The sequence below is a fragment of the Nannobrachium achirus genome, assembly GCF_963921795.1.
Source record: "Nannobrachium achirus genome assembly, chromosome: 8".
Lineage (NCBI taxonomy): Eukaryota > Metazoa > Chordata > Actinopteri > Myctophiformes > Myctophidae > Nannobrachium > Nannobrachium achirus.
In genome coordinates this window covers 61,971,504-62,043,592 of record NC_137817.1, presented here as the reverse complement: position 1 = coordinate 62,043,592, position 72,089 = coordinate 61,971,504, and the positions used below count along the sequence as shown (strand labels likewise).

The 72,089-nt window shown below is 43.5% G+C and overlaps 1 protein-coding gene across 1 annotated transcript; it reads left to right on the top strand.

The window, feature by feature from the left end:
* Positions 1-41,612: 41,612 nt before the first annotated feature.
* hepacama (hepatic and glial cell adhesion molecule a) lies at positions 41,613-66,018 on the top strand (the record flags this gene model as incomplete). Its single annotated transcript, XM_080732051.1, is given in 14 exon segments — positions 41,613-41,715; positions 43,413-43,487; positions 43,583-43,828; positions 44,545-44,671; positions 47,380-47,526; positions 49,232-49,259; positions 52,423-52,585; positions 58,775-59,122; positions 60,466-60,743; positions 60,749-60,752; positions 61,314-61,404; positions 63,335-63,405; positions 64,742-64,812; positions 65,557-66,018. Coding segments are annotated over 14 exon segments (2,214 nt in total).
* Positions 66,019-72,089: the final 6,071 nt, after the last annotated feature.

Below are 72,089 nucleotides of genomic sequence, written 5' to 3'. Positions count from 1 at the left end.
GTAATGACGGCTCAAGTGGTTAAATATCTGAAAGCACAAATTGACATGAATCCAAAATACACTGATTGTGCTGTCAAACGGTTAAACTATATGGAATCTATAAGGTTGTGGGGTCCCTGCTTCATCTCTCTCTCAACTAAGGGGTCCTTGGCCTGAAAACGTTGAAGACCCCTGTGTTAAGAGTGTACAAATGGGTCCATTTACCAGTCCATTTGGCTCCACTTTGCTTTAAAATAAAATCAAACTTTTCCCCACTCATATTGAACAACTATATTTTATCTCATGCAACATTTCCAGAGAAATGTCATCTGCGTGTCAAACTGAAGACGATGTCTCGTTCCCCACCACGTCAAAACCCAGCGCCTCGGAACACGTCCAACGGAGTGGCGACAAAGAGGACGACGACATCACAGAGATGGAACGCTCACAGGTAGGGATGGGACGATAAGCGATGTTATCGTTTATCATTATATAAAAACACTCACGATAATCGTATCGTGGAGATTTAATTTATGGTGAAATCGTCCTCCGTCATGCACTGGGATCAATTCACCTTATATTTGCCGAGCTGCCTATCCGGTACCATTTAAACCCTCTATTGGTAAAACGTACTTATAATATACGTACTTGATACAGTAGTTTTTTTCACTCTCTACCAAATCTCTTTGCCAAAAAAAAAGCAGATCTGCAAGCTCACAACATGGCGCAACGCAATGCGTTGTGAGCTTGTAGATCAGCATTTTTTTGGGCAAATGTTTCGCCCCAGGATAACGGGGGATATTTTGATTACCGCGATAATATCGTAGATCGCGATTCCTTTGGTCACAATAATCATGATATGACATTTTCATATCGTCCCATCCCTACTCACAGGTGGAATCAGACAACAGGCTGACAGACACTGACGCAAGCGCAGACGAAACGAGCGGAGACAACGAGGCGCGCCACTCCAAATCAGAAGCCGCCGAATCGTCGTCGTTCAACGCAGACGAGGAGGAAGAGCCGGGGACGACAGATGACGAGCAAGGACAAAAGAAGGACATCTCTGCCGAAAGTGAGGAGACGGGAGACTCTGCGAAAGACACGCAAAGTCAGGAGCTGAGAAGCTCCATGGAGAAGAGTGCGGATGAGAGTGCAGACGAGGAGGTCCTCAGGCGCGCCCAGGAACTTCTCGGCAAGGCAGAAAAAGCACTGTCAGACAAGCCAACCGGTGAACTCGAGAGCACGGAGGAAGAGGCCTCGTATTCTGGGCTGGCGGATGTCGACGTGTGTGGCGCAGAGCTGGGAACGACAGAAGACGAAAGTGCAGAGATCTTTCAAAAGAAGGAAAGCCACGTTGAAAGTCAGAAGCTGAGAAGCTCCATGGAGATGGGTGCAGATGAGAGTGCAGACGAGGAGGTCCTCAGGCGCGCCCAGGAACTTCTCGGTAAGGCCGAAAAAACACTGTCAGACAAGCAAACCGGTGAACTCGAGAGCACGGAGGAAGAGGCCTCGCAAAAGAAGGAGACCCATGTTGAAAGTCAGGAGCTGCGAGCAGATGAGAGTGCAGACGAGGAGGTCCTCAGGCGCGCCCAGGAACTTCTCGGTAAAGCAGAAAAGACACTGTCAGACAAGCAAACTGGTAAACTCGAGAGCACGGAGGAAGAGGTCTCTGGGCTAGAGGATGTCGATGTGTGTGCCTCAGAGCTAGGAACGATGGAGAAGAGTGCAGATGAGATTGCAGACGAGGAGGTCCTCAGGCGCGCCCAGGAACTTCTCGGCAAGGCAGAAAAAACACTGTCAGACAAGCAAACCGGTGAACTCGAGACCACGGAGGAAGAGGTCTCGTATTCTGGGCTAGCGGATGAGGACGTGTGTGCCGCAGAGCTCAGGCGCGCCGAGGAACTTCTCGGTAAGGTGGAAAAAACACTGTCAGACGTTGTAGCTGTTGATGACCCCAGTAACGTGTACAGCAGTGAACAGGAAACTTCCACGGAAAAGATGGATAAAATTAGTGAACATTCATCACCACTGTCCCAAACTGAACCCCTGGAAACAAGTCTTCAAGAAATGGATGAAATGGCAGAGGAGAGCCTGGCGGAGGATGAAGACGCCAAGCCTGGTACTGAAGAAACACCAGAAGAAGTTTCACCCGTTGACGGTGACTCATTTGAAGGCGTTCCTGAAACCGACACTGAAGACGAACCAAAGGAGGAAGCCTTCGTCGAGATCAGCTTTGAGGATGTGCCTGAGATTCAGGAGAAACTGAGAGATGAGGAATGTGTATCTGAAGCGTCTCAGACTCAGCTTTTAGACGCGCTAACGCGAGAAACATCAGAGGAGCTCGCCGAGGAAGAGGCACAGGATACACAGGACCAGAAAGAAGCCATCACTGAAATGGACACGACGGAGAAGGAAGTTACAGCCGAAGCGGAGGAAACGACAGACCAGCAGGAGCGTGTGGATAGTCCATCTTCGGGGAAGATTGATCAAAGCGACTCTGACAGCGAGGAAGCAGACGAAATAAAAAAAGAACGTAATGAAAATAGAGATATAGAAATGGAGGAAACAAAGCGGGAGACTCAAACGAAAGACCCCAATGAGACAGACGCGGGAGAAGGAGACATACAGGACACCTCAGAGAGTACAGAACCGAATTCATCACAAACGGCCCGGTCAAATCTTCCCGGGCCAGAGGGAGAAGAAAAGGAGATAGAAACCGTAGAGGCCGACAACGCGGAAACTCCACCGGCAGATAGCGAAGCGAGGGAGACAATACCTGTGGAGCTACAGCCTCTGGACGGAGTGGAAGAGACAGATGAAAGAGCACATGATGAGCAACAGGTCTCAGAGGAACGGGAGAAGAAGGTGGCAGAAGGGGCTATCGATTCTGAGGGGCGAGGAAAGGATGAGAAGCAGGAGGGAGGTGGAATCCTCCCCGCTCAGACAGCAGAGGCAGCAGATGGTGACAGCCCAGACAACCACACCCAGCCAGCAGGGTCTGAGAAAGACACCGCAGACCCACAAGGCATCACTGATGACAAGGTAGGTGCTCAGTTTATTCTGTTCAGTGATGCCTGTGAATACTAAACACTGCATAATACTCTATCACAGGGTTCCCCAATAGGCGGCCCGCGTTGCCATTTGTGGGCCGTGGGGGGCTACTGTCTGGCCCCCCACCAACCCCAGTAATAATGGTGGTATAAGAGCAGCAACAACACTAGTATATCGTCGTTGTCGGGTGGAAACCTCGTATCTCCAAATTTGTATGTTCTTTCGCAAAGTAAAGCTCTGCTTCATCAAACAAGGCCGTCGCACAAAAGTAGTGAAAACAGCAGATCTACAAGCACACAACGGCCCGCAGTGCGAGGCATTGTGTGCTTGTAGATCGGCTGTTTTCACTAGTTTAAATCATTTTTAAAATGATAAATGCAAACGGTTTTGGACATACAAGATTTTCACCCGACAACGACGATATCTGAACTGTCACTGGAGTAGCGGAAACGCCACCGTCGCCCCCTGCAATGTTGTGGCCCTCGGCTTGGTACCCTAGGCATAATTTGGCCCTTGGGGAAAACTAATAGGCTATATGCATATACGCCATTTTGTTCTACTTCCGGGTGTCTTTCGACTTCCTTCACTGGTGTTACCAATGATACTAATGAAGGGTCTGTTCCATTCTGGTCAAACAGAGTCAGGGTGCTCATATTGTGCATGTTGGCTCACTATGGAAACACTCCAGTAGGTCTCAAAGTGTCATTGAGTGGGTTCCAAATGTCCCCATACAGGTGTGTAACTCTGACAGTACAAATGGAGGCAAATGGACCTGCAAGGGTTCATTTGATTCCATTTGTTGATTCCATTTGTACAGAGTTTATTATGGGGGTCCTTGAAATTAAAGAACCACTGTACAATAAATCAAACAGACCCTTCATTAGTATCATCAGTAACACCGAGTCCTGGAATATAAGTAATATAACAGCCCAAAATATCGATTAATGGTATAGCACATCCTAGCATACTTTGAAAACACACACATATACATCTCAAGAAGCAATTATGAACACCAACTCCCTGGCCGTAGCTTATCGCCCAGTGGTTCTCAACCTTTTCAGGCCGTGACTCCCCATAGTAATCATATTTGAACCAGCTAGACCCACCAAAATAATTATATTTGAACTGTGCATGCCTTACCCCATATTATCCCCAAAATTCTAGTGGTTTGGAACAGTGATTCTCAAAAATAACAGATCTACAAGCTCACTTCATGCCATGCTGCAAGCTTGAGCATCTGCTATTTCTTAAAATTTTTTGAAAAAAGTGTTCGACAATGTATTTATTTATTTATTTATTTATTATTAAACACAAATCTGCAGACTGGGGTTCCGCGGCCAAATACATACCAATTTTGGGGGTTCTCCTGAATTGTCACCAAAACGTGGCTTAATAAAGGTCTACCTTCAAATGGTAAATGGTGCATTTATATAGCGCTTTTATCCAAGGCGCTTTACATAGATTGTGCATTACATTCACCCATTCACACACACACACATTCATACACCGGTGGCGGAGGAAACCATGCAAGGCACCAACCTGCTCACCGGGAGCAACTAGGGGTTCAGAGTGTTGCTCAAGGACTCTTCGACATTAACTCAGGGGGAGCCCGGATTCGAACTGGGATCCCTTCGGGAACCCTTCGTGCTCTAATAATGGTTTCTCTACCCCTGAGCTATGCCGCCCCATTCATGTACGTAATGCCGCAACATTCATGTACATTCATGTACGTAATGCCGCAACATTCATGTACATTCATGTATTGTACGTAATGTACAACCACCAACAAACAGGCTTAGATGTTCCTATGCTGTTCCAGACAGCAGCCAGTGTCCTCTGCTAGACTGCAGCCTGTGTTCCTAGCTGCTCCCATTCTGGTCTCTACGCAGGCAGCCTATAAAAATATGATAAAAATACATCCTTTCAAGGACGATTATGATCAACAGCGCAGCACCTCTCCTTTTCTTCTCCCACACAGCTACAACCTCCGGAGACAAAATGATTGAGAAGTACCCCGAAATAGTCAGGCATCATCATCTAGATGAGTTGACCTGCTGTATACATGGCCTACTGTTATCTCTGAATGTCATGCACAGGAACTTACCAAAAATATATACAGGAGCAATTACGAGATGTTTAGAAGTTCAAAGTGATCTGTGTGTGTGTGTGTGTGTGTGTGTGTGTGTGTGTGTGTGTGTGTGTGTGTGTGTGTGTGTGTGTGTGTGTGTGTGTGTGTGTGTGTCAGTGTGTGTGTGTGTATGTGTGTGTGTGTGTGTGTGTGTGTGTGTGTGTGTGTGTGTGTGTGTGTGTGTGCGCGCGCGCGTGTGTGCATGCGCACGTCACACGTGTGTATGCGTGTGTGTGTGCACAGAGATGCCTTTTACACATAATATGCTAGTGGTGCACATTCACACAAACACTCACACAACAACATTGTGTTAGTGGACTGTGTGTGTCCGTGCAGGCAGCCAGACAGGCACGCCTATACTGTACATGTGTGTGTATGTGCATGCATGCACTCCCTCCCATTCGTCTATTTGAGCCACAGCTCCCAGCCCTTACAGGGGCGTCAATTGGGTACAGGGGCGTCAATTGGGTATGGCAGGGGTATGCAGCTGCCATACCCTGGGTCCAGGGGGGAAGATAAAAGTTAGTTCTAAATATGAATCCATGAACGTCTCTTTGTCTATCTGTGCTGGTTATTATGTTGGTAAATTACAGTAAAATAACTACCAATGCAAAATCTAACAAAATGGTCACTTTAAAAAGGTATTATAATTATATTTTAGGCATATGTAATTATTGCGACCGAAGGTCGCATTTACCCTGGAAAACCTTGTCGCTTGAGTGACCTTCTGTAATCTTTCCGTACAGGAAGTGATGTCAGTGTGATGTCAGCGAGTTGTGACATCACTTCCTGTACGGGGCGGCTACACAAGACTAAGAAAGACAAATAAAAAAGAGAAGGATACACAAGACTAAGAAAGACAAAAAACGAGAAGAATAAAAAAGAAAAAAAGGAGGAGGAGGATAAAGATACCAAAAGGAGAGAGAAGAAAGGGTGGATGAGGTACAATGTGCAGTCGGCAGTCTCAGAAAAGAAAATGTAACAAGGAGGTGGCAACGGGGCGGCCAGATAAAGTTATTAGGCCTGGATCCGACTTTAAGTCGACGCACAGGATTCCAGAAGTGTAGCGCTTATTCGCTCTTGTATCAAACCGGTACTCGAAACGTTCTTAGAATTTAACATATTTTCTAAAGTAAATATGGGGGCGGCTGTGTTTCGTTGTCAAGCTCAACGTTGGGCATTTGGACCTATACATGGAGAAATGGAGAAAACCTGTTTGGCCTAAACATGGAGATGTGGAGAACACTATATATGGAGATAGTCCAGTCCATCATGTCATATGGGACTACCGTCATAGACAGTAGCCATTGTTAGGCCGGAGTCAATGGCTGTCTGTCTGTCTGTCTGTCTGTCTGACTGTCTGTACAGGAAGTGATGTCACATGACATACTTTTTATGCCCATATATGAGTCATTCTGTACCACATCTCCATGTTTAGGCAAACTCCACACAGAAAGGCCCTATCGCCAACCCCAACTAGGGTGTGGGCGATAGGGCCTTTATGTGTGGAGTTTGCATGTTCTCCCCGTGTCTCCTAGGGTTGATACCCTCACAAAAACATGAACAAACTCCCCCCAGAATGACAACAACTAGAATCGTCAGAGAAACGCTGTGGTTGGCCAGATGGTCAAGAATTGGCGCGACCTCGCCCTTTGGGGCGAGGTTGCATGTCACCCTGAGGTCGCATGTCACCCTCAGTTGTCTTACTAGTATATTATATGTACTTCTTCTTAAAGTAAATATATCATGCCTGTTTCTAAGGTATGGCAACATGACTGGCGTCTTGCACGGACGCCTTCGCGCGCGTGCAAGACACCAGTCATGTTGCTATTGCTATACCGGTACCTTAGCTTTTTCTGAACTGACGCCACTGATTGGGTATGGCAGGGGTATGCAGCTACCCAGGGGGGAAAATAAAAGCTACTTTTAAATATAAATTATTATGTTATTATGTTGTCAAATTACAGTAAAATAACTACAAATGCAAAATTTTACATAATGGTCACTTTAACAAGGTATTATAATTATATTCTCCACACTTGTATTCTCCCCAGCTTGACAAAATGGTATATTACCAGGTTCCGCAGGTCAGCTGCACAGGTGCAATGCATTATTGTTAATTGTGGCACGTTTACATGTTAAGTTTAGCTGCACTTGAAAAAAACATTCCAGGCTGCCATATCCAGCCCAAGAAACCGTAGAAACCTCTTTTTGTTCAGACATTGTGAAAATAGCCGATCTACATGTAGATCTGCTATTTTCACAATAGAATCGTGTTATCCAAAATGTAATGCCTATTCCCATCTTTGCCATACCCTAGCTTTTGCTGAACTGACGCCACTGAGCCCTTATAAACTACATCCCCGTAACTCTGTTATTTTACTCCTCTCTTGAGATGCACCACAGATTGCAGCTCACTGTGGTTGGTTATCTGTCATCATAATGGGCCTGTTGAACCATTTGTCTTGTGAATTAGGCCTAGAAGATCAGCCCCCCCCCCAGCTGTGCATTTGTGTCATTGTATATCATCCTTGGGGACTACAGTGGTTAAAAAAAAAAAAGTACACCACTTCAACCATTACTTTATACGTTGGCTGTTCGTGCCGCGCTACGAGCTTGTAGATCCGCTATTTAAAAGAAATCGTGGACAATTTGTGCAAATCTTTGAATATATAATTATGTATATATATATTAAGTCCCTAGGAACAAAATATTTTTAGATCTGATTCGACGGCCAAATACAAATAAAAGATTTTGTTTGTTCCCCTATTGATTACTCACCCCATTGATACTTTAACACTAATAGTGCCTCTTAATCTGAAGGTTGCTTGGTGCCTCGGTGCCACGCCGTTTCCTCCATAGGCCGCCGCTATTATTTTGAAGGGCTGGAAGGGGGTTGTTTTAGTTTTTTTGGATTATCACTTGACGGCAACGATTACGTCATCTAGTCACATGACAGTGTGAGCCCAGAAGAGAACATGGCTGCGCCCAGCGTTTGTGTACAGTACTGGAGAGTGGAGACCATCCTTTGTATAAGAATGTCCCTTTTGGAGAAAATGAGGTCTCTTTATGGGCCTCTCAATGGATTTACTATGGAGGACGTTAACTTCGCGTGCACGCCCGACGTGCGTTGTAAACAAATCGCGGACATTACCGATGCGGGCGGGACCGGAGCGACGTACAGTAAGTAATAATATCTTTACTGTATATACAGTAAGATTGACAGTCCTCACCGTCAACGGCGCCATGGTATTAACCCTTTCAATGACGGTGAGCGCCGTCTACAGCAGCAGAACAGTTAATTCATGGTAATTTTTTTGCCTGCTTTTAGGGGTGTCGCACCAAATTCTGGGCCCTGGGTACAAGGATTCACTGCGGGCCCCCCATGAATGTTCTTCATAGGGGGAGGGGGTTTAGCCCATTTAGACTGGGAACACATTATATTACGCATTATTTTGTGCTTTAACTATTGAAAAATAGCAGATCTACAAGATCTATTTTCCAATAGCTAAAGTTAATAGATAAAATTATTAAGTCCCCTCCACCTTGGGCCCTAGTAACTCAGTCCCACTTTTCCTGCTTGCTTTGTTCCCTATGGAGACACAAAGATTCTCCTCAAATTATTGGCTTAGGAATGCCACAAAAATCTAACAAATATCCATGAATTCCAGTCTCCATGGGGTGAGTAATCGATAGGGGAAGAAAGTCATTTTATAGGTGAACTATCCCTTTAAGCCGGTTGGACTAACATGGCTCCCAAACGCAAAGGGGTATTAGAACGTTACCATGGCAACTCCACACCGTTCCTACTCTCTCCATGTCATCACAGAATTAACAGAGCTAATGCTGATGGTTGCTAGGCAGCGTCTGCCCCTGTGCTGTGTTTCACTGACCAACACATATACAACTGTACCTCCTGTGGTTTGCATACATTTCCATTGGTTGACTGATTGACTGAATACTTTATTAGACAGAGATTTAACCCTTAAGTTCTGTTCAGATTCACTACACCTTCGTTCTGTTCGGGTCATTTTGACCCGGGGGATATTTGGTTTAAAAAAAACAACACTAATATAAATTTTAACTTAACAAATCATCATGATACATTGACTTTGACTCAATACCAAACAATTCATATGATATATATGGTAAATGTTTGCATTTCTGCTTTGCTATATCACATTAAACACTGAAAGAGCTAGGCGTTTTTACTGATTTAGCTGAAATTCAGGTAAAAAAAACTACTTTATTTAATACTGGGCAATATTGCTCATGCTTATAGGAAAAAATGTAAATCAATGTTTTTATGAACTCCCCCCCCCCCATATGCCCATTAATTGAATACTTGTGGTCCAAGAACAGGACATCATTCTCACATAGAGCTGAACACACATGTGAACACACATGAACGTCAGATATGAATATACACTTGAACGTATACACTAGGACGGAGGTTTTCAAACACTTTGGTCTCAGGGCACCCCTGTAAACAACATTTTCATCCACAGCACCCCTGAATTACAGTGTTACTTTACAGAACCTTATGTTTATGTAAAATAATGTAAAATTTCCCCTAAGATACAGTACAGTCACAAGGAAAACTTCAGATAAGTGAGGGGTGAGGGTGAGGGTGAGGGGTGAGGGTGAGGGGTGAGGAGGGGAGGGGTGAGGGGGTGTAGGGTGTGTGTGTGTGAGGGGGGGGGGGGGGGGGGTGAGAGCGATAGGAGGGAGGGGGGGGAAGGAGGTGACTGTGTGTTTGTGTTAGTATACATGCTTTCTTTTATTTCTGTGCATCTGGGGTGGCGGGGGGGGGGGGTGGTGGGAGGAAGGTAGGGTTGGGTTGGGTTGGGGGGTTTAGAGGGGAGGGGGTAAGGGTGAGGTGAGGGGGGTTGGAGGGGGGAGGGGTGGAAGGGGTTAGGGGGTGATTGTGTATCTGTGTTTGTACATGATTCCTTGTATTTCTGTGCATCAGGGGAGGGGGGGTTAGTTGTGGGGAGGGGGGGGGGGGTGTGTGGGGGAGGGGGGGAGGGTTCGGAATGGGGCTTCGGAAGGGGGGTGTTAGAAGTGGGGGTGACTGTGTGTCTGTGTTTTGGCATAATACTGTGTATTTCTGTGTATCAGTGCTTCCGGGTCAAAATGACCCGAACAGCACTAAAGGTTCAACAAATATGAGGGGGGTGTAGCATGGGTGTAGTGCAAAAATATTTTTTTTACATGTTCATCTCAGAAGAATCTTTAAGGCCGGTGAGTTTCAGGTGGAAAACATTTAAACTTCTACCTTTTTTTTCCAAATGAAAATGTAAAACGGGTCAAAATGACCCGAACAGCACTTAAGGGTTAAACAGCATATACAGTCAGACATTGTAGCTAAAGGGATAACGCAAAAAAAGTCCTGCAGGACTTGTTTCCTTTGTGGTCCTATTCAATTCATTAATGTAAAAATGATTTAAACCAAAACACAATATCATGTCAACGACTAGCTCTGGTCCATCGCGTCACCTCCAGTGACGCTCTGACAGATCCGTCGGCAAATGAATAGACCGCGTTTTCTCAGCCCCTACGAGGGCTCAACTTCAGTCAAAATAAACAAAACTACTTCACTACTCACCAAACCAAAGGTAGTTTTGCATTATTGAAAGTCTATTCAGCACCCCACCCACTCTGCAAAATACACTATTTTTGGCATGAAATAAAGTGCATCCAACTCAACCGCCGCTTATTTCCGGATTGTGAACCATTGTATCTGCGGTGGCTCGAGGTGGGTGCGTTTTATTTCATGACAAATATTATGTATTTTACAGAGTAAGTGGGGTGATGAGGGGCTCACCACCACGGAGAATAGACTTTCAACAACGCAAAACGACCTTTGGTTTGGTGAGTAGTGAAGTAGTTTTGTTTATTTTGACTCAAGTTGAGCGCTGGTAGGGGCTGAGAAAACGCTGTATATTCATTTGCCGACGGGTCTGTCAGAGCGTCACTGGAGGTGACGCGATGGACCAGAGCTAGTCATTTGCTATTTACAATTTTGGCATGAACAGATTATGGCTATATTCTCTAATATCCTAAGTATAAACTATAGGGCTTAAGTGTTTCCTTGTTTTGCTGGGGACCCTCTCGAACAAAAATGGCTTACAACTCCCGTTCAGTAGCTCCAATATGTATTTGAGACGACCAGCAGCATACACATAAACCTTTCGACCGCACTTGGTCTTCTTCAGTATATCCGGAAACCGGAAACTGTGTCATTAAATACACATTTTGACCCTCTCGAACCCCCATCAAGGACCCCTGGGGGGTCCCCTGGACCTCACTTTGAGAACCACGGCCCTATACCCTACTTGATGTACTTTTCACCTGTAGTGTCAAATCCTTCATATTATGTTGCTGAGAGGCAGAATTAAACACGTTGCTAGATCTAAAGCTAGATCTTTTTCCAACCCTACTGTATTGTATATCATCTCTGTCAGGTGGAAACCTCATATTTCCAAAACTGTTACTTTACAGGATTCAAACCCAAAAATAGCAAAAGCAGCAGATTTACAAGCTATACTTACGATGCTTTCGTATGACACTGCAGTATGATCAAGTTGGGGATTCATTTATGAAAAACAAAACAGAAAAGAAAACACAAAAGTTAAAACGAGGCATCGTGTGCTTGTAGATCTGCTATTGTCACTGGCTCTCTGCGACAGTCTTGTACGGCGAAGCAGGGCTTTACTTGCCCGACAACGAGGATATTATGTAGGCCATGTGCTCTACCAGTGACCCAGCTGCAGATATCTTCTCCAGTCGGTTTCTCTGCTCCCGTACTGTATGCACGTGTTGTACCTTCAGAGTTCACCAGAGCCCTCAGCGTCCTGCTTTCTGTTGGCAGGTACAAATGGCGCGCGTCCTCCCGTATACTTCATCTTAGTACCGGAGTCCGACGAAGATGTTTGATAGCTTACTGTACACGCTAACGATCAGGCTTACAGGATAACTACAAAGTGACTGATCGTGTATGGCGTCGTGTACGGCAGCAATTAGTATGAAAGAAAGAAGGGCTTCGATTGATAACTGCAAGTCAACTTAGTGCAACCAGGCAGGACCCCAAGCCTTTTTAAGACGACAGCTAATATATCGTCACTGTCGGGCAGAAACCTCGTATTTCCAAGTTTCAAACGTGTATGTTTTTTCGCGAAGTAAAGCCCTGCTTCATCAGACAAGGCCGTCGCACAAAAGTAGTGAAAACAGCCGATCTGCAACAACAAGTAGGTCGGGAGTGGCTTATTGTCGGTATCAGCCGGTAACACACGGGAGTCTGTTCCCGTTACAATGCGCTAGACCCCTGGGAGATGGACTGCTGAGGTGGAGCGCCACACCTAGCATCAGCTCCCAGTACTTGCCGCACAACTTGCCAAGTCATGCTACTCATATGCTGAGTTGGCGGTGCCCGGAATCGAACCCATGACCTTGCGGTACAAAGGCGAGAGCTCTACCGACTGAGCTACCCGGGCACCTGCAAGCACACTTGTAGATCTGCTGTTTAAAATGATAATACAAAACGAACGGTCTTGGACATACAAGGTTTCCACCCGACACCGACGATATGGTTAGGGTAACGGGGGACGGGGGAGGTTTTAGTAACAGAGATGTAGTAATGCACAATTGGTGCTCTAAAAATAAGTGATCTTACAACCCTCACAGCGTGGCCGGCAAGGGATAGCGAGCTTGACTGACTGTCATAATGACAAAGTATAATTCACGGCAGGGGTCTTCAACAGAGGGTCCGGGACCCCTAGGGGGTCCTCAGAGTTACTACAGGAGGTCCTTCAAATCTTCCAATCCTTTTTATATTAATAACTTGAACTCTAGTGTCCATATTCTTTAGCCAAAAATAGCAGATCTGTGAGCTTGTAGATCGGTTATTTTCGCAAAGAGGTTTGGCTTAGAGGGGAAAAGAGCAGACTAACTACAGAGTGAAAGGTCATGTTTATTAAGTATTGACGGTTCAAGTGGTTAAATATCTGAATACACAAATCGACATGAATCCAAAAATACTCTGATGATTGTGCCGTCAAACATTGAAACTATATGGAATCTATTGGTTGTGGGGGTCCCTGCTTCATCTCTCTCTCTCGAAAAAGGGGGTCCTTGGCCTGAAAACGTTGAAGACCCCTGCTCTAAAAAATAAGCGATCATCACAGTGTGGCAAGGGATAGCGAGCTTGACCGACTGTCATATACGACAAAGTATAAATCACGGCTCAACTCGGAGACAAATGCATTAGTTTGTGGGTTCCTTCCTCTCCATCTTGTCTCCGAGGTGGGTAGAAGGAGTTGCGTGGGCGCTGCGTACCCAGCTGGGATCACACACAGAGAGGGCTGGAAGCACGCTCTCCCTCTAATCAATTTATCACACGTCCTCCTCGCGTAAGAAACACTCCAAAAGATGCTTGTGCACTGTTCTCTCTCTCTTACCAGTCCAGGACCAAGCAGGTTCTGAATGTAAAACATTGCCTGTTTGATCATCTGCCACGGAGAGAAAACACGCTCTAGTGTTGTTGGCCACTCAGGAGGAAGTGGCAGCCCTGTTCTGTTTTGGCAAACAACTGCAAATGATGAGTTACTTTATCCTGTGGCTTTTGGGCCGGGGAGTAGGCCGAGGCAGTGGCGTCAGTTCAGAAAAAGCTAAGGTATGGCAACATGACTGGTGTCTTGCACGCGCGCGAAGACACCAGTCATGTTGCCATACCTTAGCAACAGGCATGATACATTTAATTTTTTCCCACGTTTCTACGTTTTTTTGGGCTGGATAACGGTTGTTCAAAAGCAGCTAAACTTGGCATGCTAGTAAATGTGCCACAATTAACAATAACGCATTGCACCTGTGCAGCTGACCTGCGGAACCTGGGAATATACCATTCTGTCAAGATGGGGAGAATAAAAGTGCAGAGAATATAATTATAATACCTCGTTAAAGTGACCATTTTGTTACATTTTGCATTTGTAGTTATTTTACTGTAATTTAACAACATAATAACCAGCACAGATAGACAAAGAGACATTCATGGATTTACTGTATATTTAAAGAGGTGGTGCCATGATTCCCCCCCCCCCCCCCCCCCCCCCTCTAAAACATGATTATCAGGTATTATGATTATACTAGGAGGAAGATTTTTTCCAAAAAAGTATACAGAAAGAGTTAAAATTGGGTTTTTATGTGGCCACACCCCCAGTTCATTAAGTATATATATGAACTTTATTACAGGCTCAGGCCCACAGGGTAGAAAACAATACATTACATTACAAACATAATAAAAAATAAAACAGAAACAGAACATTTCCCTAGCCCCACCGGAGTCAAAAAAGGCACTCATGCCAGTGTCCTCTTATAGTAGACATGTACCGGACAGAGCTACGTCCAGGGTCTGACATCAGTCCAATTAATCCATTTAAGGAGCGATCCAGTCTGCACATGAACTTATAAGTAAGGTTCCTTAATAGAGCCATGAAGGTGGTGAGACCTAAAGAAACAAAGAGCTCACTGGCCCTTGTGCTCCCTGGGTTTCTTTAACAGGATTCGAAGGCAGTCATTGTAGGCTACTTGCAGCTTCCGTAAGCTCTCTTTCTTATACTTCACCCACAGAGGGGCAGTGTATAGAGGGGTGCAGTAAGCTCTAAACAGGTTAACCTTAACATCAGTAGTACAATGGTTGAAATTTACGAACCAACATATTTGCTTGTACAAGGATGCCTTCGTGGGTGGTGACCCAGCTGATATAGCCACACCCACAGTGTTGGGTGAATGGTAATTGGGGAGGAGTTGATACTGTGACATACTTAGTATCTGTGTTTTTTAACTGACACTTTTCACCACAAGGTGGCAGCCTCCAAGAGAAAACAAACAAATACTAAGAGAATACATAATTTCTAAAAAAAAAACACACACACCAGGAGGTCTAATGAAGTACTTTCAACCTCCTAGACACATGAAAAACAGAAAAAAGTACAAAACTATGGCACCACCTCTTTAAAAGTAACTTTTATCTTCCCCCCTGGACCCAGGGTATGGCAGCTGCATACCCCCTGCCATACCCAATTGACGCCCCTGGACAGAGGATATATTCGAACACAATTTGTTTTATAATCAGACTAAATCGATTAGTCTGATTAACCACTTAACTATGTATTATACTTTGTTGTATAATGGTCCAAATAGTGAAAATAGCAAATCTACACAACCTAACACGTTGATTTCACTTTGTTTTTTGGGGTTTTTTATGCCTTTATTGATAGGACAGTAGACTGACGAGGATTTGGAGGGAGAGATGGGGAGTGACACGCGGCAAAGGTCGTCCGGATCGGGAATCGAACCGGCGACACCGCCAGGCATCAATGCCTATGTGGCAATGCCTATGTACGCCCGAACCAGTAGGCCCGGCGGGCGCTCCTTCCCTTTTGATTTTAATAATCGTTCATTAATTGTAATAGAGGCAGTAATAGAGGCAGGAAATAATCGTGATATTGATTTTACTTTGGGTTGTGTATCTGTATGTCCCTATTCAAGGGAGCAAGCAAGGGGACACATAACAGATCTACAAGTTCACAACGCATCAGCAACGCAACGTGTTTTGAGCTTGTGGATCTGCTATTCCCGGTGTGTGTGTGGGGGGGGGCAAGTACAGACCCCTGAGGGACTCCAGTCAAAGTATATAGGATTAAGTGGTAAATGAGATTTAAAAAATAGAACATATGCTGTCACGGTTTGCAGGAGGTCTCACTCTCTCTCTCTCTTTCTCTCACTCTCCTCCCTCAGTCTCTCTCTTTCTGTCTGTTTCTCATCTCTCTCTCTCTCTCTCTCTCTCTCTCTCTCTCTCTCTCTCTCTCTCTCTCTCTCTCTCTCTCTCTCTCGCCCTCTCTCTCGCCCTCTCTCTCCCTCTCTACTCTGTGCGCGGGTGTTAGTGAGCGTACAGTGATTGTTAGTAGGAGCCAAAGCAGGCAAGCCAAGCCATCTATTATTGAACTTGAGACTTGTGTGTGAGAGAGATAGAAGAGCCTTTCTCGGGGCAAGTTAGAAAATCGAGGCACAAGGCATTTTTACCAGCTCCTCTGAAGACTGAAGCCATCTCTGATATAGTAAGCCATGGACTGTCACAATGTAAGTAGACGCTGCACATTCGCTCCACTGCTTATGTGGAATTATTGAAGTCATAAACTGTCGGTGGATTTGGGAGTCACTTTTTAAACAATAAGGGTCAGTTCTACTAATTGTACTGCATGTGTTACGATTATTGGTTGAATTCAAAATGCCACAGTGTTGCGTGTCTGGTGTTTAAACCAGGGCTCTTCAACGTTTTCAGGCCAAGGACCCTTAGCTGAGAGAGATGAAGCAGGGAACCCCCTCTACATATTGTGTAAATGTGTGATGGAGATTTTCATCGATTCTCATAGATTGATTCATAGACTTGTTTGACAGCACTGTCAACTGTTTATGTTGGATTTATTTTTATTTTTATCGACTTAAAACATCGATACTTAGTAAACCTGACCTTTCACTCTGTATGTCTGTTTCTGTTTCTTTTCCCCTCTACACCAAAGCTCTGCCGAAAATAGCAGATCTACAAGCTCACAACACCTCGCAGCGTGAGGCGTTGTGAGCTTTTAGATCTGCTATTTTTGGCTACAGCTCTCAGAATATGGACACTAGGGTTCAAGTTGTTAATATAAAAAGGATTGGAAGATTTGGAGGACCCCCTGTAGTAACTCTGAGGACCCCCTAGGGGTCCCGGACCCCCTGTTGAAGACCCCTGATTTAAACCTTATATATACCGTACTAATTTAACCAGGATGCCTCAGGGCTCTATACTAGGTCTGCTCCTTTTTCCCCTCCTCTACACCAAAACTCTTTGCCGAAAATATTTGGACCGACAAGCTCACAACCGCGGCTGTGAGCTTGTCGATCAGATATTTTCACCACCCCCGGAATAGACGCCGTGTCTTGTTGGTTAAAATATCCTGTGTGTAAACCATGTGGTTACATTGTATTCAATATTCATCGCTAAATCACTTTGGAATCTTAAACAAAAAAGGGAACCCAAAACGCTTCCGTCTAAAAGAGTATCTAGCGATGGCACTTTTGAAATGCCGAAAACAGTATTGCAGGCAAATGTCACTTGTCAACTTAACATTCAACTGTCCTGAATCCATAAACACAGTCCATCAGTGTTACTGTATAGCAGCCCAGGGACGTGCAGAGAATGTTTGAGAGGCAGGGGCTGACATTTCGAAAAGGGCCTTTTGGAGAAGTTAGTTAGTTAGTTAGTTAGTTAGTTAGTTAGTTAGTTAGTTATTGTCCACAGTGTGGACATTTGTCTTTTGTCTCATATACATTTAGACAACATTAAAATGACAGATAAACAGCAACAAACACTTACACACAAAACATCTTAAGGCAACAAGGACAACAGAAGGTGAAAAAACAGGTAGATCAACAAGACATGACATCGTTCAATGCCTTAATGGCATTTGGAATGAATGAATTTTTAAAAATATTACGGCTACGGTGTGCCCAAGCTGTTATAGCGTCTACCAGAGGGAAGTAAATCGAACTACCTATGGAGTGGGTGAGAGGGATCATTTATTATCTTGACAGCTTTTTTTCCTAAGCACTTCATTGTAGATACAACTTAATTGTTTTAGTTTTTTCCCTATGATTTTTGATGCCAGATTTACTATTCTCTGCAGCTTGCCGCTACATTGTACAGTATGTTAAGATTACCGTACCACATTGCCATGCTGAAGGTTAGGATTCCCTCTATGAGGTTCTTATAAACCGTTTCCATAATGTGCTTGCTCACCCTGAAGGAGTTGAGCTTGCGTAATAGGTGGAGAAAATATCGAATATAGCAGACCTCCAAGGTTGGAGGTCGGCTATTTTCGGTGCTTGATACCACACTGAACTAAGCAATTTCTTTCACCATAGTAAAACTGCATTCACGGTCTGGAGAGAGGGCACTTTTTACAGGCGTAAAGTAAAGGGGCAGGGGCTCAAGCTCCCTTCGACGTCTATGTGTGCGTGTACGTGCCTGTAGCAGCCTATAGTTTCTGGATTATAAGTGGATGATGGCGGTGATTGCATGGCAGGCAGGCAGCCGGTTGAGCAGTCAGACAGAGAGGCTAATGAATGCTGGCTGTACAGGTGGGTGGCCCAACTCCTACACTGACGGCTTTCACAGGAGACCGCGATGAGAGAGAGAGAGAGAGAGAGAGAGAGAGAGACAGAGAGAGAGAGAGAGAGAGAGAGAGAGAGAGAGAGAGAGAGGGAGGGAGAGAGAGAGAGAGAGAGGGAGAGGCAGTGTGGGATGACAGCGGAGAGGCTGGGATCTAGTGGGCTGTGCCTTTGTGCCGAGTGTCAGCTTGTTCCTATGAGCAACATATGGTGTGTGCGTGCGTGTGCGTGTGCGTGTGCGTGTGTGCATGTGTGGTGTGGCTGATGTTGCGTTCAGCGCCGGATTCCAATGGGCTGGTGTTTACATAATTTGTTGTTGACAGCCCCTGCCACTCATTATATGTTTAGCACATTGTGACGAGCTCCCAAAAAAAAAAATCGTGCTGAATTCATTTACATCTGGCTTCTTTGGGGGTGTTGGACGGACGGACGCACGCACACACGCCCTCCCCTCGCTCCCTTGAGCAAGTGGTTCTCAAACATGTTCATGTGTCAAAACAGCAGATCTACAATCACACAACGCCTCGCGGTGCGAGGCGTTGCGTGCTTGCAGATCGGCTGTTTTCACTAGTTTAAATCATTTTTAAAATGATAAATACAAAACAAATGGTTTTGGACATACAAGGTTTCCACCCGACAACGCCGAAATATAACTCATGTAATTGGCCCACTGGCTTGTCACTTTGTCAAAAATCTTTGAGTAGCAGCAGCAGCGCTATAGAGAGAGATCTCTCTCTATAGCGCGCAATGAGGGCCTCTCCAACTCTTTTTCCCGGCTGAATCAGGGGCCCAGCATGTCCCTGCTCCCTTGGGGAGGTTAGACAGACACTGTCCCCTCCCTCCCTTGGGGAGGTTAGACACTGTCCCCTCCCTCTCTTGGGGACAGTGGACACTGTCCCTCCTTGGGGACCACGGACACTTTCCCCTCACTCCCTTGGGGACAACGGACACTGTCCCTTCACAGTACGTGTCACACGTTGCAAGCTTGTAGATCGGCTATTTTCGGAGCACAACACCCACGCACAACCAAGCATAAAAATGACTTTGTCATAGTCTGGTCTCTTGTCCTCTAGTTTTTATTTGTTGACAAGATTGTCAATATATTCGTCATAGTTTTACTCTAGTAAAACTAGTTGTACTCTTGATAAAAGGTATTGTCGACAGGCATTTTTACACTGCAATGATAGCAGTGTAATGCACAGTTTATTTGTTTTTACCCATGCTTTGTTTTCCCTTGCCGACTGTACACAACAGTACTTTTTTGGACTCTTTACCTGTAAAGGCCCATTCCCACTGGGCCAGATAACAGATAAAAAAAAAATTCTCCAGATATTTTTCCATTCAAGTGGATGGTAGATACAGATAAAAAACATATCTATCACAGATAAAAAGAATATCTGTGATAGATATTTTAACTGCTGCGCCGCCTCCGGGCCACTGAATAAAGATATCTATCTATGGCGGTGTCACCCCCCCCCCCCCCCCCCCAACAGGAGGAGTGCAGCCGGCCCCAGGAGGAGGAGGACATCATGGACATCCCCCTGGACGACCCGGAGGCCAACAAGGCCGCCGCCAAGATCCAGGCGGGCTTCCGCGGTCACATGACCCGCAAGAAGATCAAGCCAGAGAACAAGGCGGAGGGGGAGGAGGTGAGCAGCACGGGGGAGGACGCAGGTCAGTGTGGGGGACCCGACCCGGCGAGGACAGTAGGACACGTAAATGCCATCAGAGAGCCACGTTTATGCTCCGTCGTGTGCGGCCGCGTCGCGGAGACGGAAATCGCACGATCCATAGGACAGTGTTTCTCAAACGTTCACATTTTAAGGTCTCAAATGGAAGTATGGAACATTCCGTTTGTACACTACAGATTTGTATGGGACAATTTAGGGGAGAGTGTTTTTTGCAGGTTTTTCAGTCCGAGTGTATCAAAAAGCAACTGGGTTAAGCACCGTTGGTCCGACCAGTTTAACATGCGTGATTCCTCAACCCACCAGGTTCTTGTAAAGGATCGTTTGTTTTCTGTGATGACGACGTAGGCGCGCCGTCTCAGGCGACCATGAGCCATCTGAGATACCACCGAGTGAGCGGTACCGAGTTATGTGCCGTTATGGACAGAATAGTAAATATTTTCCCGCCCGACTTTCGGCACCTCCGCGTGGTCCAAGTGGATACAATGGAGTGCTCCCTATCTCCGGTTCAGCCAATCAAAAGCTTCCGCGGGATGCCTCCCCCTGGCCAGCCGGGGCGCCTGATGGAGGGGAAAGGAACTGGTTGGAATAACGTGTTCCTTCCACACGCTACGTCCAAACTAGGGAAATCTCCACTGTCAGGTGAAAAGAAGCAACTTGGACTCCTCATGTGTATCTCCGTCCCCCAGACTTTCCGCGCAGCCAATTACAATGTTCCGCTGCCTTAACCCAGTTGCTTTTTTGATACACTTGGACTGAAAGACATGTAAAAAAGGGGGAAAAAAGTATTCCCCCCCCTAAAGGAACCCACAGTTCCTACAGAGTCCCTGGAATCCACTTTGAGAACCACCGCCACACAACACCGCTGTACGGCGGTGCATACAATTTAATTAGCCCTTCACTATGCCCCTCCCAATAAGCTTTTGTCCAATGCTAGCTTAGAATATGCCCCTCCCAAAAAGCTTTTGTCCAATGCTAGCTTAGAATAACTTCCTGCTTGCCAAGGCTGGGAGGGGCATAGTGAAGGGCTAATTGGGCATTATGGAGAGTCCGTGGACGTATAGAGTTTACAAGCAGGGCTTTATGGAGAGTCCATGGACGTAGAGTTTACAAGTCATACAGCCGGTAAGTAGTCTGGAGACCTCACTGCAGCAGGTGACAACAAGGTGCAGTATAGTGACACTCTGGTGACCTTAGCAAGATGGTCGTTGAGCGAGAAACACAGGTCAGCTCGTGTGACATAAATACGGTCATCTGTAAAATCATAGACTGTAAAAAATATGGACGGTGGGAACCCATTGGTTTCTATGCTGCGAAAATTACACTTTTTTTTCCCCTTGTATGGGTGTCGCCATCATTATTTTAATGGGTACCAAGGAATGCTATTGGCTGCCAATGGTTACGTGCAACCGCAGGGATACATGGGTAAGTGTGTTGAGCCTGCCGAAAATAAAGCACGCGAAGAAGAACCATCACAAGCCTATGATCATAAGCCCCTCCTACAGCATACCCTGCTATAACATCAAATATAACATGAATTGGACCATATTTTCACAAAACACATTTCATGATGATTGAAACAAGGCTTTAAACTAGCGACAAGTATTTGTGACAATGTTTATTAAGGTAAGAAAATCAAATGTAAAAGATCGGGGGAAATGAATGGAATCCTATGGAGCACATGTTGCTTCTGGTACCAGAACAGCGCAACTAGCGGCCAATCATAGGAACTTTTAGTTCCATGTTTGCTTCATTTTAAATCCGGACAACTGGAACCCTGTGTGAAATGTAGGTTTTTCAAAGTAAAAGGCCCAGGTATAGTTTTCAAAACAAAATCCTTGACATATTTTGTTCAACATAAAAAGGCCAGACACATTTTCGACCCAGCACTAAATATCTGATGGTCTGGCTGGTCTGTTGAGAAAGTGTGACATATTTATGAAGATGTAGCCTAATGTCCACAACCTTTACTGGTGCCCAATACTTTATTATAACACAGCAACGCTAGTAGGTTTTTCTTCTTAACACAGCGGGAAACCCATTTAACAGCCATACATTATTAAATACATCTATTAGAGCCCTCCCAGGGGTTATTTCACTGTGAGTAATGCATAGCCTACACACTGACTGATTCCTTTAATTACCCCAGCCATACGCTTTCATCACACTTAATTCCTCAACTAAGTGATTATAAATAAAGCTGTCTGTGCTTAAATGGATAGCAGGAAACAGATCAACATTTTTCAATGTCTGGCAAAGTCAATTAAGACACGCACTGTACACAAGATGTGGGATTGATGCTTATCAATGTGTTTTGAAAATGGATAGTACTGTATTTTCATGGTGATTAGATCTCTTGGAGTACGAGTCATAACAATATGTAAACTAAAAAACAAAATTTGAAACTCTTTGTTAAAAGAAAGTTATTTTGTAAATCATGGTAAAACCATTAATCACTTTCCCTTAACGAACCACAGTAATTTCAAAAGTAGTTCAAAAATAGACTATCTATAAGCCCACAACTCGTCCCCAATGCATTTTAAAACCAAACCACTTTAACACTTAGCAAGATAAGCACTTAACCACAAACCACAGTCTTTTTTTTAAAACCAGTAAGACTCCCTAATCGGGAGATAAGCGACCGTCAGGTCGCATACTCAAACTTTTGAAGGCAATGGTCAGGAGGAAATATGGGAAATGGGACAGATACATGTTGATGACGTGACTTTAGAGATACTGTGTACCGCTTTGCGTGATTTTAGGGCAAAATCTGTAGGAGCAATGTCCAAAAAATGTGTTTTGCAAGAATCGGCCTCATGGTGGTGCTAGAAGAGGGCCATGTGAGAAATGAGGGGTGGAGGTTGTGGTTTGGCAGCTGTTACGGCCCGGCCGCAACAAACAAAATGGACTCCCTCCTACCCAGTCCCAAAACAACAACATCAACACCAGTTTAAAAGTCCAAACTACAGTGGTTTATTCACAAAAGGTTAAAAACATGGATGAAATTACCTCAGGGTGGGCACTGTACAAAACTCAGTTAAAAACCCTATGCTAACCGCTATTATTCCAAACGTAGGAGACGGTGGATGAAGGAGCGCTTATTTTCCGTTCACGCGCGTCGGCTACTCGCCAGCGTCAGGGTTACTGAGGTTAGGGTTAGGTTTAGGTATAGTTTTACTGAGGTTAAGGTTAGGGTTAGAGTTAGGCATAGCTTTACTAAGGTTAGGGTTAGGGTTAGGTTTAGGCATAGAGGTTAACATTCACACCCGCGCGGTCCAAATGACCACAGCCGAGCGCTCCAGACCTCCGCTCCAGCCAATCACAAGCCGCACCTTCTAATTTATGTGACACTGTCTCCTACGGTAGGAATAATCGCATGCTATAACCTATGGCAAACAGAAAGACAGAGTTCCAAACCAAAAGAAAGGCCACCCACCCCTACCATACCAATTGGCTGTAAAAATAAAAAAGACATTTTTTGGATGTTAAAACCCATAACACTCTAAAACACTAACAAGCTAAAACCACTACAAACAGAACTGGTGTTGTTTTGAGGCTGGCTGGGAGGAAGACATCTGAGGGACTGGTGGCAGGCATCTTTATAGACACCAGCCTCGTCACATATGAGCCAATCACCAACAGTAGCTCCACCTGTTAATTAACAATCACACTCAGCCACCACTCACACCAGCTGGCAACCACTCACTCAATCAGCACCACTCACAGTGTCTCACACACACACACACACACACACACACACACACACTCTGAGGGGAAAAGATATACATAAGGCAACATACTGGACAAATACCTAATATGACCCTAAGGTCGTAACAGCAGCCAAGGAATGTGTGTGCAAAGTTTGGCATGGATAGGGGCAACGGTGGCGGAGGTATGAGTAGGGCAAAAGTGTGACGTGACGGACAGACAGACAGACAGACTGACTGACTGACTGACTGACTGACTGACTGACTGACTGACTGACAGCCAGTGGAGGTTTTGATAGTAACTGCGACCTGGCGGTCGCAATAAATTCCAACCCATTAAAACGGTTAGGTTCCGAACGGAACCCTTGTGTATTTAATACCGGAGAAAGCATCCCTGTCATTTTAGATTGTAGTGTTAGCCATTCAAAAATAAGCAGATGTACAAGCTCACGGCTGTGAGCTTGTAGGCTACATCTGCTATTTTTGAACATTTTTGAAAAATCTCGAAAGTGTTTGGAAAATGTTGAATCATTTTTAATGAAAAAAAAGTGTTGAGAACCACTGATTTAGAAGGCATTTGTCGAATCGCCCTCTTAAAAAGCCATTTAGGCCTAAACCCACTTTTAACCATTATTTTATGCTTTAACTATTAAAAAATATCAGATATACAAGCTCACAGCGCGGCACCGAGTGCCGCGCTGCGAGCTTGTAGATCTGATATTTTTGAATCGTGAACATTTGTGCAAGTCTTTGAATATTTTTGACTCGATTCTATAAATGTCTTCTAAATCCTTCTTCTAAATCAGTGGTTCTCAAACCTTTTCATGTCAAGGACCCCCAAAATTACATGTATTTGGCTGCGGACCCCCATCTCAAAATATGTTGTTCCAGGGACCCCCTAGAAGCAAATATCTGAGTAACAAATGTTCGCTTTTACAAAGATATATTCAAAATCACAATTTTTCAAAAATAGCAGATCTACAAGCTCGCAGCGCGGCACTCTGTGCCGTGCTGTGAACTTGTAGATCTGCTATTTTTCAATGGCATTAAATAATTGGAGGCCTAAATGGGTTGGGTTAAAAAGATTTTGGGATCTTTCTTTTCCGTGTTTAGCTGTGATCGAAGAAACGTTGGTGTTCTTTGCAGAACGAGGCCTCTTATGTGGCACCGCTGCTTTGCCCCTAACCTAGTTGCATGGCATCTTTATATAGAGGGTTTATTTATAACTGCAGGTGCGTTAGACTTGCCTCTCTGCAGACCAGCCAGAATTAATGGAGCTGTCGGAGCGGGACGGGGTACAGCCGAGGCCCCTCCCACCGGGGGAGACCCCCTTTTCACATCACACCTCCTTACAAGTGGGTTTATGAACTCATTATCCGTCATGTCGGACATCATCGCCAATCACCAGGAATCTAATGAAAGAAAGCTTGAGCAGTGCTCAACATCCTTTCTCGAGAAAACAGATTCTACTTCTGCAGCAGCCCGTAGTCGACGTAATGATATGCTGCTAACATGTTTAATTTCATTTCTTTTCACATTTTGGACACATTTCTGGAAACGTATGAGGATCGGTAACCGGTAGAGTCGCCCGGGAAGAAACTCGCAGAGATTTGTTTTACTGAGAAAAGTTAGAAATAACTTTAGGATTACGCATATCTTTCTGAGGTTAAGATTAGGAATAGGGTTAGGTTTTGCCACCGTTTTACTGAGGTTAAGGTTAGGAATAAGGTTAGGTTTAACCGTTTAGGCATAGTTTACAGAGTTATATAAGGATATTAAGGATCTCAATGGAAAATAACAAATAAGCCTTGCCTTACCCGAGTTTCCTTTTAGTTGACATTGTGTCAGTGAACTGTACTGTCATGAAACTGTACCTTTTTCTATTCAAAACCTCTAATAAATACCTCAATCAATCAATCAATCAAAAGGCATAAACCATCAGCCCGGGCGAGTTTCTTTCCGACGACTCTTCTGGTGTTCTGAGGATCTTCTTCAAACATTTTCTAAATATTTTACCAATAACGACATTCCCAAAAATGGAATGCCAGTGTTAATATTTGTAGACAGTGTTGCTGGTGTATTTCAGCCTTCAGGACAGGTAGTTGGTACATGGATGATTCTTGTTTTTTCTTCTCTGGATCTGCCGCGCTATAACGTCTCTATACTTCACACCCCCCCACCCCTCCTCGCTTCTGTTTTTAGAGACAGGAGGATCGAGGACAGTAGAGAGAGACGACACGTCGGTGCCAGAGCAGTGACAGTCCTGTCACCCTGCCCTGGGCCTGGATGGAGAGAGAGAGAAACCAACGGGAGGTCGATCGCTGGCTGGGCTGGATGTCAGTCAGGCAACAACACCTTTTTACCCTGCTCAGAGTTATAACTTTCTATGTCAGGGGTCTTCAACAGGGGGTCGTCCGGGACCCCTACCCTAGGGGGTCCTCAGAGTTACTACAGGGGGGCCGCCAATAATAATAAATAATACATTATTTTAAATGAACAAATTGAACCCTCCTATTCTGAGGAGAACTTTTAGACAAAATATGGCAGAACTACAAGCTCTCAACGCCTCGCGCTTGAGAGCTTGTAGATTAGCTATTTTTGGCAAAAAGGTTTGGTGTAGATGTTAAAAAAGAGCAGACCAAGTACAGAGCGAAATGTCAAATTTACTGAAGTATTGGCAATTTCAGTGGATAAATGTCTGAAAAAAAAAACACACACACATTTTAACACGAATACAACATAGACTGCAAGTCCAACAAGTCTACAAATCAATCTATGAAATCGATTAAAATCTGCAACCTGCTTTATCTCACTCTCAGCTAAGGGGTCCTTGGCCTGAAATCGTTGAAGACCCCTGTTTCTATGTAACAGATTAGCAGTAGACAACCAAACAAACAACCAACAGACATACATACAGACAGACAGACAGACAGACAGATTGGTAGTCAGGGGATATTAGTAAAACCTGGTAATAAATTCCTTACCAAACGATTTCTTCACCAATGTGTTCGTAAAGTTGTCTAGTAACATATCTAACAAAGATTGAAATTTAAAATCCCTAGGAGAATCTTTGACAGCTAGGGTAATTCTGGGTCTCATTCACTTACTATCACACTATACTATAAGGGGAAAAATTACTCCCAAAAAATATGCTTTAAGTAGTGTGTGAGGGGTCTAACTAGGTGTTTTTAATCATTCTGAATCCATTGCAAGCATTTGTTTTGCACTAAAAACATTAATTGGGCTAAAAACAGACCCAAAAAACGATGGTTTAGTGATGAGTCATCACTTGTATGGGGTCCATTTTTGGCCCAAGGAATGTTTTTTGTGCAAAACGAATGCTTGCAATGGATTCCGAATAATTAAAAAACACCTAGTTTAGTTTGACACCCTCACATCCCACTTAAAGTATATTTTTTGGAGTCATTTTTTTCCCTTATAGTATAATGTAATAGTAAGTGAATGAGACCCAGAACCCTAGCTGTCAAAGATTCTCCTAGGGATTTTGAATTTCAATCTTTGTTCGATATGTTACTAGACACCTTTACGAACACATTGGTGAAGAAAACGTTTGGTAAGGAATTGTTTACCAGCTTTGACAGGTATTCATGGGTTGCATTTGTAGTCCTAAACCGGCCATATTGAGGACCAACACAGGTGTTTTGATTAACGTAGAACATTGGTTCTATGCCAATCAGACAAATTGAACACCTGTGTTGGTCCTCAATATGTCCGGTTTAGGACTACAAATGCAACCCATGAATTCTGATAATATTCCCTGACTATGGAGGATGTGTTATGTGATCCTTTTCCTTTCGTTTTATTTTTCTTTTCCTTTTTTTATCGTTGTTGTTCCCAGCAGTCTCATCATCAGTATGGAAGTGTCTCTGACCCAGATTTTTGCACCTCACTGCATGTACTTGTGAAAAACTTCTGACTTCTGGCAGTGTGCTAGCTTCTTAGACGATGATCTGTGGAATGTGAAAATGACTTGCTGCCCTCCCGCGCAACGCTAAAACAGGGTTTATTTTTGGACGGGATAATACGGTTGATTCTGTTTGTTGCACATTTTCTTATGATAATGCATCTTTGATTAGTCTTTACTATTTTACTATCTGCTGGAATGTTTTTTGTTTTGTTATGTTTGAAGTGATTTTGTCTTGACCTTATTTGCTTGCACATACTGTAGGTAAAAGGGAGGTAGCTATATATAAAACTATATTTATCTTATCTTTTTTGTTCTAGGTTATTTGATTTAGGCCTGCGGTTTGCATTTATTACCTTCTTTTTCGATCACATTCTACAGCATTTTCTATAAATCTGCTCTTCCAGGACAAGCATGCAGTGATAACAGGTTTTATTTGAGTCTTATGTTGTTTTATTCTTCTGAGATGCTCTCGGCACATGAGTTTATAAATGCTCCTTTCTTTATGTTGACTGGTTTGACTGGTTTGCATTCATTTTAATATCAGGTGTATATGATGATATCTCATTGTCAGTCTGTAGATAAAGCACTGTAGCCTATTACTAAATGTGACAACGCTTGAAAACAACAGCATCATTCATGGCATTACTTAAATAAATCCATGGAAAACATACAGTAGTGTCTTTTTGAAACTGTGATATGAAACACTGATCTGCTTCTGTACTTGAGTAGTTCAGTATTTCTGAGATGCGTGTGCGCCTGTGTGTGTATACCTGTGTGTGTGTGTGTGTGTGTATGTGTGTGTGTGTGTGTGTGTGTGTGTGTGTGTGTGTGTGTGTGTGTGTGTGCGTGCGTGCGTGCGTGCGTGCGTGCGTGCGTGCGTGCGTGCGTGCGTGCGTGCGTGCGCGTGTGTCCGTGTGTGTGTGTCTTTCAACTTTATTGTCACATCCACAGGTTTCAAGGTGTAAATAAGGGCAATGAATTTAGTTTTTTGTGCAAACCGCCATTGTTTTTTAGTTGTTTTCAGGAGGAGAAAAAGAAAAGATGCAGGGGAGGGGCTAGAGGAAGGAGAAAACATTTTATCAAACAGTATAGAGAAACATTCCAAATAGTAAAAAAGTACCATCTTTGCCTTTGAGAAGTAGTGGAGTAGAAGTAAAAGCACTGAAAATTGGAAATACCCCAGTAAAGTAAAAGTACCTCATTGAACTATGTCATTAATATATCTTAAAGTTGTTCTGTGTTGCCTAGAACAGGAGGATTCATTGTGGGGTTTGGCTTGCAGCTTGCTTGGAGTACACATTCATGATGTCATCAATATGTAATATGCAGGCTCTCTGTTCTAGGCAACACAGAAGATTTTCAATGTTGAAACTAAGTGGTATTCCCCTATAAGTACAGTACTCGAGTAAATGTACATAGTTATCTTCCACCACTGGTGCTATAGGTATATGAGTGCTTCTGTTGAACCAGTCCAGCCCCATGTATGGTCATTAGTTCAGTGGTTATCACTCTTCACTGGATCAGTTGACAATCTCCAAGTGTTGTCATCTGACCACTTGATAAGTGATACAGTACAGTAGGGGTGGGCGATATGGAAAAAATCAAACCTCGGTTCGAAGTGAAGCGGTGAACTTTTATTCTATGTGTTCTAGAGTTATGAACTTAACCTGACTGCGCCAGATAGTTGCAGCAGTGCGTAACGCTCTGCCTTACATCTGGGCTCTCTCGGGCAGACTCGATGTAAGGGGCGGGCCATTTTTTGAATTTCTTTAGCAGGTGATCGGATGGGGCCGTCTCTCTATCACAGTCTGGGAGTGCCAACTCCAACCACTCATATTGGCCTATCTGCATCCACGTGGTCTGCAATCAGACTCTATTGGCTCAGAGCCGCTCAGAGCCCGCCCGTAGCTGCCGCTGATTGGTCCGGCCCGGGGCTTTACGAGCGTTATCAACTCCCACCGAGAGAGCTCAGATGGTAAAGTAGAGCGGTAGCCTACGCACTACTGCCACCATCTGACGAAAGTTAGGTTATTATGAACTCTGTGATCTATAAATTCTTTATATTCTGAATGAATGAATGATTTTATCTGGAGGGCCGAATTGTCATGTGAAGCTTGACCAATCCTCAAAGTGTCCAATCATCAGACCGGGACGGACACTACACACATACGTACGTACGTACGGACGTACGGACGTACGTACGGACGGACGGACGGACGGACGGACGGACGGGACAGGACAGATAAAACCTGTTAATTCTGGACTGATATGACCATAATATAGACATGGGACACACATTTTGTTTTTGAAAAACCCTATTCATTCTGGACTGATATTCTGGACGTACGGGACAGATAAAACCTGTTCATTCTGGACTGGAATGACCATATATGTATGAGGTGACAGACATTTTGTTTTTGATAAAACCTGTTCATTCTGGACTGGGATGACCATATATGGGCGTGGGACACACAAAGCCACTCATTGGAAGCGGCTTTCACCGCTTCAAAAATACATATCACAATATTTGTCAAAGCTGTATCACGATACACGATCTTATCAAGATTCTTTGTTGGTTTTTATAGTTAAATACAAGGTAACAAAAACTAAAATAAAAAGGAGTAACAACATTTAGACCAGTGGTCCTCAAAGTGGGGTCCAGGGACTCTCTGGGGTCCTTTTGGGAGGTCTAAATTGGCCCTTACTGATTTAGACCAAAATGCAGGTTCAAATGAATTATGTAATGAATCTCTGTATTAACAATTCAACAGGATTTTCATTGTATCACGATATATACTGTATGATATCTCTGAAAAGGTTTATCGTGGAGACATTGCATCGTCTCAAGTAACTTTGAGTTTTTGTCGCATTAAAACAATAATTTGATAACAATAAATGTACCCCCATTGATTCCCAAAATGCATTTGGGTCCCCATCTGGAATCAATGGGGGGGTAAATTTACTAAAATCTAATTTCTGGCTTAGCAATGTGACAAATACAAAAGAATATTATTGAACTCAAGTCTCCATGGCGAGAGTAATCAAAAGAAAAAAAGTCATTTTGGGGGTGAACTACTCCTTTAAAGGGGAAAGACCACCCATTTTCAATATTGAACTATGTCATTAATACACCTTAGAGCTTAGAGGAGAGTGGAAATAATAAAAAAAAGTTCCCCCCCTTCTGTGATGCCTAGAACTGGGAGATTGATTGTGGGGTTTGTATTGTAAATCACGCCGAGATTACATCACACCGGTGTGATTTACAATACAAACCTCAAAATCAATCCTCCAGTTCTAGGCAACACAAAAGGGGGGGAGGGGGGGTCTTTTTATTTATTTCAGTTCTAGGCAACACAAAAGGGAGGGGACTTTTATTTTATTTCCTCATAACTCCACTAAGGTATATTAATGACATAGTTCAATATTGAAAATGGGTGGTCTTCCCCTTTAAGTATACCTAACTACAAATCAGAGGCCCCCTAGTCCATCATTAATGAAAACCCTACAGCTCCATAGATCACCAAGCCAGCCAACCTAACATGCATCATCTCAGATTGATATGGTAGCTCCTCACAATGCAGGAACTTAATCGTGCAATCGATCAATGAAATTAGCCTTTTGCAAAGTTTAACGAACATGCTCGCAAACTCGGCTGTAGGACTGTCTACAGCAGGGGTTTTCAAAGTGGGTGACGGGGCACCCTGGGGTGCCGCGACGGCAGTCCAGGGGTGCCGCGAGATCATTTGATAATATTTGGAATTTATTTGGACACTTGAAGAAATATTTAGTATCATTTTAAACTTGAAGTACAAAGTTATTTTCAGTCAGTTCTAACCAAAATGGCTATTATCTCAACGTTTTCCTCGCAACATAATCACTAAAATATCGCCACTGTCAGGCAGAAACCTCTGTCGCACAAAACTACTCGGCTGTTTTCACTAGTTTAGTACATTTTATAGATGATTAATACAAAACGAACGGTTTTGGACATACAAGGTTTCCACCCGACAACGATGATATTCTATAAATTTAAGGTGCTGGGAGTGAAAATTATAATGTAGGGGTGCCTCGGATTAAAAAAAGTTTGGGGACCTACTTACTGCATGGGGCCGGTGGAGAGAGGGTTTCAGGGCGTCCCAAGCTAGGTTATAGCATCAAAATCTAACCCAAACATAGAGTTGTGAGCTTTGTATACAGTGTCTGCAAAAGTAGAACTGTAATCCTGGGCACTATATTCTCCCTCTGCAAACCTGGGGAAAGCCTCGAACTGAGCTCATGCTTCTTCCAATGCATGAGGAGTGAGCCTCCCGCTTCTTATCACCTGACAGGGGGGAGTTTCCCCGGTAGGACGTAGCGTGTGGAAGGAACACGTTATTCCAACCAGTTCCTTTCTTCTCCATCAGGCGCCCCGGCTGACCAAGGGGAGGCAGTATAGATCAGGATTACTGCATGTTTTTTTGTGAGGGTACCTACCTACCCTAGGGGACACGGGGAGAACATGCAAACTCTTTCGACAACCCCTATAGCAGGGTTCCCCAATAGGCGGCCCGCGGGCCATGTGCGGCCCACGGGGGCTACTGTCTGGCCCACACCAACCCCAGTAATAATGGTGGTATAAGAGCAGCAACAACACTAGTATATCGTCGTTGTCGGGTGGAAATCTCGTATCTTCAAATTTGTACGTTCTTTCGCAAATCATACAAGGCCGTCGCACAAAAGTAGTGAAAACAGCAGATCTACAAGCACACAACGCCTCGCGGTGCGAGGCGTTGTGTGCTTGTAGATCGGCTGTTTTCACTAGTTTAAATCATTTTTAATATGATAAATTCAAAACGAACAGTTTTGGACATAAATACGAAAACTGTCGCTGGAGTAGTGGGAACACCACCGTCGCCCCCTGCAATGTTGTGGCCCTCGGCTTGGTACCCTAGACATAATTCTGGCACTGATGCCGCGAAGGAGGGAACACGCCAACAGCGTCCTCGGCGGGAATCGAACCCAGGACCTTTTAACTGTGAGCAAAAAGTTTGAGAGGAACTGCTCTAGTGTACGTCGTGTTTGACAGGATGTGTTCCAATTGTGCAGGCGTGACAGATTCATGGCCGCTAGCCAGCGCAGATATCCATTCCTCTCTCTCGCTCTCTCTCAGTCGTCACACACAGCAGTATAGTATAACGTCGTTGTCGGGTGGAAACCTCGTATCTCCAAGTTTTAAATTTGTACGTTCTTTCGCAAAGTAAAGCCCTGCTTCGTCATACAAGGCCGTCACACAAAAACAGCAGATCTACAAGCACACAACGCCTCGCGGTGCGAGGCGTTGTGTGCTTGTAGATCGGCTGTTTTCACTAGTTTAAATCATTTTTAAAATGATAAATGAAAAACGAGCGGTTTTGGACATACAAGGTTTTCATCGGACAACGACGATAAGTACTTCTCTCTAATTAGACAGATAGAGCTTGATAGCGCCGTCTCCCATGAGGCCGGCCGACAACAAAAATGGAAAGCCAATAAATTACTCATACACACGCTCATAACTCGCAGCCCGTTACATTTTTTATGTCTGAAAACCACTTAGGCCCTGTCTTATACTTCGTCGTCGTGCAACGGCACGTGTAAATTGTCTTCTTTCTGAGTGCAGCGTGAATGAATACACAGAGTCTATGGGTCTCAGGCACAGTGGAGGCTTTGCTATGTTTTCTCTGTCGGGGTGGAAACCCCATTATGTCCAAAACCGTTACTTTTCATTATTCAAATTCAAAAGTAGCACATCTACACTAAGCTCAAAACGAGGTTTGAGCTTGTTGTGACCGTAGGTCGCAGATAGCTATGAATCCACGTATCTGCATATCTCTATAGGTTCCCCTGACACATCATTGTGACATCACAGGTCTATGGGTTTGCTGTGATGTCAGGGGAACCACTCTCAACAGAATGGGTTGCCGCTCTGACATCACGCTCTGGCTTCACTGTGATGTCACACTAACAGAATCCCTTATATGCCCATATATGGAGTTCCCTGCTGTCATCAATATTAAGCCCATATCTAACAGGGCTTCATATGGGAATGCATTTACAGTATGGAGGCCACCACATACCACACTAACAGAATCCATATACGGCCAAGACAGCCCATATCTGTGTGGCTGGTTCTACAGACAGGGATCTCCATGTATTAGTATAAAAGTGTATGATGTCAGATGTCATAGACATCATAGGACTCTCACATAACGATTAACTGAGTAAGCATGTTTGGGCTCTCACAGCATATCTCTATATACAGTACATGGATCTCTATATATGGGTACCAGGGGTCTCCATATGGGTAACTGGTCCGATATACATCACTGGCCAGATGGCAAAGTATTGGCGCGACCTCGCCTTAATGTCGCCCTGAGGCGTCTTACTAGTACATTAGGCCTATATCTGCTACTTTTGATGCTTTTGTACAGTATGAAGCAGTAGTATGATCAAGTAGGGCTTTAATTTACAAAAGACAACACACAAAATGTTCAAAAAAAGTTAAAATATGGAGGAGATAAAAGGTTTCTGCCCTACAGCAACGACACGATTTCCAAAAGGGGGGCTTTGTTTTCTGACTTCCAAAGCTATGAACAGGTCTATTATACAGAATAAGTGATTGTGTTTTGATTCCCATTAGGCTACAGCTATGGGTGGGTGAAGCTCGGATGCGGAGGCAACATCGTAGTTTTCGTGCAGACTCAGGCAAGCGCTTCTTTTGCTTCTTCCTCTCCCAGCATCCATCCATCCATCCATCCATCCATCCATCCATCCATCCATCCATCCATCCTCCCCACGCTACCCACCACCCACACACACATCTGAACCCCGTGCACGGGCACACACACACACACACACACACACACACACACACACCCACACATCTGAGCCCCGTGCGCGCACACACACACACACACACACACACACACACACACACACACACACACACACACACACACACACACACACACACACATCAGAGCCCTGTGCACGCACACACACACCCACACACATATCTGAGCCCCATGCATCACCAGCACACAGCACACATATCCCCATCACCCTCCTGCATTCACACAGCAAAAACACCCACGCACATGCAGACACACACACACACACACTCACACACACACACACACACACACACACACACACACACACACACACACACACACACACACACACACACACACATCTGAGCCCCGTGCGCGCACACACACACACACACACACACACACACACACACACACACACACACACACACACACACACACACACACACATCAGAGCCCTGTGCACGCACACACACACCCACACACATATCTGAGCCCCATGCATCACCAGCACACAGCACACATATCCCCATCACCCTCCTGCATTCACACAGCAAAAACACCCACGCACATGCAGACACACTCACACACACACTCACACACACACACACACACACACACACACACACACACACACACACACACACACACACACACACACACACACACACACACACACACACACACTCTCTCCATACACCAATATATATATCCCACGCACAGGGTTACTCATTCCCACTCACACGTGCACATCACAATGTACAGTATCGCACACACACGCACGCACATGCACATGCAGTCACAGAGGCATGCACACACACACACACACACACACACACACACACACACACACACACACACACACACACACACACACACACACACACACACACACACACACACACAGGTTGGCGGTGCTGTCACCAGCTGGTGGAAGATGGGACATGTAAGTGTCGGGAGGCGGGCTCCCTGTTGGCATATTGCACAGCTTTAGTGTAATACTCTGCTTTTTCACCCTGACAGCCACAGTCCACAATAGGCTCATCAATGTCCCATGGATTCCTTCTTATAGCCCCATTCTGTCCCCCTCCTGCCATCTCTCTCTCTCTCTCTCTCTCTCTCTCTCTCTCTCTCTCTCTCTCTCTCCCCAGGGGTGTGGCACCAAATTCTGGGCCCTGGGTACAAGGATTCACTGCGGCCCCCCCGTGAATGTTCTTCATATGGGGAGGGGGTTTACCCCATTTAGACTGGGAACACATTATTAAACGTTATTTTGTGCTTTAACTATTGAATAAAAGCAGATCGTGCCGCGCTGTGAGCTTGTAGACCTGCTATTTTTGAAAAATGGTGAAAAGTCTTTGAATATTTCGAATCCTTCCAAGGTTTTTTGAAAAATCAAACCTCTGTTCGAAGTGGAGCGGTGAATCTGTGTGTGTGTGTGTGTGTGTGTGTGTGTGTGTGTGTGTGTGTGTGTGTGTGTGTGTGTGTGTGTGTTTGTGCCTGCACAACAGCGCCCCTCCTTTAACTAGTGTGGCCACTCAAGGTATTGCCAGGCTACAGACATACCCAGCCAGCCAGCCAGCCAGCCAGCCAGCCAGCCACATAGCCAGCCAGCCACAGACATACCTGTCTATTGGGAGCGCTTTCACCGCTCCAAAAACCTACATTTCTATGTCAGTGGTGCTCAAACTTTTTCATGTAAAGGACCCTCAAAAAGATATGTATTTGGCCACGGACCCCCATCTCAAAATATTTAGTTCCAGGGACCCCCCCAGAAGCAAAATTTGAGTTGTGTTTGCTTAAAAAATACATATTCAAAAATGTGCACATATTCTCATGACTTTTCAAAAATAGCAGATCTACAAGCTTGTATCTGCTATTTTTCAATAGCTAAAGTATCAAATAATTAAGGCCCCTCTCCACCTTGGGCCCTAGTAACTCAGTCCCACTTTTCCCCCTCTTGTGACGCCCCTGTCTCTCTCCATCTCGCTCTACTTTCTTTATGTGGGCCCCCGAGGATGTTTTTCCGTGTTCCGCGGGTCCCCTGCTGTCTCTTTAATGTGAGATCAGCAGATCAATATATTCCACACACCTCCCAACATAGCACGACACCCATGTGGAGGCTGCAAATTGGATTGTGCCTGTGAAGAGGAGCCTTCGTTTAGATGATTACATCTTCATTGGCTAACTCAAGATCCGTGTGAATGTTTTTATTTTTGCATCTTCACCATCAGGCCAGTATGCCGGGAGGTAAAGAACAGTTGGTATGGTGACTTCATACGTTGTAAGATGCTTGAATGTGTCCTTAAATTACCATCACTTTATTCAAAATAGATGGAGTTAGGAGGTTCTTGAGATGAATGTCAAGATATAGGGCTTTTTTCAGTCTGACTTCGTGTGGTGCAATGGGGGCAAAAAACACCTACGTAACTCCACAAACAGTCATTTTTCTACTAGGACTATAGGAGTAGGCTATACCAGGTACTCCCTCCCACAGATCCTGACCATACATGAATCTGAGAACGAGACACCGGAGACGCAAAAGTCAGCTAAGTTCAAATAGTAAGAGTTGCTCCTGGATCAGACGGGATCAAGACATCGCGTAAAAGATGGGAGATCCAGGCATCCAGGAATTAAAAAGAGGGAGATGCCTTCAGGGTCTACACCATGGTGCATAGTAAATAATATATTTTAAATAAATATTGGCCCATAATACATTTCTATACAGGTTTAAACGTAAACCAGGGGTCTTCAACAGGGGGTCCGGGATCCCTAGGGGGTCAAACATCTGGAAATACAAATTTAGATGAACCCAAAATACACTGACGACTGTGCTGTCAAATGATGAAACTAAACTATATGGTAGCCTATCTATGGGTTCTGGGGGTCGCTGCTTCATCTCTCTCTCTCGACTAAGGGGTCCTTGGCCTGAAAACGTTTAAGACCCCTGGCCTAAACAACCACTAAGATATTGAATTTTCATGTTCTGTCTGTAAGGTCGAAAACGTAATGGAGAGAATAACGGCTATAGGGAGATACAAGGGATAGTGATGCAGTCCTTAATCCAGAGCATGGTTATAGTTAGCAGCCCCGCTCTGGTTGACTGCTTCTGGCGTCACATCACATTCTAGGAGGACTATTTTGGGACGTGGTGTTGGTCTGCTTCTCCCTCAGACAGCTTGTCAGTGGGATGAGATCCTGGTGCTCTCCTGGGTGGTAATTAGACAGGGATATGAGCCAGAGCAAACACCAGGGGGCGCACTCATCTGCTCTCCACTGGTTTATTATGATGACTGTAGCCTACTAACTCATGCTTTGTACCTGACTGTAGCCCAAGGGTATTCAACAGGGGGTCCGGGACCCCTAGGGGGTCCTTAGAGTTACTACAGGGGGTCCTCCAAATCTTTGTGTGATAGAAACTCTTTTTCCCCCTGTTACGTTCCACGTAGGTTAATCTGGGTTAGTGTCTTCCTTCCCTCCTGTCTCTCCTTCCCTCTGTCATTCTCCACAGGTCTCATCTAATCAGCTGTCCATCATCCATTACCTGGCTCCACCCCCATCCAATCACCACCACCTGTTGCCTATAAAAGGCTGTGCCTCACCTCAGTTCATGTCTCCTCTCCAAACCAGTCTCATGTTTTTGTAGCCCTTTCTGTAGCCCTTGTCTTTTTGTAGTTATTTTTCCCCAGAGCAACCTTTTGTATTTTCATCTACTGAAGTATTCTGTATATGCCACTGCCTTGGGACAGGGAAAGACAGAGGCCTCTATACACAGGCACCACGTAGGTTGAAACTTGTTAAACACACTAAGGGGTTGTTGCCACCACATGTGTTTTTGAACCTGTTTTCTGTTAGAGTAGTTAGGTAGGCAGGCTTTTGTTTTACTAATCTAGTTCCTTGTTGGTTAGTTAGTTTGCCTTTGTTTTACTTAGCTGCTTCGTTTGTTATTTTGGCAACGCCCATGTCCCTAGGTAGTGTCATTTCTTTATGGTATGTCCATGCATACTTTTTGAACATGTAACTATGTAAATATTTTGACTTAAAAGAAGAGTAAAGAAGCACTTGCACCTTTTCTTACTCTGAAACTGTGTTGACTCCCTTTATTTGCTCCTCCATGCTCAGCATCCCAGGTTTTGAAGGGTTAATATCTGTATGTTACAAACTTTACCTCTTGACCTATTTGGTTTCGTAACACCCCCCTGAGAACTTTAGCCAAAAATAGCAGATCTACAAGCTGCGAGGCGTTGTGGGCTTGTAGATCGTCTATTTTCAAACTGAAACTATGGAATCTGTGAACAGGTTGTGGGGGTCCCTGCTTTATCTCTCTCTCGACTAAAGGGGTCCTTGGCCTGAAAACGTTGAAGACCCAGCTACTAACTCATGCTTTGTACAATTCTAGATGTCAATCCAACATGCATGATAACAGTGTCCTTCAGATCATAATAGGTCAGAATCATAATTTGTGCCAAATTAAAGGACAAACTTTTTTTTTTTGTTGAACAAAGGGTTCATGTTTTGTAAGATTGTAATTAGAGTATTTAGTAGTAGGCCTATAGTATTGGTATCTATATTAGAGTATTAAATGTTTTTGATTTAATACTTTCTAGTCTCGTTTTAGCCATTTGAGCCATTTTGATTTCAGTGGGCGGGGGCATGCGGACAAGTGGCTAAATATGTATTTTTAGACACAATAAGCCAGCGATTTCTTTATCACTATTTACACGAACACTACCAGGGCGAAAAGTGTGCCATGTTTTGGCCATCTGGCCAGTGTGGCACAGAGTCACAGTGCGGCTATTTTTGGCAAAGTGGTTTGGTGTAGAGGGGAAAAAGACCAGACTAAGTACAGAGTGAAAGGTCAAGTTTATACTGACGGTTCAAGTGGTTAAATTGACATGAATCCAAAATACACTGATTGTGCTGTTAAACGATGAAACTATATGGAATCTGTGAACAGGTTGTGGGGGTCCCTGCTTCATCTCTCTCTCAACTAAGGGGTCCTTGGCCTGAAAACGTTGAAGACCCCTGTTATATATAGCCTACTAACATGTGCAGCTTCTGTGACACACACACACACACACACACACACACACACACACACACACACACACACACACACACACACACACACACACACACACACACACACACACACACACACACACACACACACACACACACACACAGATGCAGCCAGGCACACAGAAGAGCTCATTCTGTGCCCCTCACTGCCACCCTGCTCGCTGCAGAATGTCCCTCTTGATGTAGGGTCGCACCGCCGCAAGATGAGAGAGGATGGGAGGCGATGCGTTAACCCCAGGGCAGACAGAGGGGCCATGGTTCCCACTTTGATGGCCCTCACTCTACTGAGAGAGAGAGAGAGAGAGAGAGAGAGTGTGAGAGCAGTCTAAATTCTACTGGAGCCCTGGGAATATGCCAGACAAGTGCAGGTGTGTCACAAGGGGGGGGGGGGGGGTTACTAGGGCCCAAGGTGGAGGGGCCTTAATGCGAAAAATGTATCAATTAAACACTTCTATAAATAACAGATCTATAAAAGCTACAAGCTCAGAACACAGTCATATTTTAACCAGGAGTATGTATCTATATTTTGAAGAAGGCCTACTGAGGACTGAGGTTGAGTAGGCCTGCTTTTCCTCCACCAGTGGGAATATGAGGCGTATGGCAGTGAGGTGGGTGCCACCGTGCCAGACCACAGCTGCTGTTAGTTTCCTACCAAACCCCCAGGCTTGTGTTGATGACACACCCAGTACACTGTTCATGCATACCGTTGCTGTCGGGACAGAAACCTCTTATCTTCGTATTTTAGCTTTTTATGTTTTTTTGACCGAGTGTGCATAATGTAAGTGTGTATGTTTGCAGTATACTCATACTACATGTTGGTTCATCTGGGGGTCCCTATGATTTTGGTGACTACATGCAAACATGCATTCATGCATACATGAATACATGCATACATGCATACACAAATGCATGCATTCATGCATCCATACATGCATACATGAATTCATGCATAGGCCTACATGCATGCATGCAGTCATACATGCATACATGCATTCATGCAGTCGCACATGCATACATGCATTCACAAATTCATGCATACATGCAGTCATACATGCATACATGCATTCATGCAGTCGCACATGCATACATGCATTCATGAATTCATGCAGTCATACATGCATACATGCATACATACATACATACATGCATTCATGAATTCATGCATACATGCATTCATTAATTCATGCTTACATGCATTCATGCAGTCATACATGCATACATGCATACATTCATTCATGAATTCATGCATAAATGCATTAATGCAGTCATACATGCATACGTGCATACATGAATTCATGCCTACATGCATTCATGCATACATGAATGCATACATACCACAGGCACCTGACCAAATTCAGTCAACGAGAGCCAAGTGACAACCATTAAAAGCCCATATATCACCTATTAAAAGTGCCAAAACGGATTAAACCAAAAAAGGCTAAAGTTTGTTTCCTTTGTGGCCCATTACAAAACATACAAACACTCAGTCTAGACTACAGTCTGAAACCTGCTTATTTGCCGTGGTGTTGCACGTGGCATGTGGTCGGCAATTGTTTCAACAAGGGGAAAAAAGGAACCGGAAACAAGAAATAAGCAACTGAAATGTGTTGTCATCAGTGTTTCAAGTCAACATTAGCATTACAAGTACATTTTTCATCTCACTCATGTCACTTTGGCTGCTGACCTCACTCAGCAACGAAATAAAAATAAAATAAACAAAAATAAAAATAAAACAATTCAAAGAAAGCAAGCAGTGATCACCCCATGATGTGCACTGCAATGTAGTTTCAAATGCACTACATTGCAGATGCTTTTTGAGAGTCAAAAACTAAAAAAGAAGAAGAAGACATGTGTGACACGCATGATCTGGGCAGATTGCACCAGGAAGGAAATGTGCCAATCTCAACCCAAAACAACGGTGAAAGAGGAACCACTCTTCTCTTTTAGTTCAGTGTGTTGTGAAGAGGTGGACCAAGGATATTACACATGGATGCAGATGGACATTATGACAGCCTGCAGCTCCAACAGAGAGACGATGCAGTCTATGAAGATCTTACCACCAGGCCTAGACCTCCAGCCATGCCTCCTGGTAAGAGATGTTGTTATAATTACAAATCACAACATATATAAAACAAATGGTATTTAAGTGTTCTCTCTCTCTCTGTGTGTGTGTGTGTGTGTGTGTGTGTGTGTGTGTGTGTGTGTGTGTGTGTGTGTGTGTGTGTGTGTGTGCGTGCGTGCGTGCGTGCGTGCGCGCGCGCGTGCGTGCGTGCGTGCGTGTCCTCTAGACAAAAGACGGTGCAAGCCAGTTGGAGTCGGTGTTGGATTGCTGTGTGCTGTTCTAGCTCTCATCAGCATTGCTGTCCCACTCTATCTCTGTAAGTCAAACTATGTACTGTATTTTATTACAACACACACACACACACATAAATTTAACCATTTATTTATGTCCACACAAAGGAGATGCATACAAGGGCACAAATAATATAGGTGCAGAAGAGTTGCATTTACAAAATCATGGCATATGTCTTCATGATACAATAGCAAGTCACTTGGTACTCTACGGCAGGGGTCTTCAACAGGGGGTCCGGGACCCCTAGGGGGTCCTCAGAGTTACCCAAATCTTTGTGTGATAGAAACTTTTTTTCTTATTTTTATATTAACCACTTGAACCCTAGTGTCCATATTCTGAGAACCATTGCCGAAAATAGACGATCTACAAGCTCACAATGCCTCGCGCTGCGAAGCGTTGTGAGCTTGTAGATCTGCTATTTTCGGTAAAGAGCTTTGGTGTAGAGGAGAAAGAGAGCAGACTAAGTACAGAGTGAAAGCTCAAGTTTATTAAGTATTTACGGTTCACTGATTATTGTGCTGTCAAACAATGCAACTATATGGAATCTATGAACAGGTTGTGGGGGTCCCTGATTCATCTCTCTCAACTAAGGGGTCCTTGGCCTGAAAACGTTGAAGACCCCTGCTCTACGGGTATAAGTAGCAGCGTCTCCCCAATATGTGGCGGCTGCCGATTATAGCGGAGACGGCACAATACTTTGCCAGCCTTTTTGCCTCTTTTTTGGGCATCCCAAGTTGTTGAAGCACTCTAACAGCCTGTGGGTATGTCCTAGGCTGCCAAATATTAAAACAAATAGTCTGCACCTGTAGCCCAGCTCTGAGATGGTATGTAGAAGTGGCTGGTATTTAATGACCTTGGTCATGAAAGCTTCCTCTAGGCTAGGGTCAAAGGTGCAGGCCATCTCTAATACAGACACTTCCCTGGACTCTTCATCAACCACAACAACATCTGGTGTATTAGCTGTCAAAGATGTAAATATGTCTGGGTTATCACAGAGATGGAACATGGATGAAATGACACGGGAATGTTTGTACATTCTCACGGATGGTGCATGATATTTTGATATGTCCTTTGCTATGAGTTCCACTATTCTATCATGCCGTGCTACAGTGTGTACATCCCTTTGTATGCATAACAGCCATTCAAAATGTGTGACAGTGTTTCAGTGATCTGTTCTCTGGTGTGATGCAAGCAATGAGGAACCTGAGTGCAGATGGAAAGATTGAGTTTGGTGGGAAGGACTTGTAATCAGGCTTTAATTGTAAATGTGATGATGTCCTCATTGAGTGCAGTGTTCTTAAGGAATGAATGTGAGACAGAGTGGTCAGCATAGGGGAGACATGCAAGTTTCCCCTGGAGTTTCACACACACAAGATGTAGGTGTTTTAAATGCATGGTGGATCTCTTATTTTGTAAATATTGTTTCCATTCAGATCTGTCCAACAGGACGGAGAGAGAACAACTAGTGAAGTGCTGCAACCAATCACTGGACAGGAACAACAATCTGGGTAGGCAACCAGGCCTGGCGAAGATATGCTCTCACCTACATTTTTTCAAATGTAGGTGATGGAACTCTTATTTTGTAAATATTGTTTCTATACAGATCAGTCCTGCACGGTGGAGAGAGAACAACTAATGAACAGGATCAACAACCTAACCAGGGAGAGGGACCAATCACTGGACAGGAACGACCAACTGACCAGGGAGAGGGACCAATCACTGGACAGGAACGACCAACTGACCAGGGAGAGGGACCAATCACTGGAAAGGAATATCCAACTGACCAGGGAGAGGGACCAATCACGGGACAGCTACAACCAACTGACCATAGAGAAGAGGAGACTCTGTGGTCAGTGAGACATCACTGTTTTTATTCAATGTTACAGGTGTTATTCATTTGAGGGTGGAAACAGTGACTAATATCATTGTTTTACTTTTAGAACCACATGGATTTACATTAGCTGATGGTCTGTGTTACTTCATCTCTACTGAGAAGAAGAACTGGGTTGCGAGCAGGAAATGGTGCAAAGAGAGAAACTCTGACCTGATTGTCATAAAGAGCAAAGAAAAACAGGTATAGTGTGTGCGTGCGTGCGTGCGTGCGTGCCAGGGACGTGCTGGGCCCCTGATTCAGCCCGGGAAAATGAGTTGGAGAGGCCCTCATTGCGCGCTATAGAGAGAGATCTCTGAGTTATATTTCGTCATTGTCGGGTGGAAACCTTGTATGTCCAAAACCATTTTAAAAATGATTTAATGATGATTTAAAGTAGTGAAAACAGCCGATCTACAAGCACACAACGCCTCGCGTAGATCTGCTGTTTTCACTACTTTTATGCGACAGCCTTTTATGATGAAGCAGGTCTTTGCTTTGCGAAAAAAATTACAAATTTTAAACTTGGAGATACAAGGTTTCTGCCCGACAGTGACGATTTACTTTTCCCAATGGCCAGCACGTCCCTGGTGCGTGTGTGCGTGTGTGCACGCGTGCGTGCGTGAGTGCGTGCGTGCGTGCGTGTGCACATGCACATTAGTGCACTTTGTTTATGAAGGCCTACTGTACATCAGTAACCATCAGCTGTTCTGTCCAGGACTTTGTTGCCAGTTTCAACAAGAGAGTGTGGCTGGGTTTGTCTGACATAGAGACAGAAGGATCGTTCCAGTGGGTGGACGGTACACCACTGACCACACCAACGTAAGACTGATCATCTTCTTTTGACCTTCATTCTAATCACTATCCAGTTAATGTGCAGAACAGTGCTTCTCAAAGGGTGTGTGGAGGTACACTGATGTGTCATGAGCAGTGTTGGACAGTACACCTTACTTAACAATTTTGCTGCCATTTTAAACATAGCTGTACTGTAGTAAGCAGCTGCCAAATTGTCCTTACCTTTTAACGTGGGCATGTGCACGCATAGTGCATGATCTGTGCGCGACTCATGTAGTAGACCGTTAGACAAGATGACAGCTTTCGAATAAAAAAAAATCCATTGGAATAGACAAATCCGTTGCCAGGCAGTATCCTGCTGAATCCGCCAGTATTTACATAAGAAAACGTTGGAAACAGCAGCTGTGCGCTATGGTAACACGTGGGCACGTTCGCGCATATAGCAGACGATATGTGCGCGGTTCATATGCCAGGCGGGCACAAGAATCAACAACTATCAAATATTAAAAAAAGACGATGATATGGCCGTGCAGCTCCTTCCTCTGTTTACAACGCAAACCTATGGGACGGCAGCTGCGATGGGCTCTCAGACCGGATATGGAAACCTAGATCCGGTCTAAACAGGAAATACGACCGGATACAGTTAGGGGGCGGGCCTAAGACTCCGAAACGGCTATATGCAGCGATCATACTTTTAATTGTTTCATAATGATTAAAGCTAATTAAATTTCCGGGAACGACGGGCATCGCAGCGTGGTACAGCGGGAAATCAACGGTTTCGACGGGGATCGCGGGAAATTAGTTAATCCAAATAGCCTTGTGTTACCAGGGCCGGATTAACACTTCTGGAAATTGAGTACAATGGACCACAATGGAAACAAGCACCCTGTGGCTTTATTTTTATTTTATTTTTTGTATTCTTCATTTTAACATAATGTTTAACTTAACTACCTGTACTATAAACACAGTCCTATTAATACATTATTCAATCAATGACACGGCCTAATGAGTCTATGTTTGGTCTGGCTAAAAATATATGTAATCTATCTATAAATGCGAGAAGTCTCTGCGTGTCTGTAATCCGCGTATCTCGAGAACCGTTCGTTCGTTCGATGGTCAAAACGGGTCCTATGACAACAGGTATATTGGGGTTTGCATTAAAGGGTGGGGCATTCATGGGGTTTGCATTAAAGGGTGGGGCATTCATTCCCTATTTCAAATTCGGCACGCGTGTTCCCCACCGCAGGTAGTGCAGTGCTCGGCCTCGATCCGACCCGATACACAATTTTCTGGAACCAGCACGAAAGGTTCGGATTCTGATGTCTGACATCAAGATTTTCCGGAACTGGCACTGTGTCTGCATAGATCTCCATATATGGGCATAAAATGGATGCAGACAGACAGATACAGATATCTCCATATATGGGCATAAATGGACACAGGCAAACAGATGGTCAAAGATCTCCATATATGGGCATAAAGTGGACGCAGACAGACAGATAAAGATATCTCCATATATGGGCATAAAAGGACACAGGCAAACAGATGGTCAAAACGGGTCCTATGACAACAGGTATAATGGGGTTTGCATTAAGTTTGTCTCCTCCTCCATCTGTTTGTCTGTGTCCCTTTATTCCCATTATGGAGATCTCTGTATCTGTCTGTGCCTCCGACTGTGTTGCAGACACAGTGCCGGTTCCCCCTTTAATGCAAACCCCATTATACCTGTTGTCATAGGACCCGTTTTGACCATCTGTTTGAAAAAGCGACAGAGATCTCATGTATGGGCATAAAATGGACGCAGATAAACAGATATCTCCATATATGGCATATATGGGCATACAATGGACGCAGAATCACAAAGATCTCCATACGGGCATAAAAGGGACACAGACAGACAGATACAGAGATCTCCATGTATGGGCATAAAATGGACGCAGATAGACAGATATCTCCATATATGGGCATATATGGGCATAGACCCAGAACTATAACTGCAGTGATCTCCATATATGGACATAAAATGGACGCCGACAGACAGACAGATATCTCCATATATGGGCATAAATGGACACAGGCAGACAGATGGTCAAAACGGGTCCTATGAAAACAGGTATAATGGGGTTTGCATTAAAGGGCGGGGCATTCATTCCCTATTTACATTGTTCCGAGTTGGCCAGGTCGCCGACTAGACGCTGGGCCGCCCGAAGGGCGGCCCAGCTTCTAGTATAATATAATAATATGATGTTATTACTCTTGTACCACTAATTATTAATAAGTCATATAATTACCAAGGAGTAATAAATAAGTAATAATGTAGTTTTATTCCCGAGTAATTATGCCCAACACTGGTCATCAGATCAAGGTGAAACTTATTTGTGGCAACCACACATTATTACTAAAAATTATAAAATATGTGCAAATTATTTAGATTTAGATTGTATTTACTATATCAATACTTTGTGTGCACTCATTTCTCAATCCTAAAATAATATTGTAATATTTTATATTAATCTGCAAAAAAATAGCCGATCTACAAGCTCACATCACATTGCGATGTGACGTGTTGTGAGCTTGTAGACAGGCTATGAATACTGGTGTGCCTTGGACACAGAAAGTGTGAAAACCACTGAATATAAAATGAGGTCATGGTTTAAAAAACAAAGTATTTAGACTAGAGTGAAAAAGCATCCTTGTAAAAGTATTGTAATAATTATGTGTTCCTACTTCTACAGGTACTGGGAGGATGGTGGGCCTCATAGTGAAACCAAAGAGGCCCCTAATGCAGACAAAGACTGTGTTGATTATTATGATGGGTCTCTGCCTGCCTATCCTGGCACAGGATGGAACGATCGCTATTGTTCTAGCTCCATCTACTGGATGTGTGAAAGAGTTGTGTGCTGAAACCATCATGTTCACCATGCATTAGGGCATTAACGACTTGTGATTTTTGCAAGCCGACTCGTCTCAGTAATACGTTGAGTTGAAGTCGACTTTATCGTTTGATGACGTCATCAAACGATAGAAATTGTGAAAATAGCCGATCTACATGCTCACAACGCCTCGCATCGCGAGGCGTTGTGAACATGTAGATCTGCTATTTTCACAATAGAACTGTGTTATACCAAATGTAACGCCTCAATTCTTAGTGCTCGTCAGGGTGGGGGTCCCCAGTTAAAATATGAGTATTATGGGGGTCGCTGCCTGAAAAGGTTGAGAACCACTGTAATAGTGGATGTTTGAATGCAGTACAGACGCACATATGGAGCAAAAATAATGATAGATAAAAAGACAAAGGATTTTCTTTTTTTCAACTTCAACTTTCGACTTTCTCTGGTGGGAGTCGACTTGTGTAATGAAGTTGACTGAGTCGACTTGTCGACTTTTTCATTAATGCCCTACCATGTATCAGTTAGCTGGTGTGTTGCTACAATGTATTAATGTAGATTAATACAAAGTTACACAAATATTTCTCACCAGTTTTAATCTTGATTCCATTTAACTTTATAATTGATTGATTATGTGCTAACCAGCCCTATGTTATACTTTGGCTATTAGAAAATAGCAGATCTACAAGCTCATCACGATGTGTTGTGAGGTTGTAGATCTACAATGAGTGCTTTTTGTGTTATCCTTTTAACGTCATTGTAAAATCCTACCACTGTACGATTTACAAACTGTTAATAAAGTATTCAATGAATAAAATGCAAGATTTTCCTCTAAATCATGTTTTTCTTGTAATATTTTTAATGTAAAGCACTAGCTTCATGTTTTGTATTAAAGGTGATATACTGCATTACTATTATCATCATCATCATCATTATCATGACTATAGGTATTATAACACATGAATGAGACAATGCTCTTCTACAGTATGTTTATAGTCATTCAAGACAGTTTATATCAACTATTTATACAGTATAGGTCATGGACATATTGCAAATTATACATAAATGCTATTCTCACGTTGAATTATTATCATTTTTAACTCAACAGAAGAATATGTGAGAAAATGTGAGCATTAATCATGGAAATGATAGAAGTACTCTAGCACCAACACCTTGTGGAGGTTGAATGTTTCATTAGCAGATGAAACAGAGTTTAGAAGGTTTATTCAAACGTCATCATATTCAGAGGCATCCAGTCTATGTGTGGAAGAGTCTCTGATCAATACACTGAACCCTATAACTGCTGCCTGGACCATGTATTAATAACACACACTGATCCTAATAGTTAGAATGGTAAATGTATTAATAACACTACTGATCCTAAGAAAGAAAGAAAGAAAGAAAGAAAGAAAGAAAGAAAGAAAGAAAGAAAAAAAAAAAGAAAGAAAGAAAGATGGGTCTGAGAGATAATAATGAGTAACCATGAGTACTATAAAACAGCATCAGACCCAGGGAACCACACAGGTAAAACTATTGTTTTGTGCAAGGGTACTCGACCAATCAAATTGATCCCTGTATTGATTGTGATTCCCATGCATGCCAGACATTGCTTGCTTTATTTTCCTCCAAGCAGGTTTGATGCATCTTTTACGCCATCAAGAGGGCAAACTGAGAATGACAACTGTGTTCCTTTTCCCAGTATATTCATCTCACAGGCCTGCAGCAAGGTGTGTGTGTGTGTGTGTGTGTGTGTGTGTGTGTGTGTGTGTGTGTGTGTGTGTGTGTGTGTGTGTGTGTGTGTGTGTGTGTGTGTGTGTGTGTGTGTGTGTGTGTGTGTGTGTGTGCGCGAAATGGCTGAATGGCTGCTATGCCTATAAAGGGCTTTACATGGCACGCTGCCACAGAATATGATCTCATAACAAAGGTCGTATCTAAACATTTTACACTGTCTGTGAGAATGTACAAACATTCCTGTGTCAAACCTTTTATGTTTCATCTCTGTAGTGAAAACCCTGAAATCTTTGCACATCTCTCTGCTAATAGCCTACACCAGATGTTGTTGTCGTTATCCATGAAGAAAACATAACAGTTTCCTCCATTCTTGAAGTCGGCATGCACATTTGACTCTTTTAAGCATTTATGACCAAAGTCATTGAATACCAGCCGCTCCTCCAAACCATCACAGAGCTAGGCTATACACAGACAGTAGGTGCAATCTACTTGTGTTCATGTTTGGCAGCCTTTGGCATGTGTAACCTGGCTTATAGGGAGTGGCACAGGACACAGAAATATCTTTGGGGTTCTTTATTCCCAGTAAGTTGGTGGTCAGTAACTTTGTTACTTTCTTTGTTTATGTGGAGAAACCAGAAACAACTATGCCACAGTTCGGCTGATATGGCATGCAAGCCAGGAAATGAAGTAAAATAAAACAAAAATACCAATTGGTCCAAGTTTGGCTATCTGTATACAGTATAGGCGTATGTAGCCTAGTCCACAAAAATAATAATAACAAAATACAGAAGTGGCTCTTTCTATGGAAATAATCAAAAAAAGAGAAATACCACAATCAAATTAGATATTCCCTTATCTTGCAACAAAGCAAGAATAAAATACATTAAATGTGAGTTATGTCTAAAGCTCACCATGAACAGTAATTGGGATGGCCAGCTCACACACTGAACACACACTGGTCCTGGTCCCTTATAAACGTCACCCCTTTTCCACTGAGAATATTAAAATGGAGCTTGAACTGTAAGTTACAATGGGTTTGTATAATATCTAGATACTGAATAATGCAACTTGAAAACGGTCTGGGAAGAAACACAAAAGCCTGGGTAGATGTTAAAATCACCCCCAAACATGTTTGAAAGTGAAATATCCCTTTTACGGTGAGGATTTGTGCTGTGTGTAGAGTCACCAGCAGGGCTCCTATAGCCAAGTGAAAAATGGTCAGTTTTATTGTGAGGCTCCCAGTGGGGATTTGCACAGGAGGGGAGGGTAGTGAACACAGGAGCGAATGGGAGAGGGAGAGAGGGAGGGAGAGAGTAGAGGTGGGACGTTCACCAACGAATCGAGTCTTTTGAACGGCTCTTTGAAATGAACAATGGGATCTGGTTCGCAGTATAGGGAGTATAAGTTCTTTACTTAAGTAAAAGTATCAATACTGCAATGTAGAAATACTCTGCCACAAGTAAAAGTTCGGATTTAAATTGACTTAAGTAAAAGTACAAGTGCATTGGTATCAAAATGTACTTAAAATATGGCAATAGTAGAAAGTATTCGCAACGCATGCAGAATGTCCCATTTCACAAGTTTTCCAATGAATAAAATGTAGAAAAATCATTGGAAAATAGCAGATCTACAAGTTCACAATGCGTCACACGCGACGCATTGTGAGCTTGTAGATCGGCTATTTTCAAATGGCAGATATGTACCTACTGTATATGTCAGAAATAAATGTACATAGGGTTGAAGTTATTTGTAATTATACTAGTGACTAGAATGAGCTTTTGAATGGCTCTTTGAAAGGAACGGATCCCAGAGATCCGGCTCACTTCAAAGAGACATAAATCCCATCTCTAGGAGAGAGAGAGAGGAAGGGAGGGAGGGGGGATTGTTGTTTTTCAAGTTCTGACATCTTAGTTCTTCAAGTGCAGGTCCTTTCAAAACCACTGTTCTGAAGAGTTGTTCTTTTCAGACGGAATTCCAGCCAATCAACTCATAATAAAAAGAGAAAAGAAAATGTACACACATTTTTGAAGGGGGTGGGGAGGAAAACGAAAGTGCATAGTAACATGACTTTTTGATTTGTCTTAAAGGTCAAATCAGATCATGATTTTGGGGGATAGTTGACTCGTGTAGGCCTACAAATATTACAATATGTAATGTGTATGTACAGTAGGCCTACAGTATGCAAACAATTATCTCTCGTGGGCCAAAGTTGAATAGAAACAAAGTCTGCTGTCTCTCATGAACACACACACACACACACACACACACACACACACACACACACACACACACACACACACACACACACACACACACACACACACACACACACACACACACACACACACACACACAGTTGGCTGTTGTTGACTGTGTGAGTGACTAGGGTGCAATGAGGAGAGAGTGAGAGAGGGAGAGAGAGAGAGAGAGAGTGGGGCTCACAGGGGCGTCACAAGTGGGGGAAAAGTGGGGCTGAGTTATAGGGCCCAAGGTGGAGGGGCCTTCATTATTTTACACTTTAGCTATTGAAAAATAGCATATATACAAGCTCACAGCGCACTGTGAGCTTGTAGATCTGCTATTTTTGAAAAGTCGTGAAAATGTACGTGCAAATCTTTGAATACATGTATTTTTTAAGCAAACATTTGTAACTCAAATTTTGCTTCTGGGGGGTCCCTGCCTGGAAATAAATATTTTGAGATGGGGGTCTGTGGTCAAATACATATCATTTTGGGGGTCCTTTACATGAAAAGGTTTGAGCACCACTGACATAGAAACATAGGTTTTTTCTAAAAACCTTAGAAGGATTTGAAATATTCCAAGACCTGCACACATTTTCACGATCTTTCAAAAATAGCAGATCTACAAGCTCGCAGCGTGGCACTCGCTGCCGCACTGTGAGCTTGTATATCTGCTATTTTTCAATAGTTAAAGTACAAAATAATGCGTTCCCAGTCTAAATGGATTAAACTCCCTCCCCCTATGAAGAACATTCATGGGGGGCCCGCAGTGAATCCTTGTACCCAGGGCCCCAAATTTGGTGCGACACCCCTGCTCACTGGGGCCAGGGGAAGGCAGGCCAGCGACAGTGTTTGACACTCAGACACAGAGCTGTGTGGTGTGTGGTGGTGTGTGGTGGTGTGTGTGGTGTGGTGGGAGCCTGAGGCTGGCTGGACGAACCATGTTCTCTGGGTGGAAGAGAGACTCAAGATGAAGTCAGAAAGGAGGACCTCCTCTTCCTCCACAGTCACTCTGACACGCGTTCCCACGCCAACCAAGGTCACTGGCCTGCTCCTGACTCTACTCCTCTTCTTCATCACAGGTGAGAGCAACACTCTGGGACGTGAACGGAGATTCAAGGGAAAAAGATCTGACATTTGTTCATGAGCACAAAAAGAACAGGGGGGAAAAAGCATGATCATTTTGTGATCAACAAAATTGAAAGTTTATTTGAAAGTTTATGAATATCTAGTCACAGTTATGCTCATGATACGGTGTAACTTTAAACTATTTTTTTGGCATCTTACAGATTAGTCACTAATCTGTAAGATGCCAAAAAAATAGTTTAAAGTTACACCGTATCACTAATCATTAGTGTGATTGTGTGTTGTAAAAGAGTGGTCGTATGGTTGTTTTTGACCTTACATTATATTGTGTTTATTATTTTGCACATCAATCAACATTTAATTCTTCACATCGATGTAAATGTAACAGAGTTAGCTAAGAGCTTATTTTCCTCTGTAGTTAAAATTGGTTGTCTAATAGCTTTCAATAAAAAAAAAACAATACAACAAAACATTAGTACAAAAGACAAATGGTGTAATCTAAAGAAAGATGACACAACAATGAATTATCCATGATTGCAAGTTTGGTTTGCTGTGTTGCTGTTGGTCACAGGATTGTTTTGTGTCCTTATTTTACATTGTAGTCGCAGGCTTGTTTTTGTCCTTACATTACTGTATATTCTTTTAGTTGTAGGGTTGTTTTTACCCTTACATTTGCATTGCATTAGTTGTAGGGTTGTTTCTTACCTTTCTTTACATTGTATTTCATCAGCCATAGGGTAGCTTTTGACCTTACTTTACATTATATTTTATTTAGTAGGGTTGTTTATGTCCTTTACATTCCATTCGCAAGTGTGACTCGCATCGCGACAACCACACTGGTTATCATGCATTCCTAGATATGGGCTTAATATTGATGACATCATGGTTCTTGGCCATATATGAAGCATGACATTAGGCGTGACATGAGGCGTGACGGACGGACATGATCTGCAGGTTTTCATACTAAATGCAACCTACGGTCGCAACTAAATGCGACCTATGGTCACAATTTGTTTTTCCTGGAATGATGCCACTGTGCTAGTCATATAGATTATTTTAGTCCTCGCATTACATTAGGCATAGGATGTGTTTTCGTCCTATACTGTACATGAACATTGTATTAGTCATATATGGTTGTTTGTGTCCTTAGACATAGGCTAAGGCTGCCTTATTTAACTGGAACTATAGTTGTACTGACCTCTAAGGACCTTTCCAGGGAGGGTCCTCATGTGCGCCTTGCTGTGTCACCCTTTCTTGTTTTCTTTTAGTTTTTCTTGCACTGACCAATGGACACTTTTTTTTGTTTGGCTCTGCACTATCAGGTTGTGTTAGTAGTATTGAGTATTATGCTTCCGTTTCTGACACTTTATGTATAAAGGTATCTGTTTATCTATCTTGGCAGATACTGGTTTGTATCTTTGTATCTTTACACTGTAGCTGAAGTTGAAACCAGCTCAACCTTTTTGGAACTGTTGCTTTTGTAGCAGCTACAAACGTGGGATATATCTTGATGTTGCCGGATTACATTTGCATTAATGGTAGCCTGTAGCTTTGTAGCTACCAGTGTGAACGCAGCACTAGGGCTGTTTTTGTCCTTACGTAGACTTTGTCTTGTTTTTGCCCTTACTCTACCCTGGGCAGACAGTGTGGGATGCATGGTCTGTGGTCTGCTTCACAGTAGCTGCTCTATTCACATTCCAGCCTGCAGCTTCCTGAGCTCAAAGGAGCCCGGACCGACCGGCCTCCGCTATTGTGGACATTTACTGTACTGGAAGGGCTTTATTACTGTACTGTACAGCAGGGGTCTTCGACATTGTCAGGCCTTAGTTGAGAGAGAGATGAAGCAGGGACCCCCACAATCTTATCATAGATTCCATATAGTTTCATTGTTTGACAGCACAATCGTCAGTGTATATTGGATTCATGTCAATTTGTGTTTTCAGATATTTAACCTCTTGAACCATCAATACTTAATAAACTTGACCTTTCACTCTGTACTTAGTCTGCTCTTTTTCCCCTCTACACCAAAGCTCTTTGACAAAAATAGCTGATCTAAAAGCTTGTAGAGCTTGTAGATCTGCTATTTTTGGCTAAAGTTCTCAGAATATGGACGCTAGGATTCAAAAAAAGTTTATATCTCAAAAGCCCCATCTCAAAAGATTTGGATGACCTGTAGTAACTCTGAGGACCCCCTAGGGGTCCTGGACCCCCTGTTGAAGACCCTTGACGTATACAGTCTATACAGTATATACAGTACACACACCCTGCAATAAATGTTGAACTCTATTTGAGTTGATGGGAAGGAATGTTTTGTTTCCCCTCTTTGTGAATTCAGTTTGTGTTATCGTGTGCAGTGTAATAATTTTGGCTGATAGACATGTGAGGGTCAGTGTTGTGTGTAATCCCATCACGATCCGTACCAACCGTCCACTTTACCACCACATGTCCCAATCACTGCACCCTGTGTGTCACTGCTGCTCCACCAACCACAAAGAGCCTCTCTCTCTCTCTCTCTCTCTCTCTCTCTCTCTCTCTCTCTCTCTCTCTCTCTCTCTCTCTCTCTCTCTCTCTCCTTTCATGGGAGGAAACTAGTTCCAACAATCCTGCCCTTTGTCTTATCGTCCTGGCAACCTCTGTCAGGCGCACCAAATGGTTGCCACGGCAATGAGCCGATGCCATGACTGCTAGCCAGGGGCGTCGCACCAAATTCTGGGCCCTGGGTACAAGGATTCATTCACATTTTGTGCCTTAAAGTTATACCATGTAACTTTTTTAATAAAACAAATCTTAAAATTGTCCTAACTGTTAAATCGCTAAAGTTTTAGAACACCCACTCCGTTATTTTCAGCTTCTAAAGCCTTCTCTTTATATGTTTTCTATGATTTCTATGGGTTCCGGTTTTCGCGGAAAAATAGCGTCATCTGCATCATCTGTATACGTTGGCCAATCACATCGCGGATCATACACACATGATACACTACCGGCCAATCACAGCTTATCTGCCATGGTCTTCAGGAAGTAGCCTCGCTCAGCTACAGTGTTTACCACGGTGAAGGATTCTTAATCCCCAAATCCTGGCCATAAAATTACGTTCTACCATGCGTTCTACCCCTCCACGGATTTGTATCGGTCGCGGTGGTTTGCGGCGCCGCTCCGGTGGTCCGCGGCGGTGGTCCGCGACGACCCCGGGCGAAAAACGGACGAAAAAAGCAATACCGCTACTGACCACTAGTTTAGCAACTTACACAGTATAGCTTTAACTATTAAATAATAGCAGATATACAAGCTCACAGCGCGGCACCAAGTGCTATTTTAGAAAAATCGTGAAGATTTGTGCAAGTCTTTGAATATTTCATATCCTTCTAAGGTTTTTTGAAAAACCTATGCATGTTTCTATGTCAGTGATGCTCAAACTTTTTTCATGTGAAGGACCCCCAAAATGATATGTATTTGGCAACGGACCCCCATCTCAAAATATTGAGTTCCAGGGACCCCCCTGAAGCTAAATTTGAGTTACAAATGTTCGCTTAAAAAATACTTCTATTCAAAGATTTGCACACATTTCCATGACTTTTCAAAAATAGCAGATCTACTGTACAAGCCTGCATCCGCGCTGTGAGATTGTATATCTGCTATTTTTCAATAGCTTAAGTGTAAAATAATTCCAGGCCCCTCCACCTTGGGCCCTGGTAACTCAGTCCCACTCCCCCCCCCCCCTTGTGACGCCCCTGCATGCCTGCTAGCTGCCACAGTTTAGGGAACAGTGCTGAATCAATCTCTCTCTGCTCATTAGCTCTGTATGCAGTGCTCGGTGCAAACCTACTATAGTAATACTTCAGTGTTCAGTCAGGAACACTCACGTCATGAGTAGATTTAACCTCTTATTGCAACAAATGGAATACTGTTAAAGGAGTAGTTCACCCCCAAAATGACTTTTTTTCTATTGATTACTCATGCCATGGAGACTTGAGTTCAATTATATCTTTTTGTATTTGTCGGATTCCTAAAAAAGAAAAAAAAACAAAAACGATTATAGTAAATTTACCCCCATTGATTCTGGATGGGGACCCAAATGCATGGGCCTGGATGGGGACCCAAATAAGGCCCTGGATGGGGACCCAAATAAGGCCCTGGATGGGGACCCAAATGCATTTGGGTCAGAATCAATGGGGGTAAATTTAGGGTCAAGGGTCAAGTCTCCATCCAGAATCTTTTACAGAATCATTTACTATAATCATTTTTTTTTTTGTCTTAGAAATGCGACAAGTACAAAGAAATATTATTGAACTCAAGTCTCCATGGTCGACTAATAGAAAAAAAGTCATTTTGGGGGTGAACTACTCCTTTTAAACGTTAATGCTCTCCTCTCTTAAGATGTTCCCTACATTTTGCTAAGCAAAATCCCTGCACACGTGCACGCACGCACGCACGCACGCACGCACGCACGCACGCACGCACGCACGCACGCACGCACGCACGCACGCACACACACACACACACACACACACACACACACACACACACACACACACACACACACACACACACACTCACACACAGGTAGAGGGATGCGCGTGACATCATCATCATACCCGGAAGTTATGCAGGAATGCCTACTGAGTGGCAAAAAAACTACTTTCTGGCCTTGACAGCCCATACATCCAAACAGAAAAGTCTGATCTGATTGCATTAAACTATGTTAAACTCACTTTGCCACTCTCTTTGCCACTAGATTTGCCACTTGATTGACCATTCACTTTATACATGCAAAACGACATCAGATTAACTTGCGTCATGCAAACCTCATTGGAGTTTGACATTAGAGCCATAGAACTGGTGTCAGTTTAGAGCCATGCAAACATTGAATTTCAGTTTATATTTAAGCCATACATGCACACACATGAATTTCATTTCCTATTTGAGCCATGCACACTCCGAAATATAAGGTAGAGGCTGGGGTGGACGCTGTATTTAAACAGAGCGCTTTGTTGAGGGAATGAGATGTGATTGGTGTGTAGAAAATAATGAGATGTGATTGGTGTGATAATGCATTTGTACATATTAACGTATGTTCATGTTTCACATTAATTAATAATCTATCCACCTGTTTCCGTGGGAGTTTACTGGAGATTATTTGGACCTGTTTGGACCACACTTCTGGTTTAACAGCAGACATACAAGCTCACGCCTCGTCGCAGATGCAGCCTGTTGTGAGCTTGTAAATCACACTCGGCTGCGGCGCCGGAAGCTCGGTACAGCGTCTGCGCAATGCACTATGGGGCGTTGGAAACTCGTGTGGATACATTTCTACACATTTCTTGATTTCAACATAAAATGCGGCATTCAAGTTCAAGTTCTCTTGAATGCTGCCTTCAGGTATGGCATGGAAAGAGGGCCTTTGTATTTCTTTCACCATAGTAAAAACTGCATTCATGGTCTGGAGAGGGCACTTTTTACAGATGGATAAAAGGGCATGGGCTTGAGCCCCCTTTGATGTGTATGTGTGAACATGACTGGTATAGAGCCCAGAGAGACTCCGGTGAACCACATGGAGGTTTTGGAGTGGTTTACTGTAGTTCCGGTGTCTCACACTGAAAATGGCAGATTCACAAGCTCACAATGCCTTGTGCTGCAGTGTGTTGTTGTGAGCTTGTAGCTCTGCTGTGTTGGGAGCTTGTACGGTAGCTCTGCAATGCGAGTCAGGCTTTATGTGGACCTACCTACCGTATGTTGTGATGGGAACAGATTTATTGCATTTGGTTGTCAAGGCCGAGCTGAGGTAGAAAGGACACAATGTTTCAACCACATAAGGAGATATATGAGCTTCATTAGACAAACATAAATCATCACCAGCATCTAACCCAGGGACGTGTAGAGAATGTTAGAGAGGCAGGGGCCAAAAGGGCCTTAATAGCAGATTTCTACACAGAGAGGGCAATTCTTTCAACATGAGATGCTGCATTCAAGTTCAGGAGAGTTTGGACAAGGCAATTCTCTTGAATGCTGCCTGCTGCCTTCAGGTATGGCATGGTTAGGGTTCATTTGGTTCCATTTGTACACTGTCAGAGTTAAGGGGAGACCTTGAAATGTGAAAGTTTGAGAAACACTGGTTTACGTTATTTTGTTACCGTAGTTTTCTCTAACTATAATAACCTGGGTGTCTGGATGCCACCCTCCTCACGCAGGCACCGTGTCGGGGGTGAACGTGACGAGCCCCAGCCAGGCGGTGAAGGGCACAGCGGGCAGGGAGGCCCTCCTGTCCGTCAGCTACTCCAGCCGCAGCGCCGACCAGCCGGTCATCAAGTGGCAGCTGAAGAGGGAGCGGGAGAAGCCCATCACAGTGGTGCAGTCCATCGGCACCAGCATCATCGGCAACCTGAGGCCCGAGTACCGCAACCGCATCCTGGTGTTCGAGAACGGCTCGCTGCTGCTCCACCACCTGCAGCTGTCGGACGAGGGCTCCTACGAGGTGGAGATCTCCATCACCGACGACTCCTTCACCGGAGAGCACTCCGTGGAGCTCTCTGTCGATGGTATGATAGATAGCTTTATTATCCCAAGGGGGGAAATCAGTCACCTGGACTGGAGGCAGCACAGCAGTATAAGGATATTTACAAAGTTACAGAGAAGTATGAAAAGAATAAAAATGAACATAGTATAGTAAAGAGCAAGGTACAACAAAGAAAGGGAACGAAGAATATATACATAAAGGGTCAAAAACAGTCAACGTTCATAAGTGTAACAGCCATAGTTAAAAAAGCAAATAGCAATACTTAAAGGGGAAGACCACCCATTTTCAATAATGAACTATGTCATTAAATACCTTGAGTGGAAATGGAAAAAAAAAAGTCCCCCCCCTTCTGTGTTGCCTAGAACTGGAGGATTCATTTTGGGGTTTGTATACAACTTCAAAATACAAACTTCAATATTGAAAATGGGTGGTCTTCCCCTTTAAGCACAACTTATCAACACAGTGCCAATTAAACAAAAGTGTCCATAACAGTCAATGCTACTCAGTGCCATGTCACCGCCATTTCAAACACAAGCAAAATACTCAATACTACTAACACAACCTGATAGTGCAGAGCCAAACAAAAAAGTGTCCATTGTTCAGTGCAAGAAAAACTAAAAGAAAACAAGAAAGGGTGACACAGCAAGACGCACACGAGCACCCTCCCTGGAAAGGTCCAAGTCAGTACAACGGTAGTTCTAGTTAAATAAGGTTACAGTAGTAGTCCTGGGCTAATCGGTGGTATGTTATAGAACCAGGGTTAGGGCCGATGCTTACTAATATTCTGTTGCTTCACATTAGAGTTTTGTTGTTGGAACATGTGAGTAAAATGAAATGTACATTATATTTGTTTCTTCTTCTTTTGGTTGGGGTGTCTTTAAAGGAATGTTATACCCCCAAAAAAGAGTCAACTACTCACCCTGTGAAGCCGTGAATTCATGGAGAATTATTTTGTGTCACATTCCTTCACAGTGAAGAATCTGAAAAGGAATGAGAATACTTGATGAATTGAAGAAACAGTTTGGTGCATTAATGAGGAACAAACGTCAGTGTGTGAGTAGGGTTCACACCTAAAGGTCTCGCCCAGACGTGTGTCGGTGTGTGAGACACATGTTTACTCAGGAAGTGTTCAAAATTCTGCGAAAATGATGGCTTTTGGTAGTAATGAGGAAACAGACTGGATACAAGACACTTTGATTATATTCTCAGAGCTGTGTTGAGGTTTATAAACAGATTTTTATACTGTAGTTTTGCTGTTGCTAATCCTGGGGCCTATTTTCTTCAATCCATCAAGTTTTCACCACTGACAGACTGAAGGTGAAGGTATAGGTAACGTACTAACGTATTGGTCCCTTTGGTCCACAGTTCCCGTGTCCAAGCCCTACGTGCAGATGATGGCGTCCTCCGTGCTGGAGTACAGCGAGTACTTCCACATCCACTGCTTCCATAGCAACGGCACCAAGCCCGCCTACGCCTGGCTGAAGGGGGGCAAGCTGCTGGCCAACGACTCCCGCCTGCTGCTGTCCCACGACCAGAAGGTCCTGACCATCGCACGCGTCCTCATGTCGGACGACGACGTGTACGCCTGCACCGTGGACAACCCCATCAGCAGCATGAAAAGCGCGCCCGTCCACCTCACCGTCTACAGTTAGGTGGCTCTGCAGTGGCGTCAGTTCAGCAAAAGCTAAGGTATGGCAACATGACTGGTGTCATGTTGCCATACCTTAGCAACAGGCATGATGATAGTGATTACTATCAGTGGCTATAGTATTATTTATGAGTTGCATTTGTAGTCCTACAGCGGCCATGTTGAGGAACAACACAGGTGTTTCAATTTGTCTGATTGGCAAATAAATAATGTTCCAGATGGGGACCCAATTTGGGTCCCCATCTTGAATCAATGGGTGTAAAGGGTACATTTATTGTAATCACATTTTAGTCTTACAATGCAATAAAACCAAAAGAATATTATTGAACACAAGTCTCCATGGTGTGAGTAATCAATAGAAACGAAGTGTTTTTGGGGGGTGAACTACTCCTTTAAGTATATTCTGACACCAATCATTTTGTACTTTTACTCAAGTACATTTTTAACACCCGAGCTTGTACTTACGATTTCTACATTAGGGTATTGATATTTTTACTTAAGTAAAAAACAAACTATTAACAAACGCACACACACACACACTCACCCCTGTCTCTTTCTGGTTTAGGACGTAGCTCGCTGTACATCATCCTGTCCACCGGGGGCATATTCCTACTCATCACCTTAGTGACTGTGTGCGCCTGCTGGAAACCTTCCAAGTAAGAGCTCTATTCCTTCTCTTAGTACAGTGGTTCTCAACCTTTTCAGGCCGCGACCCCTAAAAGAATCATATTTGAACTGGGGACCCCCCATCCTGACGAGCACTAAGAGTTGAGGCATTACATTGTGAGCATGTAGTTGTGCGTTGTGAGCATGTAGATCGTCTATTTTCACAATTTCTGCCTCTAATAATTGACAACTTGGCCAATGTTTAATTTGCCATTTTAGAGGTATTAAAGGTCCTTAAATTGTAATTTTAGAAATGTGCAGATACCCTATATGCCAGGGCAGGAATTTCAGGGAAGCCATGAAGGCCATGGCCGTCGTTGCCCTCAGTTCGGCCTTGTGCCCCTCAAAGCAATGGCATGACCTGAGGCCACAGTGGCCTTAATGCCCCAGCCCAGCTGACTGTACTACTTTCTCCTCTGTCTGTCTTGTCAATATGTAGACAGTAGATACCGCTGTCTGTCTCTTGTCATGTAGTGTCTTTTGTTGAGTCTCCATCTTTAAAACAATCCAGTATATTTGATTGGAGCATGGCTGAGCATGGATTAGATTGTACATAACATAATTTATTTCACAGCAGTTATAGACTACATTAAATTTAAAATCAATTCATTCTTTCAATGGACTAAATTCTAAAATCTTGCTTTATTTGATGGCCTTCCTGCCCTGGCATTTGGCCGTTGTGCCCTCAAACAATGGACAACACTAAAGGCCAAGTGGCCTTGCCCCTAAAATGACGAAATTCTGCTCTATACACTTAAACTTCATGTTGGTTTGAGTGAGAAAATAATGTAAGCTAAACATCTGGAGACCCCGCAAAATAATTTGGGGACCAACCCCAACCATAAAATACCATAACTCTTGAAGCAAACAATCTACAGAGAAAATTGAACAAATAATCAAATAACTTTGTCCCAAATAATTCATTAGAGTGCTTATTATTAAGATTCAAGCACATCTTCAGGACATTTAAAACAGCACAAAACTAGCAGAAAATGTTCAAATCAGAATCATCACATCTACTGCACCCTTAATGGTGCCTAGTTAAGATTTCTTCCCAAGTCAAATAATATTCCCTCTGACTCTCTCTCTCTCTCTCTCTCTCTCTCTCTCTCTCTCTCTCTCTCTCTCTCTCTCTCTCTCTCTCCCTCCCTCTCTGCCTCTCTCCCTCTCTCACCCTTTCTCTCGCTCTACTGTTGTTGGCTCATGGACTTGAGGACATGATTAGAATCTTAATAAGCCCTGTCTGTCTGTCTCCCTCTCTCACCATGGCTACAGATGGACATAATTAAGTTTGTGTGTACACACAATGACCCGTATAGTTTTACCATGGATACAGATAGGGGAGTAAGCCATACATCACAACGTAACAGCCTAATGCAGGGGTCTTCGACAGGGGGTCTGGGACCCCTAGGGGGTCCTCAGAGTTACTACAGGGGGTCCTCCAAATCTTCCAATCCTTTTTATATTACAGTAACAACTTGAACCCTAATGTCCATATTCTGAGAACTGTAGCCAAAAATAGCCGATCTACAAGCTCACAACGCCTCGCAGCGTATTTTCGGCAAAGATGTCTGGTGTGTGTGTGTGTGTGTGTGTGTGTGTGTGTGTGTGTGTGTGTGGGGGGGGGGTAAGTACAAGTTTATTACAGTAGGTAATGACGGCTCAAGTGGTTAAACATCTGAAAACACAAATTGACATGAATCCAAAATACACTGATGATTGTGCTGTCAAACAAAACTATATGGAATCGATGAATTGATTGTGGGGGTCCCTGCTTCATCTCTCTCTCTCTCAACTAAGGGATCCTTGGCCTGAAAACATTGAAGACTCCTGGCCTAATAATGTTATCAGGCTGTGTTTGTGATTTAAGATTTTTTCACAAGAATGATTATTTGTTTTATTTTTATTTATTTTTTGAAGAAAGAAGAACCGGCCTGTCCCCCCGCCTCGAGCCCCTGTCTATGTGGAACAGATTGATAATGGTCATGATGGTGAGGCTTCGTTTACAGCGCTGGACTAGCTAACTAAATACTATGTTTCTGTGTGTCTCTGCTACACATTCATTACGGCACTGGTGGGCACATACTGACGCCATGACGTCATGATGGCATTGAGCAATCAAGGAAAAAAACGTGCATGTTATTGTTACAACCATGACGTGTAGGTCAATCAATCAATCAATCAATCAATCAATCAATCAATCAATTAATCTTTATTTCTCACATCACATTACAGGTAATATGGATGTAATTCTTATTTGTGAAGAAAAAGATTAAGAGCAGGCGCATAGGGGGAAATGAGACGCATAAAGTGCATGATATTTTACTAATCTGCTTAATAATAAATAAGAATGTATCTAAAGTGCATGTTAGGTTTAGGCATAGTTTTTGTGAAGTTAAATGTTAATGGGCAACTCCAGACTAAATAATATATCTAGGCTCATCTACTTATATTGATCCTAAATGACTGTCCATGGGGTCTATTAGGCAGAAATGCCAGTTTCCCCAGCAGAGCCCACGCAGCAGCCCTCATACTGTAGCAGAGTACGTGGAGCCCATAAGCCTATCGTTTTTACACTATTTGTTGTGGTCTGGGCTGCTGGGGAAACCGGACAACAGGGGCATTTCTGCCTAATAGACCCCATGGACAGTCATTTGGATCAATATAAGTAGGAAAATGAGCCAAGATGTTATTTAGTGCAGGGTTGTCCTTTAGGGCAGGGGTTTTCAATGTTTTCAGGCCAAGGGCCCCTTAGTTGAGAGAGAGATGAAGCAGGGACCCCTACAACCTTATCATAGATTCCAGTTTCAGTGTATTTTTAGAGTTGTCCTTTTTGGCTTAACCTGGGCGACACACCAATGAAAGAAGCAGTCCCATCATGTGACTTATTATACCGGTATGTCTGTGACGTCCTGTAACAGCCGGAAGCCAGTCTGATGGATGCTTGTTTTACCAAAGCGGACGTGTGTTTGAAACGCTTGCTATTAACAATCCAAGAGACATGGCAACATTCATACATTCATCTGATAAAGAAACATGTTGTGACGGTCCCACACCCGTCTGCCTACTTCTTCCACTGCTGTTCATTCATACTTAGTCTCACCACCTGTTGCTCTGTGACATATGAATTGGGCTCAAGGGGCAGCAGCACTTAAACTCTAAATGCTATTTCTTAAAATGTTTTGGCTTGAGCATGACTTTTACCATTGCCACATCTTGACAAAATAATTATTAACACCAAAGCTAATAATTAGATTTTTGCCTGATACGTAATGATGAGAATATAACCAATACAAAATACTAAACCAAATCTATTTGTGCTCACAGTCGATGTTGTTCCTAAACCAACAACCCTGGGCCGAAGGAGTCCCATGCCTCTCTATGTTCTCAATGAGGATGTAAGTCACTTTTTTTGTTGTTGCAAAAGTGACATTTTCTACGGGCACGGTCACCCACCCTTTTATTCTGCCAATGCATTTCAAAGAGAGGGAGCAGGTTTTTGGATGTATTCTTTGTCTAGAGGTAAAACACTAAAACAAAAAGCGAACGTTTGTGGCTGATCCAAACTTAATCTAGATCACACTTCAGAATAATTTTTCTACAACTCATTTATAAACTGGCATAATCAAAATTAGCTTTATTTTCACATCACAGGTTTACAGAAGTAGATGAAATGTGTTGTTGTGCATATAGTTCAAATAGAAAAATAAAAGTCTGCGCACCAATTTATGCTCCAAAAAAGTATGTTATGTTTACTTGTGGTAACGTTTCGAGCCTACCGGCTCATCAGAGGTCTGATGAAGAGCCGGTAGGCTCGAAATGATGAGCCGGTAGGCTCGAAACGTTGCAAGTAAACATACTTTTTGGGAGCATAAATTGGTGCGCAGACTTTTATTTTTCTATTTGTACCTTATTCTTTAGTCCAGCACCCAGCCTATATTGGCCTTAGATGTGCGTGCCTTTTGACTGTTTTGCAGCCTATTTGATAACTTTGTGCATATAGTTCATCATATCGTTATTTCCATAGAAGAAAGAGAGGGAAGAAGAAGGGGGGGGCAGGGGGGAAAGGAGATCCAACAACATAGTTATGCTAACCCCTTACTACAGTTTCACCTGTTGATCAATCAATCTCCACGTTGCAGGAAACTATGGAGCGCTATGAGGACCGGCCCAGCAGTCCAGTAGCAGTGAGCCAGTCAGAGATACTGAGCAGCCATCATCCTGCGTCCTACAACACCGTCCCGCATCCCCCCCTCCACCACCATCACTCCTCCTCCTCCGGTGGAGGGGGTCCACTGGACAGGCCGGTGTGGACCACCCCGCGCCGCTACAACCGCAGCCCCCTGCCCTCCCCCCTGGCACACCCCCTCCCGCTGCGGCCCCCGGCTCCTCCCATGCGCCCGCTGCGCTCCCCGGTCCAGTTGTCTCCCGGTGGGGGCGGGGGGTCGTCGTCCCCCCACCAGCACGGCTTCACCCCCATCAGGAAGTACCGGCCCCCCGTGGGCATCCCCACCAGCCACCACCACCTGCCTGTGGTGGAGGCAGCCTCCGAAGGCCCTGAACTGATCGACCACCACCAGCGGCATTCACCGCTCCCACAGTGATCACCAGACCTCATGTTTTTAGCACAGGGGTTCTCAAACCTTTTTAGGGCCGTGACCCCCGAAATAAACATATTTGAACTGGGGACCCTCACCCTAACAAGCACTTGGAATTGAAGGTATTACATTTAATGTGACTCGGCTCCACAGATAAATATTGTGAAAATAGCAGATCTACATGCTCACAACGCATCGCGAGCAGTAAGCAGTGAGCAGTAAGCAGTGAGCAGTAACTCAGTCCCACTTTTACTCCCCTTGTGACGCCCCTGGATGTGCCTTATAGTTGTGCATGTTCTCCCCGTGTCTCCTAGGGTTGATACCCTCACAAAAACATGCAGTAATCCTGGTCTCAATAATGCCTCCCCCTGGCCAGCCGGGGCGCCTGATGGAGGGTAAAGGAACTGGTTGGAATAACGTGTTCCTTCCACGTGCTACGTTCATCCCAGGGAAATCCCCACTGTCATGTGAAAAGAAACAACTTGGACTACCCATGCATTGAAGGAAGCATGAGGTTTGTCCGTTGTCTCCCCAGGCGAGGCAGAGGGAGAGCAGAGCCCAGGATTACATAGGCAATTGGCACTGGGTAAAAATGGGTTACAAAATCGTGGTATAAAAAATTAAGAAAAGAAAAGGATGTGCCCTATAAAATGTTGCGACACACATTATTATATGCAGTAGGCTATATGTATACAAATGTTATGAATACTTGTATCCACAAGTTTCCAACTTCCCATCGTGCATTGCGCAGAAGGTGTTCGGCAGTTCCGGCGTCGCAGCCGAGTGTGATCTACTAGGCTAGTGTAACGCGGACAGTCTATGCTGGCAGATGGGCGGGGTTACACAACCCGGCGAATCTCTCCGGGAGTCTCCGGCCAATAGCATGTGTTCTCCTCCCCCCACCCCCCTTCTGCTCAGTGCAGAGAAGGCTGCTGCGTCATGACGTCAACAAATTCGGTGCGAAGCCTGATTGGTTAGGGAAATTCTACACTTCCTACAACAGTGATTTTAACGCGATCGCCCAGGCTTAATTTTTTCTACCGATCGCCAAATAAAGGCTGGGTTTCCGAGGCTAGTGATCTACAAGCTCACAACGGTTGCATCTGCGACGTGACCTGAGCTTCTATGTCTGCTGTTTTCCGGATGTGTCCCAGACATAATTCTACAGTAAATTATCGTGAAAACAGGTGGATAAGTACTTTTCCCAATACAGAGACAAATTATCCTAACTCTCTCTCTCTCTCTCTATATATATATATATATATATATATTAGGGCTGGGATGCGATCATTTTTTTTAATCTAATTAATTACAGGCTCTGTGATTAATTAATCGCAATTAATCGCATTTTAATCGCACATCGATATTTGACCTGGGAAGCATTTTTTTTTTCAAGTAAATTTTGTTGTACGAGGGAATCAACGAGTGGGTTTTTTAAATCTAAATTTCGCATCCACTGGGCCAAGCAAAGCGCTCTGATCGGCTACTTCTCCCTTTGCGTTTGTTTGTCTCTTCTTGGTTGGTGCATCGCTATGATCAGTATGCCCGAAACTGAAGGTTCTGTGGTGCAAAAACGAAGTGCGATTAAAATGCGTAAAAAAAATGTATCGCGTTGATTTTCTGTAATTAATTAATTGTAATTAATCAGTTAAATTCCCAGCCCTAATATATATATATATATATATATATATATATATATATATATATATATATATATATATATATATATATATAAATACTTTCAACTTGCCTTATTTTTGGGCTTTTAATTTTATTATTATTCTCTTTTTGTTTTTTCACACATTTTCTCAAATGTAGAATATTGCCGATCTACGTGTCATGACGTGATGTGCTGTTGGTCAGTTGGGATGCTTGTAGATCAGATATTTTTGCTATGAAAAAAGTTGTGCCTTGAGATTTTGCCCATTGGTGTGCCTTAGCCACAGGGAGTTAATTGGAAAGCACTGTTTTCGTGTGTTTGTACGAAGGTGTTACTTTGTTACATTAGGATGTTGGATTTGATCCAAAAGATGCATGATGTTTCACCCGGATATCCCAGAGATGTTCAAAAGTAACTGTTTTCACTCAATAGAAATACACTGTCATATATTGTCAGAATATAATATGTCTAAAGATGCCACATGTAAAATATTTATGCTGTCTATTGGTGTAGTATTGTTTCTATTATCTTTACACCAGCACTTATGTCAGTCATTGAGACAGTAAAACAATGCCCTGGCCAGGGTTAGATATATATGTTTTGTTTTGTTTGGCAGATTGCCGCAGGTAGTTATTATATACAGTGTATGCTTGTAAATATGTAAATCATTCAAGAGATATTCCAGATTCAATATGAATGTCTGTTCCTTTTGTGTATTAACTATTCAATATAAATGTCATTGGATAACCTAAAAAATAGTCATTAAATAAATCAGAAATGAAAATGAAATGTTGTCGTTATTCAGATTTGTGATCAATCAACTGCCAGCCTTGCACCAACAGCAACACTGTAAAAAAATTAAAGTTGAGAAAACTCAAAATGGTAAGGCAACAAACTTAAGAAAACGTTTACGTTTAGGGCAACTTAGACTTTTAAGTTAAGCAAAAATTATAAAAGCTGAGGCAACTTAAAATGTTAAGATAAACCAACTAAACCAATTTAAGCAAAACTTTTTGTTTGATTGTCTAACTTAAAGTTTTCTGAAGTTTGTTGCCTTAACATTTTGAGTTTTCCCAACTTTTATTTTTTACACTGAACCTGCTCTTGGTTTTTGAAAAGGTTGTTCCTAGTTTGGCCATTAGGTGTCACCAACACATTTCTTAAAACGTTTCAATACACAGTGTGGCCAAGAAAAGTTTGACCTCCACAGAAATAGAAATTGGCAGTTTGTGACATTTATGTTTTTTGTTGTTGATGTTTGTATCTTCTCATTGTTCAGGCACAGGAGTACACATATCACTCAAATACAATTCTTCCTGATGATTATGCCAAGACAGAGGTTCAACACAAGCATTGTTGTGTTACTTATGTCAGAAACTTGAAGTATTAAATGAACCATTGTAATGCAATTTGAGTACTTTGAAAAGTGCAATAGAAAAATGTAATTCATTTTTATGATGTTTTTTCCCATTTCTTTTTTCTTTTTTACTAAATTCAAAAGTACTTTTATAATGTGTTTTTGTTGTTTAATGTTCTGAGAAATGTGCTACACAAATAAACTTCCTTTGCCCTGCCGCCCGCTATGCCGCCCGATATACTTTTTGTACAACAACAAATGCTGTTTTTGTTTTGTTTGTTTGTGTATTTATGTGTTTTTTTTTATGTTTTCAGTGGAGTGCATATCTCCATCAGGACGGGTGGAAATCCATATTTGGGTGAGAGACCGATGTCATATTGATGATGGGCAAACCATACATGCTCTGACAGGACAAGACATGCCTAGATCTGATCCCATAGACAGGCGGTGGATTAGAGGTTGAACATTATGTTTGTTGTCAGGTTGTCATGGCTGCCATTTCCCACTTGATGTTGTGTGGCAGTCCAGACCGCTCCAGACCGTACTGAATAACTGCTAGCTTGCATAGAGTCTTCATACTGGGACTGAAGTCTAAGATATGCAGGTTGAATCCACCAAAGACGATGATACGATCTCCCATCATGCAACATTTCCTTGCTTTGCAACTGGATGGGAATTTTCCCTTGGGCTCAACCTTCCTCCAGGAGAAGGTCTTTGTATTGAATTTCCACATATCACAGAAGTAGACCTGGTTCTTGTCGTGGCCACCAAATATGTACAGCTCTCCGTTGTAGGCAAAGGCTGAATGACTCCTGCGTGGTCCTGGACGAGACTGTGCAGCGGGTGTGTTCAGCCAGCGCCAGCGGTTGGTCTCTGTGTCAAACACGCTGATATTGTTGGCGTAGGCCATCCAGGTATCTCCCCCAAATTCAAACATCTTTGTCCCGATAATAGTGGCAGAATGACCACGTGAAACAAATATGCCTCCGGTTTTAATGAAAGACCAGACCATTGTGGCGGTGTCCAACTTGTAGATGTCATTAGAGAGTCCAACCATATATTTGTTGCGTCCTCCGTGTATATACATGACCTTCCCCAGGACACAGGCAGAGTGTTTCTTCCTCCCCCCTGGAACGGTCCCAGAAATCTTAGGTTCAAACCATCTGTGAGTGTCGACATCAAATGCATAAAGCACATTGCAGTATTGACCAATTTGACTATCGACGACAGTTTTCCGGCCATCGTACTTCTTTATTTTAAAATCCACTACTCCCCCCCATATGTAGACGATACGGTTTATCAGAACAGCTGTGTGGCACACGCGGTTGGCGGGAACCTCAAAGGTAAGTTGTCCTCTTCCAGCTGTCAGAGGAGCCAACTTCATGCAGCGCAAAGACACAGTGTTGAAGACGCTCACATGAATCTGATCCCTGTCGTTCATTTTACTGTACCCCCCAAAGGAGTACAGCTTGTGCCCTACTGGCACAGCAGTGGCAAAGGTTCTGCCATGTGAACCTTTCAGATGCAAGGTCCAGCAAAACATTTTAGAAAATGCTGGTCACGTCTCTCTGTAAAATATTGCACTTTCACTGCCTCCGCTACAGCTTATATTGGTACAGTGGCACAAGCGTCATGCAAATAATTGTTGACATCTGTCCAATCTGTCACATTGTGATGAATATCTTATTGTGGAAAAATAAGGAGTAATATGGCACACATTAAACTACAGTTACATACCTACTGTATATATCCAAATAGCTGCATACCCGTAAATTCTCTAATAATGTCCTGTATTCAATAAAAAACTGACCTTCTTTAATTTCCGGGGCGCCTTTGACAAAAACACTTAATTACAAGCTGTCGTTCCAATATAAGTCTCTAGAGGGCGATGTTTACTATGGTACCTGCTCCTGTCTCCAAACTACTTCCGGGTGCATTATCATGACAACAACAACACATCACAGATGCTAGTTTAGTTATGATCCAGCCTCCAGATTGTCTGTCTGTCTGTCTGTCTGTCTGTCTGTCTGTCTGTCTGTCTGTCTGTCTGTCTGTCTGTCTGTCTGTCTGTCTGTGTGTCTGTCTGTCTGTCTGTCTGTCTGTCTGTCTGTCTGTCTGCATTGAAGTTTTGCTTTGACATTGGAATGTGTTCTTATTAAGTCACATCTGCTTAATTTGTACTTTTCATGTGTTGTTAATGTCAGCTGTTATTTGCAGCTGAACTTAACTGTTAAGTTAAAATGACCAGTGTCCACCTATAAGTGCAATGTGTGCAATAACTGAACCCAGTGCATTTTACTGGGTTCAAACTGACACAAAATAATGTTTTTTTCATTCTGATCTTTTTGAAAAATAGGAATAGGCCTATAGCCTTCTCTCTTATACACGCCTCCTTCAAATAAAAGCCTGGTGCCCTCTACTCTTCAGACAAATAAAAGCCCGGGTTTCTATAAGAGAATCTATGGTAAATGCAGTTTGAGAGAATGTTTCATTAAGAGAAAAGTTTCACAGACCATACATGCATATTGTAGATAAGCCAACATATGGAATTGCTGTCCTAACCAATAAAAGGGGATTTCCACCACTACATTAGTGGTGTTTCCATAAAGCCTCTTAATGCGCATTAAGGCTTTTGAGCTTAAATCTTTTTATGGAAACACTTCAAAATTCGAATAAACGTTCATTATCTGCAAACACTTTTAGGAGGTGGATTTTGAGGCTTTATCGAAAAAACGTAATGTGCATTAGTGCAATGGAAACACGAAGGGAATACGTTTTGAATGAAAATGCATTGAACTTGTATGATATCGATTTGGCTGAAGGGAGCTACCAACTTGTTAGCGCCGTGTTCCCGACTACTGTACCTTGCATTGGATGTTTATTTTACGGCTCTGTTGTGTGCAAGCCTCGTCCATCACATCATCCAAGTGATTGGGCCGGACTGGGACCCAAAATCTGACCGGGAATCATATACACCCACCCAGGCCACATTTGCTCGCCAGGCCACATTTGCTCGAGGGCGTGACGGTGTGCGCGAGCGAAGTTTGTTATTCCATATAG